Source organism: Mesocricetus auratus, unplaced genomic scaffold (genome assembly GCF_017639785.1).
Source record: "Mesocricetus auratus isolate SY011 unplaced genomic scaffold, BCM_Maur_2.0 Super-Scaffold_15014, whole genome shotgun sequence".
NCBI lineage: Eukaryota > Metazoa > Chordata > Mammalia > Rodentia > Cricetidae > Mesocricetus > Mesocricetus auratus.
Genome location: NW_024429186.1, coordinates 9,164,812 through 9,236,900, shown reverse-complemented (window position 1 = coordinate 9,236,900; position 72,089 = coordinate 9,164,812). Strand labels below are relative to the sequence as shown.

The following is a 72,089-nucleotide window of genomic DNA, read 5'->3' as shown; positions in this document are numbered from 1 at the left end:
TTAGAGATCAAGAGACCATTTTGGGGGTCAGTTTTCACCTCTATCTTCTTTAGGTGGACGGGTCTCTCTCCCGTTGCTTCTGTAGCTGTGTTATCTACTCCGGGCTAGCTGGCCCTAGAGCTACCAGGCAATTCTCCTGCCTTCACCTCACACCTCCCTGTAGGAGAGCAGGGATTACAGAAGCATGGCACCATATCCCAGCTTTTTGCTTTTTTGTGTGGCCTCCAGGGATTGAACTCAAGCCGTCAGGCTTGTGCAGCTGGGTATCTTTGCCGCTGAGCCATCGCCCCAGCCTGGTGGGATTTAGCTTGCAGAACCTGTCCCTTCTCTGCTCTGCTGTTGCGTCCTCATCCAGCTCTCTGTCCAGAGTATCTTCAGAATCTCCATGAGATGCTGAGAGTAAATAAGGCCAGGCATTTGAGGCACTTGGTATTTTGTAGTGATGACAGTGACAGTCATGGTTTCTGAAGTGTGTGCCAGTACCTTCTGGTTGGTTCGTGTGTTATTAACTGCCTTGGTTCTTAGTGTGTTTGCTACCACAGCTACTTCACATTTAGGAACTTGGGCTCAGCCGAATTGCCTGATGATCCCACAGCATCAAAGAGCCACTGGTGGCTGAAGCAGAGCTTCCGCAGTGAATGTCCACCAAGTCCTACAAGTGTACACCCTGGTTCCTTTCACCTTGAGGTTTGCATCTGTGTTCAGAAGCACAGTACTTCACAAGTCATGTACACATTGATTTTTTCCAACCCTTTGACTTGACCGACGACATTTCAGGGTGTCACTAAAGCCATATCCAAGTCTATCAAAAGGAAGGAGTCCTGTCTTGAGTACCATTTTACCTGGGATGGAAACTGACATCTTCCAGCTATAGCTAACCCCAGAAGTGGGCCAGACAAAAGACGTGGGCCTCAAGATCAGTCACAGGGCTGTCTGCCAGGATGAACTAAAGAAAGCCAGCATGGTCCCCACCCTGTTGTTCTTACTCCCATCCAAGTAGACAAAGGAGCAAATTGGGCAACCCTAGCCTAAAACTCCCAACAGGCAAAGGCCCAGAGGTGGGACAGGAGACATAAACACCAAGTCTCCCAGACCCCAACTCTTAATTCAGCCTCTCCAGCCTTCCCTATGTTTAGCCCCCATTTGTTTTCAGGATCTGAAGGTCTAGCACAGTCACTGTGCTTGTCTGCTACAAGTGAACTGTAGCTCAGGGGGTGTCACTCAACATGGTCAGCGACAAAGGGCCAGATGTCCATGAACACTGCATCTTCCGCTCAGTATTTCTGCTCTCAAAGCAAGTACTGTTGTCCTGAGGCTGTCCAGAACCATGGCAGAGGAAGGTGGCCTTGCAGCTGTGACCAAGGATCACTTGGGATACATCGGTACTTAAGAGGCTGCCTCAGGACACATCCTAGGACTTCAAGAAGACCATTTTTGCAGGTTGCAGGATTTTGGTATTCATCAGTTCCACAGATCAGAGCGTGGCCTCACTGGTTAGAGGGAGCCGGATTCAAGCAAACTTCAGGTCTACATGTACTTCCCAATCATTTTGCATTGGATGGGCTCAACATTGTGCTGCAGTCCCTTGTCAGACAGAAGATGTCTCAGTCCTCCAACTCACCAGCCTTGGTCTTAATAGCCCCACTAAGTGAACAGTCATGCAGACACCTCTTTTGTGGGGTTTATTTTATTATGTATTGCACTGGTTAATCGCTTCTCCATGGAGTGAACAGGTGTTTGTTTCAAGACTTAGGGGGCCACAGAAAAAAGACCTCAGCAGCACCGTGGCATGCTTAAGTGGGTAAGCAATTTAAAACTCCACAATAAATTGTAGCTTATTAGGGATTTGTGACACTCTTAATAATGCACATTAACAGGAAAGCAGGCTTGTGAGCCATGGCAACGCATCTCCCGCCTCCCCTGCTGTCACTGCCAAAGTCCTCATCGGGACCCAGTTCATAAACACACAAGCCAGCCCTCATCTTTCCGCAGCCTTGCATGCCTAGAAGACTCTGCAATAACATCATCTGATGAACCTTAGGAAATTTGATTCTGGGGCACTTATGGAGAAATAGGTTGTCAACTCGCCTTTCATCCTTGCCTAAGGTCCCGTGTAGCATGCTTACAGCAGCCATAACCTTTTTAAGGAAGCCAAAAGTGAGACAGAAAGGCCAGGGTTCCCTCTAAGTGGAAACAGATTGGTTGTTTAAGAGACGTCTAAATGTTGCTATTGAGGCTCTGAGGACTCACAGGGCTCTGTAAAAAGAAGAGTCCCTGCTTCCACACCAATTACTGTACTGACCCGGAGACTCTCTAAACCATGAGTTGAGTGTGTCTACATCACAGTTATAAACTCTGTCCATACAGGTTTTAACACCCTGTGGGTGATGTCAGAGTGCAGCCAGACATCAGGCATCCCCAATCTGTAAGGCAAAACTACAGCCAGGGCCATGTTCAGAATCAGTCCAGCCTTTGCTTGATCTCTGTCTTTGCTGCCTCCCAGTGATGCCCTTAGGCAGGTCATTTAGCTTATCTGATGCTTACTTTCTCAAATCTAGATTGAGACGGTATAAATGGAAATCCTTTACGTTTGGTTTTAACTATGCAAAACATCTAAAAGTGCCTGCCTCAAGTAAATACATCAAATAAGTGCCTCTCTCTTTTCTCTCGACATGCAGAGAAGAGGTTAGCAGGGATTACAGGAATCCAGGCTGGGGACTGAGACCATGATGCGCAAATCCTCATTCCACTACAGCTGTGAACTGCAGGCACAGCTCCACACTCAGCGTTCTTATCTGCTGAACAGCCGCAGAGAGCCATTATGACATTTGCTTGAGATAATTATGAAGTTTACTTGGGATAATAAGGTAATGGGATCCCCATAGGCACCTCCAACGGTACCTGGCGCTTGTAAGCAAGTGTTAGCTCATCCGATAGACGTGATCTTATAACCTGAGGACGGTCCCTTGATATGACTGAACTCGCCTAGCGTCGCGTCCCTCTACAATCAGGCACAGTGTGGTACAGATCAAAGAACCAACAGGATTAGATGGAGCTGAGGCTCCAGCTCTGATCTCAGCCGAGAAGCCATTAAGCCCTGGTAGCCGAGATCCGTCCTCATCCCCAGCCGGGGACTCAAGGTGTAAGAAGAAAGCCTTAATAAATGACTCCCATGGCACCTCCCGGCTTCAAGCAAATATATAATTACCTGAAAATTACAAAGTGATAGAAGGGCCTGCACTGCAGTTAGCAAACAGCCCCAATGCTGTCGTGGTTAGGATTTTCTTTTGAAGTCCCCAAAGATCTATCGTGGGCAGAAAAGGGAGTCGGACTCTGCTTCATTGGAGCAAAGTAAAAGAAGTTGCAGGCTGATGGCCCTGGACCCCACTGTGTGACTGCCAACTGAAGCTGGAGAAAACACAGCGGCTTGGAGGCTCACGCTAAAAGTTAGGAAATGGCACAGTGTGATACGAACGCTCCAGTGGGAAATGAGGTGATATGGATTGATAGCTTTAAAACCTCACAGTGATTATGTTTCTCAGCATCTCTCCTGCAGAAACACAATTAAAATGCAAAATTAGGTAATGGGGATTAATGGTCTCAAAAATACTCGCTAATTGCATTTTCTAGGACTCTACACAGAGGGGGAAACAGAATTTCCTTTTTTTCATGTTACTGGGATCAGCACTTGGGACAACCTGGTCACTTCAAGGAAAGGTCAGTTAAACTGGAAAGCCTCAAACCTGTCACAAATGACCCAAAAGCAGTTGTCTAAAAGGTACAATAAACATATAAATTATCTCTCACCCATCTTACAGGGAAGGATTGAGTCTCCTTAGATCCTCCTATTAGAACTTATGGACATCCTTAGACCACCACCCCAACAACCCATGCTTCATTTTGAGTTGGTTTCAGTCAAACAGAGCCCAACTTAAAGATGCCAATCTCAAAATCGACTTCATGGACCAGTGACATGGTGTGCATGTGTAATGGGCACTTGGAGCGAAATCTGACAATCTGGGCCCAATCCTCAGAACCCACACAGTGGAAAACGAGAACTGACTCCCCAAAATTGCCCTTTGACCTCCACATCCATGCTGTGACATGTGTTCATGCCTGAATTTGCACACCCACACATGAGCACACACAAATAAATCAATAACAGACTTCTACAGTTTCCGTTTTATTTTCATAGCTGTCTGGCCAGTCAACTACTCTCGTAGCCATTTTGTCTTTACTTGGATTTATTGAGTCCCTCCTACACATTCAGCCTAACTTGTCCTCTCTCTCCTAACTCCTCCTCAGTCAGTTAGCGCTCTCATCACATCACAGGAACAGCAGCATAAACGGGTTTGGGATCTACATTGTTGCTTTGAGGTAGCTAGCAAAATGATTTCAGAGGCCAAACAGAGCAGCACAAGCCATGGTCCAAAACAAATGGAACAGGATCAGGGAGGGGCTCTGGCCAAGATACAGAGCCCCAAGGAGGCCCCAAGACCACACCCCCAATGAGCTACTTCCGCCCACTCAACTCCATCTCCTCCTCCTCTCCACTTCCCAATAGTGCCATAATTTTATGACTCCATCAAGGGATTAATCCATTCATTAAGCCGGGGCCCTGATGATGTATTTGTCTCTGAAACTCCTCAGCAGAGATACCCAGAGGTATGCCTGGCTAATATCCTAGGCATTTCTCAACCTAATCAACTTGACAATCAAGATTAACTACCACAGAGACATGCACAATTAGCTCTTGGTTAGCATACATCACAACGGCATGAGCAGAGAGAGTTTTCCAAAAGCCAACATGTTCAAGACACAGAAAGCAACGATCAGTCCAGCAAACTGGTTCAGACCGGAGCTGTTAGAGGGATTTCTAACACAGCCAAGATTTATGTGCCAAGATGTCTTATGGGAAAGTACCTGATATTGGCCAAAAAAAAAAAAAACACATGAATTTACAATAACTAAGTAAATTAGTTTGTACCCATATAACAAAATGTTATGTAGACATTTAAAACTGTCTTTCTCAAATGCATTTTATGATACAGGCCATGCCCATAGCAGTAGAACACAAAGCAACAGAACACGTTGTAAATGAAGAAAAGATTGTATCCTTTTATGCAATTAAAAGTGAGCCAGAACTTAATGAAATAGGGCTGATACCATCTTGAGTCTTCATTTACTTTGACGTTGATTCAAGAGAAGTACAGATGTTATTTCTAAGAGACTTCATGTCCCATGAAGGTTGCCTAAAATCAAAAGGCATTTGACCTTAAGGAGACAGGGAGGCATTGCCTGCCATGAGCAAGTAAGTTTCTGGACCCACCTCTGCTATAGAAAACAGCTATGAAACTGGGCATGGTGGCACATGCCTTTAATCCCACACTCAGGAGACAGAGGCAGTGGATCTGTGAGTTCAAGGCCAGCCTGGTCTACAGAGAGTGACAAGTTTCAGAACAATCATGGCTACATAGAAACCCTGTCTGCCGCATCCCTCAAAAAAGCCCAACCACTATGAGCCCAGAGAGAAATGGAACCAGGACTTTCCATGTAAATAGGCAGACTCTAGAGGGAAGACAAAATGGCATGATGCAAAACTGTGGCACTCTTAGCCTAAAAGACATGTTAGCTGTGGCCAACCAAATATCTAAACACCTAAAGGAAATGTAGATGTGAATTTTCTGGCCTGAAGAGCCTAGGAACAGAGCTCAAAACAACTAGGGATACTGGAGAGTGAAGATATCATTTTGGAAAGAAAACTGATGAGGAGCCCCAAACTCTACCTGAAACTCAAGCTTCTCGTGGGAAATGAAGTCAAAGAGCGCAAAGCTAGAAAAAATGAACTGCCCTAAGAGTTTTCGCTACTTCAAGACTCAATTTAAGCAGAAACAAATAATATTCTGTTGTTTGGTTGGGTTTTTATTTTTTAAATCAACATTCTTCAGAGAAATATAACAAAATCCAGATGGCATTCCCAATAATCAAAATACAATTTAAGATTACATAACCTAAAAGAAACTGAAAATATGATTTGTCCACAATAGAAAATACACTAGATGAAGAATTCCAAAACAATGCAAATTTTTAGATTACAAAATTTCAAAAGCACTGACTTGAAAATGTTCTCTGTGTACTTGTAAAGACAGGAGGCGTCTACAGATAGGTAGAAATCACCCGACAAATGCAACGGCTAATAGCAGACAGACCGTGTCTTAAACCAGGTCGAAGGCAAGGACGGATGCCCTCTGACCCCCACATGAGCACTGTAGCATGTGCACATCCACATTCAAGCACACATATATCCATCATGTGCAAAATCAAAACAATTAATCAATTCATCTAAAAACCATGTAGGAACTAAATTAGGCATAGCGCCATAATGGGTAGGATGTAGGAAAGACTTTGTTGAACTTGAAAATACTTCCAAGAGAAATCATTCAACCTGAAAAGCATAAAGAAAAAGACTTTATAGTTAATAGGGCCCCATAGGATGATCCCAATGAATCAACCAGTGGTTGAAAGTCAGAGAAAACCATGGAAGCTATGAAGGGAAACTGAAACATAGCAAGCAAACAGCCAGACATGTGACCTCCAGCCTGGCTTTGTGAAAGACCAGAATAGCTTCAAAATTCTGAATTTAAAACATAGGAAAGCCTGAAGTTTAGACCTGCTAATCCAGCGTGCTAGCTGCTTTTTATTGTCAACTTGACACAACCTAGAGTCACCCGGGGAATTGGGAGGCACAAATGAGGAATTGTCAGATCAGACTGTGGCCTGTGGCCGCGTCTGTGAGAAAACGTCTCAGCTGGTGATTGGGGGTCAGGGAGCAGCCTACTGTGAGCAGCGCAATCCCTAGGCAGGTGGATCTGAGCTACACCAGGAAGCTAACTGACCGTGAGCCAGCCGCTGAGCCAATGAGCAGCTTTCTTCCATGTGGTCTGCTCCAGGTTCCCACCTTAAGTTCCTGTCTTGACTTCCCTCCCTGAAGGACTACGACCCGGAAATATAAGCCAAAGAAACTTTCCTCTTCTGTGTTGCTTTAGGGCCACGCTATTTATCACAACAACAGAAAGTCAACTGGAACACTCAGACACCTCCACTCATGAGTACATCTGTGAAGGATTAAGACAAGCACAGCTTCAGACAAAAGATAGCTGAGAATTCATTGACAGAGGACCTGCACTAAAAATGGCTACAGGACGTTTTCCACACTAAAGAGACATAAGCTCACCTAGGATAAAATAGGACTGTGGAAAATAGTGGAGACAAGGATGGTGGGGTGGCTCAGTGGTTAAGGGCACTTGATGTTCTTCCAGAGAACCCTAGTTCAGTTCCCAACATTCACATGGTTGTTCACAGCCATCCATAACTCTAGTTCGAGGGGATCCAACACTCTCTGATGGCCTCTGCAGGCAACAGGCATGCATGCGGTACTCAGACATACATGCAGGCAAAAAGACTCATGCACGTGAAACAAATCTTTTTAAAAAGAAAGCAGTGGGTATGAAAAATATCTGAATAACTGGAAAAACTGCTTTTCCTCGATTCATATATACTAGCAAATATATACAACAACTGAAGAGAAAGCTGTATCCTCATGTGGGTAGATCTAGAACGTAGGTGTCATTTATACAACTGTAGAGGCAGTAGCTGTTCATGTATTTCTCACACTGAGCACAATGTTAGTGCTAAACACACCCTGGAAAGCTGAGGGTGTCACACAATGCTTAGAGAAACCACTACAGATGCAAACACCAACACCTAACATCGGTACATCAGTTGAAATTATATCTAAAAAGACATCATACCCCCAAAAGAAGGGAAGACAAGAGGGACAATTAGCATATAGTATGAGAGTAAGCAAAAAAAAAAAAAAAACAGCTAAGTCCAATCATACAAAAATGCTTTAGACATTAATTGGAGAGGAAGACCCTAAAAAGTAAAGAAAGTGGATTGAAAGGGAACGAGGAAGGCTGGAGGGCTCAGTGGTTAAGGACTTGTCACGAAAGCATAAGGCCCAGAAGTCAGATGCTCAGAGCTCATGTAAATGCTGGGTGGGTATGGTTCAAGAAGAAATCTCAAGAGAAATTAGAAAGTATTTTAGCTGAATGGTCACATGATTTCACATGCAAATCTGTAGAGCTGAGACAGACCCCTTAGAGGGAAAGTAGCTCTCAAAGCTCACAGAATAAAAGCAGAAAGATTTGGGGTCGGAAGGATAGCCTGGCAATTTAAAGCCCTGATTGCTCTTCCAGAGGACATGGGTTTAGTTCCCAACACCCACATGGCGGCTCACAACCACCTGTAACACCAGTTCCAGAGATCCAACACCTGTCTAGCCTCTGAGAACCCAATATACATACATGGTGTACAAACATCAAAGCAAAAACCCACATAAAATAAAATAACTTAAAACTTTTTAGAAGAAGAAAAATTTCAATGGCACAAGGGTCCAACTTAAAAGCACTAAGGAAAAAAGAGCAAAGAAAATCCAAACCTGAAGAGGCAGACAGGGGAAAAGCTAAACATGAGAACAGCAACCAATGCTGTGTTAAAACAGAAGTAGACATGTCAGAAACCAACGCTAAATATGATGAATATACCTGTTCTGATCCAGAAAATGGAGAAGACACTAATGAACAACATCAAGGCTGAGACAGGAGATGTCAGCGTCAAGCCTACAGGGATTAAAGATATAATTATAGACTGTGTCAACTTTACACTAATGAATCTGACAACTTAGATGACATTGACTCATTCCTCATGACATGAAATCTCAATAATCATTATCTATAAAATACTAATTTCCAAGCCAGGAGTGGTGGGGAGCTCATGCTATGTTCCTGGCATTTGGAAGACTGAGGCTGAGTGACTTTGGCAAGTTCTAAGCCAACCCAGGGTACACAGAGCAAGAGTTCCAGGCCAGACAGGGCTGTAGTCAAGACCTTGTTTCACAAAACAAACAGAATAGTCTCTTTGTCAAGAACTTGTCCATCCTCCAAAGCAATATAGAGAAACCCTGTCTTGAAAAACCAAAAAAAGAAAAAGAAAAAAAAGAATTTGTCTATAAAGAAAATGTTAGATTCATCAATAGCTTCACTGGATAATTTGTAAGGAAGTGGTTATACCAACAACATAAAATTTTTCCTAAAAGCTAAGGAGGAAACCCTTTGCAACTTGTTTTATGAGTCACTAAAACCTTAAAATCTAAGTCCCGCAAAAGTGTCCACAAAAAAAATTATAGACTAAAACCACTCATAAACATAATTACAATTTTAATACAATGTTAGTAACATATAAAAGGGCCAGACATCATGAGCAAGTGGGACACATCCCAGAACTTAAAGTGGAGTTAACATCCAAGCATCAATCAATGTCATTCACTGTATTGGCAGCGTAAAAGCAAGTCCTAGCAGTGTTCTGATAAATGCAGAATAAGCATTTAACAAAACTCAATACCCACCCTCAAAAGAAAAAACTTCAAAATAACATCGTGCATACCTACTGTCACATTTAATGTTGATAGACTGTCATTTCCTCACAGACTGGAGGGGAGGTAAGGAAGTCCACACCTGATGCTCTGTCTTTTAAAATCCTTTATTCGTTCTTTGAGGATTTCATAAATTATATTTTAGTCACACTCATTCCTCTCTTCCCTGTCCTCCCAGACTGACAGACTGACCCCCATTTCATAGCCACAAAACTTTTTGTCTCATTTTTTACAAAACCGTCAGGTTCCAGTTATTGCTGCCTAGACGCTCTTGGGAGTGGGGACATGCACTAGGGTATGATTGAACAACCATGGGCCACACCCTTAAAGAAATCTCTCTTACTTTGTCTGTGTGTGTGTGTGTGCATCTCTGTCTCTCTTTCTGTATCTGTCTCTCTCTCCCCCCTAGTACCTATCAATCACCAGTATGTGCTGGGAGGAGACAGCATGTTTTCCTACAGTGATGTTCGGATTTCTCGGAGTCATACAGTCTTTCCTCCCCATCTTCCACAGAGACCCCTCAGCCTTGGTGCATGGATGGGGGGCTGGGGGGGTGGGAGTGGGGGGTGTGCTAAAGGTGTCCCCTCTCACCATTCAGCTTTGCCCTAGAGGGTCAGTAAGCAAGACAGCAAAGATCAATTATAATGCCATCCAGATTAGAAAGGAAGAAGTAAAACTGTACCTTTTGTCTAACAGATGGTCGCAAACCTAGAAGCTTCGGAAGAAATCAACAAGACTGTCACCAAAAGTAAGGAAGGAATTTAGTAAAAACCAAAGCATTGAAGACAGATACACAAAGCATATTGTGGAAAATAACTGAAAGATAAAACTTGAAAATCAACTCACTGACAACACCATCAAAAAAAGACAAGACACTTAAGGATAGATTTAACCAAATCAGTTCAAGACTGTTACACTGAAAACTACAAAATAACCTGAGGGAGATTGCAGAGATTAAGTAAATAACTGAGCAATGTGCCTTCATCCAGGCAGAAAGACAGGTTACGGCTGAGGCAATCCTGTGACCTAGACATCCAGAGTCAGTTCCCACCTGTCATCCCCTGCCTAAGACAAGACAGGCAGCTCCTTCTCAAGTGTCCTTGGAAATGCGGACACCTACAACTAAACTGTGCATGATCTGGCCCCTAACCATACATAGCTAGTACACAACTGTTAATTCAATTCCTTGGGCCAAAGTGATGGCTCACTGGAAATGGGCACTTGCTGGCCAAGTACAAGGTCCGGGTTTGAATTCTTAACACCTACATAAAAGCCAGGCAGGACCACGTGTGCCTGTAACCCCAATGCCAGGACAACAGGGAGGTCCTCAAGCATCATTGGAAAGAGAGTCAAAATGATGAGCTTCAGGTTCAGTGAGAATACGGTAAAAGCCTGGCATAGTGGCCCATGCAGCACTCAGGAGGCAGACACAGATGAATCTAGGTGTTCAAGGCCAGCCTGGTCTACATAGCAAGTTCCAAGTCAGTAAGGGTTAAAATGAGACCCTGCCATCATCATCATCATCATCATCATCATCACCATCATGTGGGCAGCAAGAGAGGAAAGACATCTGAAGCCACCTCTGGTTTCCACATACATGAGCACACGAGGCCACATCTGCACATACATATGCTTCCATATACGACACATGCATGTATACATACGGATCCAGTTCCTAATATCAACCACGTTTTAGGATGAGATACTCACACAAAAATCCCAGAACACTTAGAGAGAGAATTCTTTCGCCATTTCAGGAAGTTGTAAGGACAATGCTGATCGTGTCTATCAAAGCAACCTTTAAAAAAGAAAAGCAGTAGAGAACTTCCATTACCTAATTTCCAAACCAACTGTCAGGCCGTTACAGTCAGACGCTGTGGTCCTTGCCTGGGGGAGAATGTGCTTAGGCTCGGGGACTGGTAAATGTTTCTTTGACAAGTCCTATGAAACAAAAACCATAATAGAAAACACTGAAACATTAGACTCCACCAAAATTAAAATCTCCTGTCTATCAAACTACGTCAGGAGGAAAATTCATAGGCAAGCCACAGTCTGAGAAGAAATATTTGCGTGACAAATTTGTGACCTGAGGCGGGTGTCCAGGAAACATGAGGAACTCTCCAATTCAATAAGAAAATATAAACAATCCCTTTCCTCAAAAAAAAAAATTAGAGGCAAAATTTCTTTAAAAGAAGCTTTCCCATAACAATCTATACAAGGGTTTGATAAGAAAAAAGGCAGTTGTCAGCATTTTTAGAAGCCAGGAAATGAACTAAACTGCAGCGACCCACTAGAATCACTCACGTCAAGAAGTTTGGAACTGTACGGCAAAGATAGTCTCGGTGGTGTTAGTGAGAAATTCAGGAAGTCTATTCAAGAGCTGTCCTATGACCTGGCAAATCCACAACTAGGTATTCACTTAGGAGAAGTAAAAGCAGACATCTATTCACAAAGAGACATGAAAAAGACATGGCAAATTACTCATAGCATCCTGAAACTAGAAACTGTCCCCTATTCATCAATGGGTGAAAGAACAGTGATAAGGTCATACAGTGCAGAAAGAGTCGGCGCTAAAAAGAACCAGCTGCAACACACAAAAAAGTTGAACAAGTCTCTAAAATATGCTGGGTGAAAGCAGACAGGACCCTTCCCTGAAAGTATATATGATGTGATTCATTTATATGACATCCTAAAGCAGGCAAAAGTAATCTAGAGGACAAGAGCATCAGAAGAGCCTTCACCTCTGATGGTTTCAGGGTGGGGCTGACACGGAAGAAACCAAGAGGCTCTTCCAGAGTGAGAGTAATTCTCTCTCTCTTTCTCTCTCTCTCTCTCTCTCTCTCTCTCTCTCTCTCTCTCTCTCTCTCTCTCTCTCTCTCTCTCTCTCTCTCCCTCCCTCTCTCTCTCCCCCCTCTCTCCCTCTCTCCTTCCTTCTCTCTCTCTCTCTCCCTTTCTCTCATCCTTGGTTGTATGGTATGGCCTTTCTAAATCTCAGTGTCTTGGTTTTCTACTCTGTAACAAGCTAACAGAATCAGGGCTTAAAACTTCGTCCACATGTCACCTGACAGTTTCCTAGCCAGGTGTGCAAGAAATACCTCCTTGAGTCTGCCTTGGGATCCTTGAGGTTTCCTGTGACAGCACAGAAATTTCAGCCTCCCTTGGGGAAGACTCTACCCCCAAGATCTTTCTTTTGAACCCAAGAAGACCATCTGGAGACAATGCCCGGTCCTAGAACCTGCAGTTCCAACAAGGTGCCTTCTCTTCTTTGTCCTGAGTCATCTCCAACGTGACATCTGATGCCATGAATGAGAGTCTCGGCTCTTGTTGGTGAGCACAACAGCAACGCTGAGAAACATTACTTAGAAACCTTCTACCCTCCTGAGTGAGGAGCGGGCCTGTGAGACACACCCTCTCCACAGATGCCTCTAAGTGACAGGACAGCTCACTTCTCAACCTTTGGGGATCTATCTGAAAGCTGTGCCATCACTCCCTCAGATTGTTTTCTAGATCATGCTGTTTTAGCATGTGTTGCTAGGCAGGTGTGCATACCCATACATGTAGAGACCAGACGACAACCTTGGGTGTCACTCCTCAGACACCACACAGGGTCTCTCATTGGAACTTGCCAAGTAGGAGAGCTGGCTGCCCAGCCACTCCTAACCATCATCCAGGTTCTACCCCCATGCCCACGTTTTATGTGGGTTCTGCTTGCTCCCTAGCAAGCACTTTATGATGGAGTCATCTTTCCCACTCCCCTCCCTTTTTCTTCAATAGCTCTCTCCATGAGTTTCTCCTTTCACATCTTACCCGACACACCCAGGAGACAGCAGAGGAGGATGTGGGCATGGCTGCTTCCCAAATAGGTAAGGATGCTGGAAAAACTTTCAGCTGCAGCATCCCAAGGACCCCCCATCGCTTTTCCAGCTACACAGCCCTCACCCCTTCTGTGTCCTGGCTCTCAGTGCCCCCAGAACTACAGTTTCTATTCCCATCTTTTTAGAGAGGGCAAAGCTCTCTCTCTCTCTCTCTCTCTCTCTCTCTCTCTCTCTCTCTCTCTCTCTCTCTCTCTCAAGCTTGATGAGTTCCAAGACTGCCCCAAATTCTCAAGTGTTTGTTACAGTGACACCCCCACTTCTCCAAGTCTTAATATTTGCATTTTTCTATTGTTGTGTAACAAATTCCCACACACTCTGCATCTTTAAAAAAAAACACAGGCACCCACTATCGCAGGGTCGTTGCAGTGGAAAGTTCAGGTGTGACTTCCCAGGATCCTTTGCACAGTGCTCGGCAAGTCTACAGCCTCATTGGAATGCTAAACCAGGGAGAGTTGCCTTCCAAGCTTCCTCGCAGGTAACTGGGATTTTTCCCCATCCAACTGTATAACCCAAGGGACCATCTCCTTGCTGGGCATTGGGCAGGAGGCCAGGCTCAGGTGCTAGGGGGTCACTCCCAGCTCCCTAACATGTGAACTTTTCTGATAGGGCCCCTTACTTCATGAATCCCACACAGGTCTCTGGTTCTAATCTATTAACAAAACAGAACCTCAGGTACACTGCAGCATCATTGTGTGGATGACTGACCTCTGCTGTTTGAGCCACTGGTTATGGGTAAGTACAAGGGACTGTGCAGGGAACAAACACCAGGGGGCGAGTATTGTTGGGGCTGCTGCAGTAGGTATCAGCCATACTCAGGGAACAGATTATTAGCTTTGGACATCTTACATTAAATTGAAATGGATTAAGCTCTAGATGTATGCACTGGGTTGCCTGGAGAGGAGTATACAGAAATGCATCCAGAGAACAACATATATTCGTGGAAGGATGGAGGGGCGATCGGGTAGATATCTGATTAGGCAAGCATGCTAAATTAAGGGCAGAAGTCAGCTACAAGGACACACCTTCCTGAAATTTTATCCCAATGTTCCTAAAACCTTGAAATACACGCCTGGCAGACAGTTGACTGGCTTGCTCTTATGCAAATCTTATGCAGGCAACCACAGCTACTAGAATCCATGAGGGCAGCCATCCTGTCATGTCCAGAAGACAATGTTTCGATCAGGTCTTCACTGACCTCTGGCTCTCTCGATCTTTCTTTCCCTCTTCTGTCCCTGAGCCTGTGGGAAGGGGATGCTACAGATGTCCCATCTGCGACTGAGCCCTCCACAGACACTTACTCTCTGCACTTGGAGCAGTTGCGAGTTTCTACTGTAACTGCTGTATGAGGCGCAAAAAAACTTCTGATGAGATCTGAGTGTGGCACAGATCTATTTACAGACGTCTTTGTTCTCGGCAGCCAACGCCGCCTCACTTTATGGCAAAGCATGGGTCTTGTGGATAATCACGAGTTGGGAAGTATGCTTAACTGACAAGGTAGCCGCTGTATGAAGCCAAAGCTCCCTCCACCCCAGTGGGACATCATTGTCTTCCCGGGAACCATGCTCCAAGAGAGCGGAAACTGACACCCCCAAAAAACATTCTTGAGTTTTCCTAATAGCCGGTTGTGGCCGGACCACGCATGATCTCATGAATGTTCAGGGAATGCATCATGTCTCGGGTACAACGGCTGCCTGACAGCACCCGAGGTATGCCCAGTGGCCCTTTCCATGTGTCCTAGAGCTACCTCCTCCTTCTAGATTCTAACATTTCAGAGTTTAATAAAAAAAATCTAAACCCATGTTGACCTTTGTGGTATAGGTTCTTCCATTCGAAAGTGACCTGTGTACAGCTACACAAAAGGTGTGCCTAGCACACCTACCAGTGCCATGCCTGTGTAGGTGAATTAATTAGTCGTTATTATGTAGATCATGTCAGAGCACAGCCAATAAAAACAACAGATGTTCTGGGAATGAAGTAACTGGTGTAAGCAGGCCTAGACATTCGCTTTTCTGTTTTCACTTTTTACAGGAGAGATGGCTCTGCCTGGTCCAGCACATTGTGAAAACATTCAGATTTAACAAGCGGGTCCTGACAGAGGGGAGAAACAGCCAACACTACTTGTTAGCTGTTAATAGGTTGCTTATGCTCCCCTCAAAATCAGCTTGTGAGTAACATCTCCTCAGTGGGAGATCCCCGCTAGAGGCAAGGACACAGACATGGAGTAACACATAAAGCCATCAGCTAATGATGCAGGGAAGCATCTGAGTGTGCGTTAAAGGAACCCAGCCTTTTCTAGGCTGGGCACTAACCATTAGCAGAAGTGGTCAATGCTTCCCCCATCTCCAGGGTCTGGGGGAGCTGAGCCTACAGCGGAGATGTGGCCGGTCAACAACCTCCTGCTAAACAAATACAGCCCTAGAACACAGAGACAGTAGAAATTAGTAGGCACGAAAGCCAAGATCTCTAAATGATGGGTTGAAGCCCAGGACTAGCCTTAGAGATCCTCTTTAACTGTGAGCAGAAGCAATGGCAACAGCACCTCACTGTCGTGCTAATGGTGACCTGGTTGTCCCTGAGGAGCAGAGCAAAACCAAGCCACAGCTTGGGGTCTCATAGACTGTCTCTTGAGACACAAAGAATACGATGAAGACACAGAGGCGATGAGAATGGTCCCGACTCCAGCAAGAACTTCAGAGGAGTCTTTGTGGGCACCTTGGAAAGACTAGGGGGAGTAATTCAGCTGGCCATGTTGTTTGGGTGGAACGATTCTTCAACAAGAAAGGCTCTGTGCTGTCCTGCATATTTTTAAGTGTGTTACACACACACACACACACACACACACACCACCACCATCATCATCATCGTCATCATCATCTGAGAGCCTCACTGCACTTGACACAATAAAAAGTATCGCTCTTCTTCTCAACAAAAGCAGCCTCTTGCCCCTGCTTTGCCCTTACCACAGACCTGCCCTCCGTGCCTGCAGACGTAATAACTTGCCCGGGTTCTGCTGCTTTCACTCAACACAGTCATCTGGAAATTTGTAGCACTTGGCATCACACAGGAGAACCAATTCCCTTTTATTGCTGAGTCATGATTACAGCGTGTGTCCCACAGGTGCCCCACTCTTTCTGGTGATATTCTCACTTCTTCCAGAGACTGGTGGTTACAACTGGAACTGTTGTGAGTATCTGTGTCCAAGTCTAGCCAGACGGATGTCATGTTTATACCATGTCTGTTGGGTGGAGTGGAATGGTTGCCAAACTCTCTTCCTACATGGCTTCTTCCTCCCATAATCCATGTGAGGCATAAGTGAGGACCTGTGGCCCCAAGTGTACTGATACCATGTTTTTAATTCATAGTTCCCTGATACCGATAGGCTCAAACTTTTGTCACATCCTGTCTTAGTCAGGGTTACTACTGCTGTGATGAAACACCATAACAAAAATAACTTTGGGAGAAGAAGGTTGATTCAGTTTATGCCTCCACACCACTGTTCATCATTGGTGTTATTCAGGACAGGAATTCAAACAGAAGAGGAACCTGGAGGCAGGAGCTGATGTAGAGGCCATGGAGGGGAGCTTCTTTACTGGCTTGCTCAACCTCTTTCTTACAGAACCCAGGACTGCTAGCCTAAGGGATGGCACCACCCATAATGGGGTAGACCCTCCCCCATGAATCACTAATTAAGAGATTGTATAAAGCCCAATCTTATGAAGGCATTTTTCTAATTGAGTTCCCTCCTCTCAGATGACTTTAGCTTATATCAAGTTGACATAAAACTATCTAGTACATGCCTTTATCTACAACTTATGTGTTGTCTCCAGTGAAAAGTCCATTCAAAGTTGTCTTTGATTAAATTAAAATATTGTTTTATTACATCTGGGTTACCACAGCTCTTCCTATATTTCAGACACGTGTCTTTATTCAATACATGCTAAGGATTTCCTCCCAGTCTTCTCATCCGTACACAGACTACTATACCCAGCAAAATTGACAATCACCATAACTAGAGAAAATAAAATATTTTATGACAAAGTCAAATTTAAACAATATCTATCTACAAACTTGGCCCTACAGAAAGTACTAGAAAGAAAACTCCAACCCCAGGAAGTTAACTACACAGGCAATAGATAATCTCACACCAGCAAAACACAAAGAAAGGAAACCACACACACACACACACACACACACACACACACACAGAGGGGGGGAGGGAGGGAGAGAGAGAGAGAGAGACTACCACCATCACCACCAACAACAAAATAACAGAAATTAGCAATCACTGGCCATTAATTTTCCTCAATATCAATAGACGCAATTTGCCAATAAAAAGACACAAGCTAACAGAATGGATATGAAAACAGGATTCATAATTCTTTTTCAACATCAAAGACAGGCATTGCCTCAGAGTAAAGTGTTGAAAAAAGATTTTCCAATCAAATGGACCCAAGAAGCAAACTGGTATAGATATCCTAATATCTAACAAAATAGACTTCAAACCAAAATTAATCAAAAGAAGTGGAGAAGGGCATTTCATACCCATCAAGGGAAAAATCCACCAAGGTGATGTCTCGATTCTGAACATCTATGCCCCAAATGTAAGGGCAACCACATTTGTAAAGGAAGCATTAGTAAAGCTTAAATCACACATTGAGCACAAAATAACAATAATGGGAGACTTCAACACCCCACTCTCACCAACAGGCAGGTCATCTAGACAGAAACTAAACAGAGAACTAATGGAAATAACAGATGTTTTTAACTCAAATGGATCTAACATACCTACATAATATTTCACCAAAACAAAAAAGAATATACCTTCTTCTCAACACCTCATAGAACCTTCTCCAAAATTGACCATATACTCAGCCACAAATCAAGTCTCAATTGATACAAAAAACTGAAATAACCCCCTGTATCTTGTTTGCTTTTGTTTTTGTTTTTATGAGACAGCCTGCCTCTGCCTCCCAAGTGCTGGGATTAAAGGTGTGCGCCACCAACGCCCGGCAACCCCCTGTATCTTATCAGGACACCAGAGATTAAAGCTGTATTTCAACAACAGAAATAGCAGAAAGCCTACAAGCCCATGGAAACTGAACAACTCTCTACTGAATCACTACTGGGTCAAGGAAGAAATAAAGAAAGACATGAAAGACTTCATCCGATTCAATGAAAATGAATGCAAGCATACCCAAATCTATGGGACACAATAAAAGCAGTGCTAAGAGGAAAGCTCATAGCATTAAGTGTCTTCATAAAGAAATTGGAGAGATCTCATACGAGCAACTTAACAGCATGCCTGATAGCTCTAGAACAAAAAGAAGCAAGTGCACCCAAGAGGAGTAGACACCAGGAAATAATCAAACCGAGAGCTGAAATCAATAAAATAGAAACAAAGAGAACAATACAAAGAATCTATGAAGCAAGGAGTTGGTTCTTCAAGAAAATCAACAAAATAGATAAACCTTTAGTCAAACTAACTAAAAGACAGAGAAAGAATATCCAAACTAAGAAAATCAGAAACAAAAAGGGGGATATAACAATAGACACTGAAGAAATCCAAATAATCATTAGGTCATGCTTCAAAACCTGTACTCTATAAGAATTGGAAAATCCAAGAGAAATAGACAAATTCTTGATAGCTATCACTTGCCAAAGTTAAATCAAGATCAGATAAAAATTTAAATAGGCCGGGCGGTGGTGGCGCACACCTTTAATCCCAGCACTTGGGAGGAGAGGCAGGCGGATCTCTGTGAGTTCGAGACCGGGCTGGACCGACAGCCTCCAAAACAATACAGAGAAACCCTGTCTCGTTAAAAAAAAAAAATTAAATAGACCTGTAATCTCAAAAAACAAAAGGGCTAGACAGTTTTGACACAGAATTCTACCAGACTTTCAAAGGAGCTAATACCAATAATCCTCAAATTATTCTACAAAATGGAAACACACCATTGACAAATTCATCTTATGAGGCCACACAAAGACTCAACAAAGAAAGAGAATTACAGACCAATTTCACTCATAACATTGATGCAAAAATATTCAATAAAATACTGGCAAACCCAACCCAAGAATGCATTAAAAAGATCATCCACCATGATCAAGTAGGCTTCATCCCAGAGATGTAGGGATGGCTCAACATATGAAAATCCATCAATGTAATCCACCATATAAACAAGCTGAAAGAAAAACAACACATGATTATCTCATTAAATGCTGAAAAAGCCTTTGACAAATTCAACACCCCTTCATGATAAAAGTCTTGGAGAGATCAGGGATAGAAGGGACATACCTAGATATAATAAAAGAAATATACAATAAGCTGATTGCCAGCATCAAATTAAATGAAGAGACACTCAAGTAATTCCACTAAAATAAGAAACAAGACAAGGCTGTCCACTATCTTCATACCTATTCAATATAGTACTTGAAGTTCTAGCTAGAGCAATAAGACAACTAAAATAAATCAAGGGAACACAAATTGGAAAGGAAGAAGTCAAAGTATCATTATTTGCAAATGATATGATACATTATTTGCAGATGACAGTATACATAAGCAACCCCAAAAATTCTACCAAGGAACTACAGCTGATAAACACTTTTAGTCTAGTGACTGGATACAAGATCAAGTTAAGAATAATGAGTAGCCTTCCTATATACAGATGATAAATGGACTAACTACAGCTGATAAACACCTTTAGTCTAGTGACTGGATACAAGATCAAGTTAAGAATAATGAGTAGCCTTCCTATATACAGATGATAAATGGACTGAGGAAGAAAGCAAGGAATCAACATACACAATAACCACAAATGATATGAAATATCTTGGTGTAACTCTAACCAAGCAACTTGTAAGACAAGAACTTCAAGGCTTTGAAGAAGGAAATTGAAGAAACTATCAAGAGATAGAAAGATCACTCATGCTCATGGGTCTGTAGGATTAACACAGTAAAAATGACCATCTTATCAGATTCTATGCAATGCCCACTAAAATGCCAGCATAATTCTTTACAGGCCTTGAAGGAATAATACTCAACTTCATATGGAAAAGCAAAAAAGCCAGGATAGCCAAAACAATCTTGTGCAATAGAGGAACTTTCATCACCATCCCTGATTTCAAGCTCTACTACAGAGCTATACAAATAAACACCACATGGTTTGGGCATAAAAACAGACAGGCGGATCAATGGAATGGAACTGAGGACAAGATGCAAATCCACACACCTATGGACACCTGATTTTTACAAAGTTATACAATGGAAAAAAGAAAGCATCTTCAACAAAGGGTGCTGGTATAACCAGATGTCAGCATGTAGAAGAATCAAATAGGCCCATATCTATAACCCTATACAAAACTCAAGTCCAAGCAGATAAAAGACCTTAATATAAATCCAGTTACACTGAACCTGATTGAAGAGAAAGTGAGAAATATCCTTGGACACATTGGCACAGGAGACAACTTCCTGAATATAACACCAGTAACACAGACACTGAGATGAACATTTAATAAATGGGACTTCATGAAACTGAAAAGTTCCTGTAAGGCAAAGGACACCACATCAATAGGACAAAATGGCAGCCTACAGAATGGGAAAAGATGTTCATCATCCCCACATCTGATAGAGGGCTGTTTCCAAAATACACAAAGAACTCAAGAAACTAAACATCAGCAAACCAAATAATCCTATTTAAAAAATAGGTTACTGATCTAAACAGAATTCTCAACAGAGGAATCTCAAATTGCTGAAAAACACTTAAAGAAATATTCAACATCCTTAGCCATCAAGGAAATGCAAATCAAAACGACTCTGAGATTCCATTTTACACCTGTCAGAATGGCTAACATCAAAAACACAAGTGATAGCTCATGCTGGAGAGGATGTGGAACAAGGGGAACACTCCTCCACTGCTGGTGGGAATACAAACTTGTACAGTCACTTTGTGGTAGATTGGTAATCAATCCACCACAGAATCCAGCTATACCACTCTTGGGTATATACCCAAAGGATGCTCAGTCACACCCCAAGGACACTTGCTCAACTATGTTCATAGCAGCCTTATTTTTAATAGCCAGAACTTAGAAACAACTTAGATGTTTGAAGATTAGATAAAGAAAATGTGGTACATTATACAATGGAGTATTACCCAACCGTTAAAAACAATGATACCATGAAATTTGAAGGCAAATAGACGGAACCAGAAAAAAATCATCCTGAGTGAGGTAACCCAGACCCAGAAAGACAAGCATAGTATGTACTCGCTTATAAGTAGATATAGCTGTAAAATAAAGGATTAACTATGCTACAATTCACAGAACTAGACACAATAAGTAACAAGGAGGGTTCAAGAGGGGAGAACACCCAGCTCTCCCTGGAAATGGGAAAAGGAAGAGATTACTAAAGTGGACTTTGGATGAGTGGGGAGGGGAGCATGAGAGATTGGGCTGGGGGTCACAGAGAGGAGAGTACTGAAAGAGACTACTAGAAATGGAAAGGGGAAGTTCAGGGTCAGATAATAACATGGTGCAAGGGAATCTCCCAGGAAATCTACAAGGATGACCCCAGCTAAGACTCCTAGCAATAGCGGGTACAGATAGTCTGCCTGGCCATCTCCTATAATCAGGCATGACTTCAAGTGGAGGGAGTGGGAAACCAACCCAGCCACATAACTTTCAACCTAGTCTGTCCTGCCTATGGGATGTGCTGAGGAAAAGATGGCCTAAATTGAGGGAGTGACCAACCAGTGACCACAGGGCTGGATGACCCAGAGACTTGGATAGCACCAAACATGACCAGAGGGGAGAAAATGTCAATATAAAAATACCAAGAGAAACTCTGCTATGCTCACAGATTGGTGCCTAGCCCAATTTGTCATCAGAAAGGCTTCATCCAGCAATGCTGGAAACAGATGCCGACCCACAGCCAAACATCAAGCAGAGATCAGGAAATCCTGTAGAAGATGGGAGGAAGGATTATAGGAGCCAGAGGGGTCAAGGACACGCAAGAAAACCCACAGAATCAACTAGCATGTGCTCACAGGGGCTCACAGGCACTGAACTGACAACCAGTGCACCTGCATGGGACTGACGTAGGCACTCTGCATATATATATATTATATATTACAGTTGTTCCTCCTGTGGGACTCCTAACAGTGGGAACAGGGGCTGTCCCTATTCTTTACTGGCTTTTGGGACCCCACTCCTTATACCGGGACACCTTGCCCATCCTTAACACACAGGGAGGTGCTTAGTCTCACTGCACCTTGATATGCCAAGCTTTGTTTATATCCATGGGAGACCTGCCCTTTCCTGAACAGAAAATGGAGGAGAAGTTGATAGGGGGTGGAAACAGAGGAGAGGGGGACTCGAAGGAGAGGAGGGAGGGAAACTTGGGGCTGGGTTATAAAATAAATAAAACCAAAACAATCTACTAGATTTCCTGATACCAGCCCAGCATCCCCACACACTGGGAGCTGAGGCAGACGGATCCTTATAAGTTCAAAGCCAGTCTGAGCTGCATGGTGAGTGCCAGGCTAGCCAGAACTACAGAGCAAGGCTCCAAAAAAAAAAATCAAACAAAAAGCCAGAGATAGGCAAAAGAGAGAGAAGATGATTGATTGGGACTGCATTCAGTCCCAGCAGCAACTGTGGATACTGGTGTAAACAAATGTCTGTCCTGCCCCATGGGGTTGTCCAGTTTTGCACTTCAAGATGTCTTCAATTCCTTTCAGCAATATTTTCATGTTTCATTGTGTAGTTTACACAACTTTGTCAAATTTACCCTCATACTCTCACATATTTCATATTATATGCTACTATAAAAGATACCTTGGCCTGGAGAGGCAGTTCAGTTCGGTGGGTAATGGCTTTTGTGGCTAAGTCTGATGACCCGAGTTCAATCCCCAGGATTCACGCAGTAGAAGGAAAGAACAGACTCCTCAAAGACATCCTCCAACCTCTGCTTGTAGGCTGTGGCATGTGGCCACCCACACACATATACAACACACACAAAACAGCAATAAAAACTCTAAATTTTGATGTGTATTTTTTGAATGTATAGACATACACTTCTGTCTATTGATTCTAAATCCCACAACTTTCCCAGCTCACTCATTTGGGGAGCTTTTTGTAAAATCCACCAGTTTCTCTTTGATACTGTGGTCAAACCCAGGGCTTCACCCTGAGCTCTACCCCACTCCCACACTTTCAACATAAACAACCCCAACATCTGCTAATGAGGACAGTGTAACTTTATTTTTTAAAAGACAGTATCTAACTGCTTAGCCCTGGCTGACCTGGGATTTGTTATGTCAGCCAGGCTGGTATTGAATTCATAGCAATCTATCTGCCTTTGCCCCTGCCCCTGCTGCCCCTGCCTCAAGTGTTGGAATTTAAGGAGTGCACCACTATTCCCAGCCTACCTTTTTCTCCGGATTATCGCTCATCCACTTCTTTCTTGACTAACCACGTCAGCCAGAGCCTTTGGTACCATAACAAATGCACGGGGAGTTAATGCTTGCCTGCCTACCCCAATGTAATGCACTCAGTCTCGACTGAAGATTTTCAGTGGAGTCTATATCATACCAAATACATCTTTTCATTTACACATTTGATAGAAGTCTCTAGTAAAGCTACTTTAGTTTGGTATTTTTCACTGTGTGCAAAGTACTTAAGTATAGATTCATTCACATAATAGACATAGGTCATTTAATAAATAAGGCTAAATTTTGAGTGTGTTTAGACATGTATGTCTGCATGCTTGCATGTGTTCATGTGTGTGTGTAAGCCAAAGGTTAGAACTGACTGTCTTTCTCACTTTATCTCCACTGTCTCCATTTTATGTTTATCTCCATTGAGTTATGATCTCTAGTTGAACCTGGGGCTTGTCTTTTGGGCTAGTCTAGTTAGCCAGCTTACTCTGGGGATCCCCTATCTGTGCCTGGGGCTCCCCTATCATCTCCACCTGGTATTACAGGTAGGCTACCACACCCACCCAGTTCCAACCTGTGGGTGCTAAGGATCTGAGCCTCAGTCCTCATGCTTGCAGGCAGGCACTCTCTCCACGAACCCATCCCCCTACACCTGAGGCCGTTTAATTTTTAATCAGTGAGCATTGTTCACTCATGTCTTTCAAGGCACTTGTCAATCCAGTCTAAGCGGCAAAGACATTCACATACATTTTTTCATGTTACTCTCTTTCGTTTTAAATAACATACAATTTCTAGTGAGCTTGATTGCCTTTCTCCTCTCTAACCCTGGGCATTTGCTTCTTCTCTTTTTCCAGATCAGTGCGCATAAGGGTTTGTCAAGTTGTCTTTAACCCGTGTGAAGAGCCATTCTCTGCTTCTGGAGGTTCTCTACTGCCTGCTCTGGCTTTGGTTGCCATCGATGGCGGTGGTTGCTAAGTAGGACTGCTTTCTTACTGGGTCCACTCTATCTCTAACATTTTCTTTCTCCTTCTTACTTGGGGTAACTCTACTTCACCCTCTTTGTTACTGGTTTTTTCTTTGTTCTTTTGGGACAGAATCTTCTCACACTGCACAAGTTAGTCTCGAATTCATAGCCCCCCTTCCTCCACTTCCGGAGGGCTGGACTTAGGTAGAAGTGTGCAGATTCGCACATGGCTCATTTCTCTATCTGGATGTGGAGACTAAGACCATTAATCTGAGGCCTTTCTTCCTTTGGAGTACAGGGTGTTGGGTATTTTTTTAATCAATTTCCCTTTGGGAATTCTACCAGCAACATCTCACAGTGTCTCATATGTACTGTTCTCAGTTTCGTTCCACTCAAAACGTTCTCCTAGTTCCTTTCGCTCTCTTTTGGCCGTGGGGTATATACAGGGTGACTTGCTTAGTTCTGGACACTGAAGGGCTTGCCCAGGGTTCCCTCAAGTGCTGACTCCCAGGTTAGCTCCAGTGTGATTGGAAAACTCTAGTTGAGTGTCTTGAGATGCTTACTAAGGCTTACATTATGACCCAGAATATGATCTGCCTCGGTAAATGTGCCATAACCAGTCAGGTTTTGAGCATCCTTCCGTCTTTGGGGAAAGTGCTCCATAAACGCCACTCAGGCCATTTTGATAGGTGGCAATATCAACTCTGTCTTGAGTGGATCTTCTGAGTAACACATCGAGAGAAGTATTCTCAAATGTCTGGCCACAGTTGAGTAGTTTTCTTTCTTTTTTAACAGGTCTATCAGATTGTGTTTCTCTCTTCTGAAGTTCTGCCATTAGGAGTATAAATGGTGAGGCAGTCTCTAGCTAGTGGCAGCAACATCACCCTGAAATGTCTTCATTGTTGATAATGTCTTCTGCTCTGAAATCTATTTGATCCAGTACAAGTCCTCCAATTTGCAATTTATAAATAATTAGCCTGTTGTGTTTATAAAGTTACAATAAGAGCACATCAAGAGATCTGTTATATAAGCAAACATTTAAGTCTACTTTATATGTTTATTATTATGGTAGTATATCTTTATCCACCTCTGCATATCTTCATAGTTAAAGCAAACCTTGCTTGATTTTATTTGTAAAGAGCATAAAGTTGGGCTCTTGACCTTTCTGTAACCCAGTCTTAAAATCCCTGTCTTTTAATTGGGATATCTTACTGTTTACATTTAATGTGTGTTTTGGTAGGGTTGACTTTTCCTTAAGATGTCTAAATGTTTTCTATTCATTCTGTCCTTGGTTCTCTTTTTTCCTTTTTTGAATTAACTGTGTTGTTTTTTTCTCTAACTTTATCAGTTTTGTTAGACCGTGTAATAAGAAAACTGTTGGAGTATTTTGATAGAGGCACTGAGATTGTTGGTATACATTTTATTTTTTAAAGATTTTATCTTTTTAATGCGTTTTTAATCTGTATGAGTCTATGCCAGGTAGACTCAAAGGTCAGCCAGAGTTCCAGGCAGCTGTGAGCTAACTAAAGTGGGTGCTGGGAAACAAACTCAGGCTCTCTGGAAGAGTAGCAAGTTCTTTTAACTGTGGAACCATCTCCTCAGTCCCAGGACACACTTTTATCACTATCTTCAATGGACAGTATTACTTGATGTAGATCATGAGTTACATATTGTATACATTATATCCTGCAGCATAGAAACCACACAGTAGGGTGCTTCTGTTTTATCAATCCTGATCTTTGTGTGATTGTTTTCACATTTTTTGTTTGTTTAGAGAGTCAACTATCATTCAAAGAGGTTTAAAGAATAAGGAAAGTACCTCAGCTATTTGTTTACACAGTTAGCATTTCTGGTATTATCCATTATCCTGTGAAGGCCCACATTTCTGAATGTTTTTAGCTTCTTTCTAACTCAGAGTCTTCTATCTGTTGTTGGTGAGTTACTTTGTCTGTTGAATGTATTCATAATTTATGAGTCTAAAATATAACTCATATATATATAGGCTCTGGAGCTACAGTTTTCATATAAATTAATTTTCTAAGGATATGACTGCTGTATCAGTAGAGATAAAATATGATTTGTTGTAGCTCTGAGCTTGGCTACTGAATATTTGGGGAGTAAATATCACATCATTGATGACATCACCCAGGTGCCATGCAGTTGGGGTGGAGAAGTTCCCAGTGGTTTCAGATACACGTAGCTGCTTCACTGTCCCTCAAGATCTCACGTGGTATTGTATTATAAATTATTTTCCTGTTACATCTGCATTAAAATGAGGGCATTGTGTTTTTCCTTTTCATCTCTATATACAGCAGCTTATGATTTTTCACATACACTGGGCATTTCATATAAACTTAACAAAGATCTTATAGTTTTCATAGAGTCATTCATTAGAAATTGCCCCCAAATTTAGTAACTAAAGAAATAATCACACCTTTTCCCACGTGAATTCTGACTACATAGTGCCTTGGTAATGAGTCGTCAGATCTATGAGACCAGGCCAGTTCCTGGATGGCTGTGCACATGGCAGTTACCCATGGCACTGAACTCTCCTTCCCATGACCTCTCCATATGGCTATCTCAGGCTTCCTCTCGAAGGGACAAGTTGCAAAACCTTTGGGGCCTCAACTCTGGAATCACACAACACTTCTACTGCAGTCTGTCTGTCGTGGTCAATCCAGGAATCAGCCTGGATTCAAGGTGTCTAGGAATACACCCCTCATCTTAATAAGAAGAGTAGAGACATCACATTGCTCTACATGTGCAAAACATTGCTAACCCTGTCCCACCATTTTCCACAAAGCATCATGGGACACAGGCTATAAAGGGTACATTGGGTCTGAAAGGATTAAGAACCATTAACAAAGACAATATTCTCTCCAACTCAATCCTCGTCTAGTCCAAAAGACAAGCGTGCTGTCTCATCCTCATATGAGTGCATAAGAAAGCATCCTCTATGATCCATGTCCCCTGCACAGGTTACAGCAGTGTTGTGTGTTCCAGACTGCTGGTAATGTGACAGCACTTACTGCAATGATTGAGCGCTCTGCAGAGCACTTCCTACTGTTGCTGGAGTTTTCTTATCCCTCCTAGTTGGTCCCTCAGCCGCTTTGCCCCAAATAAGCACACAGACGCTATATTAATTATTATACTGTTGACAGATGGCTAGGGCTTCTTACTAGCTAGCTCTATCTTAAGTATTAGTCCATTTCTATAAATCTATGTATTCCCACATGGTCTTGGCTTACCAGAGAATACTGGACCTGTTTCTCCTTTGCAGGCTACATGACGTCCCTTTGTGGTACCTCTCTGCCTACCTTTCCCAGAATTCTCCTCATCTAGTCCTGCCTATCTTCCTGCTTCTATTGGCCAAATAGTGTTTTATTCATCAACCAAAAGGAGAAACATATATACAGAAGGACATCTCCCATCATCCTACACTGTTAAAATAAGGTAAAATGGGGGTTTGGTGCTAACCTTTTTCTTGTTATTGCTTTGTTTTATGTTTCTAGCAGTAGACAAACCAGAAAACTCACGTCCTATAGTGAATTTTCAGGTAAGGGATCATGGCTCTGGTCTTCATGTCTGGGTTTTCCATCAAAGTTCAGTGTGATAATATTAAGAGATGGGACTTTGGGGAGGCAATGAGTCACAAGTGGTGTAGCCCTCACGGATGGGATTAGCATCCTGACAGAGCTGGTCCCACAGAGATTGCTTGGGGCATCTGCTATTTGAGTTGACAGCAAGATAATACCGCCTATGAAGCAGAGAGCCCTCACCAGCCGCTGAGTTCCCTGGCGCCTAGACTTCCTGACCTCTAGAACTGAGTAGTAAGTTTCTGTTATTTCTGTATTACCAAGTCCATAGGGCTGTTTACTTGTTTGTTGATGGCACTCCAGAAGGCCTGGGACCGGGGTCTTCACTATCGGAAGGGTGAAATATTAACTGGAAAGATGACATGTTTCTTACACAATAACACTTGCCCAAGACTCAGGGTGCTATTCAAGTGTAACCTTGATAGTAAACTGTTGGTACCCCCCCACCCCCCCAACCCCCGCATCCTTCTTCCTACGTGAGGTTTTCTAAAAAGCCTGGCAGCCAAGAATCCAAAGCATCCAGTCCATGAGCACACACAGGCCCTATGACCAGGTTCCCTCATGTTTCAAACAGTGTGTACTCTACACGGCTGAAGAACTTTGAGCTTCTCCAGTAGCACATGGTGTCCAGACCCAGGGCTTCCTAGCTGGCCTGTCATTTCCTGGTCATTTCTCCTCATGACCACAGGTTACTGTCTACATAGCAAGGCTAAATACAGGTCACAACGCCAGCAGGCGTTTATTCTCAGCCTATTTGTTTTTAATCGTGCCAGTGTATGAGAGACCAGGACATACATTTATTTTACATGCATCCGAGGTCTTCACCCATGTCTAGAAACTTCTGGGATAAAATTAGCCCCAGAGCCAAAAAGAAAAAAATGACTTCAAACACAGCAAGCATGAAAAATATTTAACAAAGGCCAGTTCATGCTCTCCAGTAACCTTGGTGCTCCTAACAGTACCTGCCAGCCAAGGATGTGTGCCAAGCAAACATAGCCTGAAGAAGGCAAGCAGGCCTCTGCACCTGGAGGCACCAAGAACCAGTGCCCCCCCTCTACCGAGCTTGACACAACCTCTACCAAGGAGGAAGTCAAGTTCATCAGACACATAAAGGCAGAGATGATATATAATGTTACATACAGAAGCTGAACCAAGGCTTCTGCACACAGATCTAGGAAGAAGTTAGCCATCCTCCAGGTCCCTGGCTTTTCTGCTGGAGTTACCCTAGTGGTCTGTATACCATCCTCCCAGAACTTCCAGTCCTGCACATGGCTGGTGACCCTCCAGACCCCTTCAGCAGACCAGGACAGCTGCTGGATGCCCCCAACCCTTCCTCCTAGGTTAGGCTGAGGCAGATAGCAGCAGACATCCCATCCTGCTTGGCTGTCTGAGGGCCCTACTCCATGGAGCCAGCTGATTGCCACCTACGGCTGCTTGCAAGTCTTGAGGAGACGGAGAGTTCCATGGCACTGCCTCGTGTCCTTCCAGTCCCCTTGTTTCCAAGTCCCTGCCTCTTAGGGCAGTACAGAGTGTCTTGGGAAGGTGTGGTTGCCTAACACAACTGGGAGAGGCAGCGAAAGGAACTATGTGATCTGAGAGGGGGGATAGTTCAGAGGCATGGGGGGAGGGGCCAGAGTGAGTCCTGTAAAAGGGTGGATTGGAAGGAAGATGTGGACAGGAGCATGAGGTAAGCTTCATGCAGACATAGATGGTCACATGTGGAGCGATTCTTGATGGTGTGTGCAGAATCCTACCCCAAGCTTCCCACACAACAGCAGAGAGACCCAAACAGCAATGGCTCCTGAGTAGCAATTGGACCCAAATCTTGGTTTCTGACAGACTTCCATTTAAAAAAAATTGAGGCAAAGGGCTGGGATAATGAGCAAAGTACTTGTCTTACAAATATGCGGACTTGAGTTCAGATCCCCAGTGACCACATAAAAACCTCAGCTTGACAGTGCACACCCGTAAGCCCAGGGCAGAGACAGGGGATCCCTGGAGCTTGGGAGACAGCCAGCCTTACTGAGTCTGTCTATCTCAAGTCAAGAAAGAGACTATATCCCAAAAAATAACGTGAACAGTGATTGAAGAAGATACCAAGTGTTAACTTCTGGCCTACAGAGACAGACAGACACACACACACACACACACACACACACACACACACACACAGAGAGGGAGAGGGAGAGAGAGAGAGAGAGAGAGAGAGAGAGAGAGAGAGAGAGAGAGAGAGAGAGAGAGAGAGAGACTCCTGGAAGAGGCAGCCAATGCTAGGACAGCAGCAGGACACACAAGGAGCCTGGAGCCCCTTAAATAAAATGTCAGGAAAGAATACAGTGACCAACAGGGGCCACAAACCCCACAAGTACCTGAATGTCAGCAGGGCAGCGGCCACAGAAACCCACAGGATAAACCCCCAGTGACCGGAGTTGGATCTGCTTGAGCAACAGAATAAATAGCATAGTATTGGATCAGAGCCCAAAGCATGCAAATAAACATACCCGAGCCTAGTCTCACATAACAGATGGGATAAATAACCAAGTGGGTTCTGAGAAGATGAACAATGTTAATCATTTACAAATCATTTACACTGATGCTCTATCCACATACAGGTGCCTCATACCTGCCACCCTCTCGTGTGGCCTGTGTGTGGTCACTTCCTCCCAAAGAGGACTCCAGGGAAGGAGGAGAGAGATTGGCAGCTTCTCAGCGGGGAAGCCCAACAAATACTGCGTCAGTTAGCAAGGCAATGTGGGTCAACACAGCAGAGTCAACAAGAGATGACAGGAACGGGTCATGCTGACAGCATGTACCCTGGAGAGTGCCGAAGAAAACGGTCCTTCACCTGGGACTTCCTCCCAAAACCTGGCTGATCCCCAGGAAAACACCAGATGAATCCCGACAGGACACAGCCCTCAAAACTATCAAGATCGTTAAACGTAAGGAAAACTGTACACACTGTCTTGTTAAATGAGGAACATGAGAGTATAGTTAGAGGAAAGTAAAGAAGTCGGGACAGGGTGTGGGTTCGGTATAGTAATGCGTTGGTTATTGGAGTATTCTTTGCGGTCAACGTTCCCTGTTACTGTAATGTTTCGTCATCATCATCACAGAAGAAACTATAGGATATGGGAACACTACCACTGTGTTGAAAGTCTTCAATTAATCTAAAGTTATCCTAAAAGGCAAAGTTCTGTTGTGTTACTTTGTTTGAGACAGGTCTCAGGTCATAGCCCAGGCTGGCCTGGGACTCACTTTGTAACCCAGCATGAATTTAATCATGGTGATCCTCCGGCCTCAGTCTCTTGCTGAGATTATAAGCATGAGCCATCCTACCTGGCAAAAGTTTTATTTTTAAAACATATATGATAAATGGTATGCAGGATTATCAGTGTTGAGCCAGGCATGGTGGTGCCTGTCTTTAATCCTAGTACTAGAGACACAGAGGCAGGAGGACCTCTGTGAGTTTGAAGCCAGCCCAGTGTCCATAGTGAATTCCAGGCCAGTGGAGTTACATGTTGAGACCTTGTCTTATACGTATATGTATGACATAATTTTGCACAATTTTAAAAACTGAAATAACACATATTTCTAAAAGTATTGGCATTGGTTATCAACTCATTAAGGCATCAAGTTGCATTCTATAATGTAATGCGTACTTTTGAAGGCAGATGTTATAGTATGTCAAAAGTTACACTCTGATTCGCATGGTAAATTTTTCAAATAGCTTGAAAATATTGTAAGAGAAACAGAGTATTTTCTTTCCAAAAATATTTTAGGCTGTGACAGAATTCAGGGAGAGGTGGGGGCAAGACACCCCAGCTCTGCTCCCCAATGTCATGAAGGGATAGACAAGCAGGTCAGTGAGCTGGGCTCTGTAGGAGCGAGCATACAGATGCAGAAGGGACCAGGACTCTGGCATGGCTGTCAGGACACCCACTTGAACAGAGGTGGCTACATGCTCACTTAGTATGGCCAATGATACATTCCTGAAGGTTCTTCAGACATGAAATAGAAATGAATAGGGCTTAACCATTCCCCATAGAGGATTATTCTCTCAGCCTAGCCGAGGAGCGCCTAGGCCCAGCCCCAAATGATGTGACAGACTTCGATGATCTCCCATGGAAGGCCTCACCCTCCCTGGAGAGCGGAAGGGGGATGGGATGGGGGATAACAGTGAGGGGCATGGGAGGATGGGAGGGAGAGGGAACTGGGATTGATATGTAAAATAAGATTGTTTCTAATTTAAATTTTAAAAATTGAAAATAAAAGAAATGAATAGAGCTTAAAATTCACCCAAGAGAACTAGTCAGCTCAGCTAACTGCCCCCTAATCCCCTGTAGAGTTCCCTATGGTAAGAGACAATAGAACCAAAGAGAGGATAAAAAAACACAGGGCAGACATGGGCAGATGTGTGGTCCTGTGCTGGAAGGGAGCAGGGAGCAGAGTCTCGTCAATGGGATGGTCCTGCGTGGCTGGACCCTGAGGTCACTGGGGAAGGGAATCACAGCGGTTCTCAGAGCAGCGTGGTTGCATTTCATGTTTCCTGAACACATGAGCCGCCGTGATCTTAATCGATGCAACATGTCCATCTGGAGAGACCTAAATGGCCGCCCATAAACACACAGTAAAAGGAAATGTGTTTAACGTTACTACAGCCTGCCAGCCGGGCCATTCACGGTTTTAGTTACTAAACTAAGTTTAATAGGGAGTTTATTATTTTCACACCACATGTGTGCTGTATAGAAAGGAAAAGGTGATTCCGTGATGGCAAACACAGATGGTCATTTCCTGAGTCACTCTGTCCCTAATGCTCGCATGGCTACAGGTTCTTCTGTGCTCTGGCCCTAATTCTCAGCCAGGGCACGGTTAACATGGTGGGGGCGAGGCTGTTACCGTGGAGGTCATCCTGTGTATCACAGGACATTAGTCAGCATTCCTAGCCTCCCTTCCCTAAGTCATGACAATCAGAAACATCTGCAGAGACCTTGCGGGTGGGGAGTGGCCAACATCATCCTGTTAAAATCAAGGATCTGAAAGCCACAAGTATGGGAATGCTGCCCACTGCCTGCTTTTGCAAATAAAGCTTTATTAGAACATAGCCACACCATGCTCTATCGTTTATGAGTATGTGGTCAGTTTCACAGTACTTGGGCAGAGCTGAGGATCCCCCATGCAACAAGGAATGCAGAGCACACAGGGATAAAATATCCACCATCCCCGCCGAAAGGTCTCAGATCAGCCATATTGAATTCCCCAGCCTCTGTTCCCGTCTCCATCTTTGCCATGGCCACCTGGTCAGTCCTGATCTCCCACACTCAGACTTCTGCAAAGCTCCTCAGGGCTGACCTCCCTCAGCTCCCCCCACCCAATCACCTGGGACTTTCTCATTGTGAGAACTACCTCTTAATCACTTTGGATTCTTGATTAAAGTGGGAGCTCTGTGCACGAGGTTGCTGCACCATGTTCTTGAGAAATGACAACAGCAGGAGACATCCAAACGTATTCGGAACAGTTCTACTTTATCTCAGATATGTCCAACCTGCATTTGGTTGGATCTGGATATGGGACCTACAGCAACAGTAGATCAACTGCCCACTCAGTTAATGTGACTTCTCCACTTGCCATTACTTTCCCAGTAGGAAAGCTCTCACCATGTGCTGAAAATTTCTCACAATGAGAAAGTCCCAGTGTTTGACTGTAGCCCAAAAGAAAAGTAATTATACAATGTACCATGATCTAGCTCACATATGTGTGCAGGCCCGAGACACGCATTTGAGACAGAACATTTGCTTCTGTTGTTAACTTTTTCTTTTGTTTTCTATTAGTTTTCGGATGTTGGCTATAACTCACTGTGTGAATTTTACTCAGCCACTAAGGGGATATATGTAACAAACCCTGTCCCACGACTCCTAGCAAGCAGCCTCATGCAAAAGAATTCTCGGTAAATATTTGATAAATGATTGCATGATTGGCTTGTTATGAGAACGCTCACGAAATGTTGGAAGGGTCTTGATTGTTGGCTCTGGGTCTTTACGTCTTTCCAACTTGTTAGATTTAGTGGTAAATTACATGGTTTCCCTTCATAAGTGGTGAGGTCCCTCAAAGGGGTCCTGGAAGAAGGCAAGGCAAATCCAAGGATAGTGTTGTTCGTGCATTTGCCCAAGTCCTTGTGCTCCCAAGCAAATCCTGTAATTTTAGAAATATTTAAATGATTGACAGCCTCTAGAAAGCCAGAGCTGACCGGAGATCAGTTCCGAGTAATGGTTCCAGGAAGCGATGCCAAGACAGGCTACAAGTGAGCAAAGTGGGAATACATGAAGGAAAGCAGAAAAAAAAACTATAAAAATTGAAAACAGCCCAGAAGGGCAGTGTGAGGAGCTATGCTGGAGGGGGTTACAGATGATCTCCTTACCCAGTCCCCAGACTGTGTCGGCAACCCTGCCCCCAACAAACCTGCTTCCTAAGCATCTCCCAGCCTGTCCTTCCTTGGCCCCAAACCCCACAAAGTTTTGATTTCATGTTAGCAACCAACATTCCCCAAATGCAGCAAGCCTAACTTAGTCTTATTTGCCTTTTCTGCAGTGGGGTCCATGAACTTGAATGGGAAAAGTGAATTCTATGTTTTCAATGCCTCTCTAAGATGTTTAAAATGCCACCCTCCATCATGAACTTAGATGAGAGTCAGGAGTATCCTTAATAATCTACCTCTGTCATCAGGAAAAATCACAAGAACTTTCTGGTCATACTAAAGTTGTAGAAGTGCCTTGGAATGGTGGTGATGGTTTGGTTCCCATTAGGTCTCCCCGCCCCACAACACCAACAGGCATGTTAGCTAATATACCCTAAAATTGCCTTTTAGCTCTCTTATGACTTAACAGGACAGGCTTTGCATTTAAAATCCTTAATCTCAGAGTCTTCAAGGCTTCATCCAACCATCAAACAGACCACCAAATGAAGGCATCAAGGAGGTCCACCAAATGAGAGACACAACTCCATGGGGGCCACCAAACACACTGGTGCCCCCAAGGGTCTCTCTGATGAATGTCTCCACATGCAAAAGGTTTTTAAGTTACTTCTTCACATTTTCAAGCACTCTATTGTTTAATGTCTTCAAGTTTGCTTACTTTCAGCCTCAAATTACGAAACTGTAATCACCTCCTCCTGTCCCAACCCCATCACTTCCATCAAAATGGAGAAGCAGAGGGGACCAGTTTTTTCTGTGTCCTATACAGAGTTACAATTGACACTATCCTGCAAGTCAGCAAGATCAAGATCAAACTGCATTATCTTTTCTCTCTCTCTCTCTCTCTCTCTCTCTCTCTCTCTCTCTCTCTCTCTCTCTGTCTCTGTGTGTGTGTGTGTGTGTGTGTGTGTGTGTGTGTGTGTGTGGTATATGTGGTGTATGGACTTCCTTTTCTGTCTGCTTGTTCTCCTCTTTAATCTGTATTGATAGTTACTCATCTTTATGTCCCAACATAATTCAAAACTTTGTAGCTTTGAAAAACAACACAGGCATTTTCTCAGTGCTCCTGAAAGTTGGGCATCTCAGGGCCTCTTAGCTGGATGCTCCTGGGTGAAGATTCTGTCCTAAAGTGTCAGTCAAAAGACCAGGAGAGGTCATTGTCACCTACAGGCTGGCTAGACCTGGAAGCCTGGTTTCACATGGCTTCACTCACGGTGGCAGCCCACCTTTTCTGGGCATCCTCTACCTCATCACATGGACCTTCCCATGGGACTGCTAGAGCATCCTCACCCTACAGGGCTAGCTACCCCAGAGCAAAAGATAAGAGAGAAAGTGGAAAAGGCCCTTTCCTGAAGACCTTCAATAGTCTCATCCTATAAGGACCCTAGGCAACCCATGTTAATAATCTGGGTTGCATCCTTACAATACTTTGCCTCATGTTTTTAATCAGTGTGTCAAGGCATGTGAACACATGCATCAGAGAGCCTCAAAGATTGCAATGACCTCGGGAAATAGATGTTATTAAATTTCAAATGTTTACAAACATCTGAGAGTATAATATTTCTAATTTTAAAGATGAAGAAAACACAGTCTGATCCAAGGTCGTAGGACTCCAAAGTGGGCTGCTGGTATAAGACAGCAAAGCTGTCAGATTCCAAAGCCCACCTTCCCATGATGCTCAGCCACACACTGTCTTGCCATCCTCCCTCTTGGTGACAGATCAGAGTCCCCTTGCAAAGCACAGCCAGGTTCTCCAGATGAAGGTGAAGGCTTGTCCTTGAGCTCTTCCCAGCTTGTACTTGCTGCCTGTGATGGTTAATGTCACTTGTCAACTTGACAGAATCTAGCAGACAAGCCTCGGGGCCTGTCTGTGAAGGATGAGCTGGGTGATCATAGTGGAGGTGGGCAGACCCGCATTAACTGTGGGCAGCAGCATCCCAGAGGATGGGATCCTGGGGTGAATGAAAGGGAGACATAAGGAGGCTGAGTACCAGCATTTGTCTCCCTCCATGTCCCAAATTCAGATGCAATGTGACCAGCCTTTTCAAGTTCCTGTTGCCATCACCCCCCCCCATGGTGGGCTGTCACACGGAAAATAACAGACCCAGAGACTGATATTGGGGTTCAAACTTGAATCTGAAGATCAGAAAAGCAAAGCAGCTGGGCACTAGCTCTCACTCTACCTCGGACTGAAAGACAATCCTGGCTCCACCAACCTCGAACCTGCCTCTTCTCAGTGTGGCTGGAGAATCCTGAGACTTCAGTGTCTTCTTATCCTCAGTGTGGCTGGAGAATGAACGCCTGATCCTGACTACTGAAGACCCCGCTCCTATCTTTTATACCCCTCTAGTGCTGGGGTTAAAGGCGTGTGATCCCAGGTACTGATGTCATCTTTGTGTGAGCTGTGTCTCTTTAGGACTGGATCAATCTTGTGTAGATCTGGGTGGCCTTGGATTCACAAAGATCTGCCTACCTCTTAATCCTGAGTCCTAGGATTAAAGGTGTGCACCACCACTGCCTGATCCCTATAGCTTGTGGCTGACTTTGCTTTCTGAATTCCCAGGCAAGCTCTAATAAATCATAAATAATAGATCACCACAGTTGGCTGCACCCTGCAACTTAAGGTAGAAAAAGCCAGTCTTGCCTTTAGTCAGGGTAGTTCATCAGAGCAACATACTGCCCTAAGCCCTTAAACCCCCCATCCAACCTACCCAACAGCGCCCTTAGTTTCACATGTGTCTTCTTGGAACCCTAGTCCATCAGATTATTTCTTTTGCTAATTTTCAAAAGAAACATTTTTCATGTGCTGTAATTCCTGCAAATGCAGACAGGGATCAGGAGGCCCCTGAAGGCACCCGCTTCTCATTGAGGAAATGGAATGCAGGAAGAGAGAGCAATTGAACCAACCAGCTCCGCCAGTGTTTATTTCCATTGTCTACTCTGCCTCTCAAACTTCTGTTTCCAACCTTCACCACCAGTATCAGTTCCAAAACTGTGCCTCAGGCCCCCTCCAACGAGCTGCAAGAAAATGAGGTTTCAACAAACAGTAATTGCACGCTCCCCCTGTCACACCAGGCTCTTCGGATAGACGAGGACCAGAAAGGGAGCATTTCCTCAGCAAGTGTGGACAGGCCTGAAAGCTGGGTACACCAGGCGCCACAGCCCCTCCCCATAGCACAGGCGCCGATAGAACTCCACAAAGCAGACACGGACGCGGGCAGAACTATGCTAGCTGCTAGTGACTGCACTCGAGTGTGGATAGAGTGGCTGTTCCCATAAGATGTGAGCAGCTTCCCAGTGGTGGAGTCTGTGGCCGCAGGATGATTAGTAAGTGCTGGGCTAACCGAGATGGCCTTCTTCTAATCACTCAAGTCCGCAGCAAGTGTCCCGAGGAGGGGAAGTGACTCACGTGGTGGCTGAAACTGACTGGCCCGTGAGGGCTCCCTCTTGCCCCCAAGAAGTGTCTTAGATTCCCCTAAAGTATGGTCTGGGAATTGCTGAAGCAAAGTAATCTAAGTTTTGTTTTTGGGGTTGTCTTATTTTCCTGACCTCAGTGATTTGAAACACAGAGCCAGCATTAGCTCTACCCTTGTTCTTGTCTGTCACTGTCCCTCCTTAGGTTAGTGACAAGATAGGAGATGTTTGCTTCTCTTGCCAAAATTCTTACCGGGCATTAAGAAAGACAAACTAAAGGAATGAGTGAAGTACAGTCGCCACCAACAGCTTCCCTCCTGCTTGCACTAGGCGCTGGGCTCCGCGCTTACCTTGCTGGAAGGGGACTTAATTGCTTGCAGGTTTCTCCAGACAGTCCTCAGTTCAACTCTGCCACAGTTTACACTGTGGCCCACATTACAGAATTCCACTGGCATTTGGCTCCTCCGCATCCCTCTTTAGAGTGGTAACGCTGTGCTCTCAACCATACACACAGGAAGGTTTAGGAAATACCAGCCTGTTGGGGCTGCTCGGTTCAGTGATCGGCCCCGCTGCCCCCAAAACTGCAGATGCATTTCACTCACCACCACAGTGGGCCTGGGCAAGAGGAGAAGCTTTCCCATCGGCCACTCATACAAATTATACAGACGTGCCTACCGAAATCAGTAGACTAATGCGCAGAAGTGACCAGAGGAGCCTGGAGAAAGTGAGGGAAACGGGGAAGCCCACAGGCTCTCACCCATACGAACAAGCTTCTGGAGACCCAGTATTTCTTTCCAAAATTGATTTTAAAATGATGAGCCACAGGGGGGGGCTGAGGCTCAGTGGGGGGCTGGCATAGCATAAGGAGGCCCTGACCTCTGTCTCCAGCACAAGAGGAGGAACAAGAGATGAGAGAGAGGAGGAGGGAGAGGAAGAAAAGGATGACGACAATGGAGAAGAAGGAAAGGAGGAGGAAATGAGGACAGCGATGATGAAGGAAAGGAGGACGGAGAGGAGGAAGGAGAGGAGGACAACGATGATGAAGGAGAGGAGGGCGAGGAGGAGGATGAAGGAGAGGAGGAAGAGAGGAGGAGGAGGAAGAGGAGGAAGAAAAGGAGGAGGAGGACAGAGCTCTGTCAAAAGAGTGCTTGCCTTGCAAACATGAAGCCGGCGTTTGATCCCTGGTACACTCTTGTGATCTCAGCCCCAGGGAGGCAGAAACAGGTGAACCACTGGAGCCCACTGGCCAGCTAGTCTAGGCTAATTGGTGAATTTCAGGCCAGTGAGAGATGTTCTTAAAGAGGGGGAGGAGAAGGAGGAAGGAAAAACAGGAAGGTGGGTGGATGGCACTTGGGGAATGATGTCATATCAGAGCTTATCCTCAGGTCTACACACACACACACACACACACACACACACACACGCACGCACGCACGCACACACACACACACACCTACAAAAAGAGTAGTAAAATAAGAGGTCGAACCTGCACCCTTGGACTCCAGCTTGTCCCTAGGCTAGCACTGACCTCCAAGAGGGAAGGGAATGAGTACGTAAGTGCTGTCCTACGCCTTTCAGCGTGCACAAACACTCCAGACCAGAGCATGCTCCCCTTTTGAGAAGGTTCTCTGCATCAGTTCAGGAACTTTCAGAACCACAGCAGGACAGCGTGACACGAACATCGTCACATGGCCCAGAGGCAACAGCCTCGGCTCTCTCCCCATGTGTTCACTTCTTCTCGCCATAGTGAGACTCCGCTGGCCAGCCTCCATCCACCGACACGGACCACCACCTCAAACACAGACGCTGGTCATCCCTCCCAGGATCCCCCAAAGCCAGCATCTGTATGGAACCCTGGGACTTCCTGTCCAGTGACTAACGTCTGTGACAGCACCCAGACCACCTGGCTGTAGTCTTCGGCCTTTGGTGCTCTAAGTCGCCCTAAACCACATCCCCCCCCAAGTTGGACATAATAATATTCTAATCCCAAGTAGCACAAGAGCAATTCCCCCATCGTTGGATACCAAGCTCAAGATGTTATGGGAAAAAGAAATAGCGTTTACTGCTGATACGAGAATTTTCAAAGAGAGACAAGTGTGAGCAAACAAAAGCTGTCACATCACAATCCATGAAAAAAAAATGCCAAAAATGCTCCCGTCTAAATAAAGTCGGTGCCTTGCCGCTTTAACCCCTTCCCTGCCGGAGTTACGGTGGCACGGGCGAATTATCCCTCTACAGGCAGGCCGTACTGAGGATGGGCGCTTATTGCTGTGTGAGCCGCCATTGTGTGGTCAAGTTTCTCAGTTCTCCAGTGTCAATGCCCTGGATACTCATCCTCAGTCCCCTTAAAGTATCTTTTTTTTTTAAAAATAGGATTTCAGCCCAAGGTCATTTCTGCCACATCAAGCAATAAAAGCATAACACAGGCCACAGCTATCTATCATTCATTTTTGTCACACAGTAGGTGGTCAACAAGGTATGTTAAAAATTGGTCCTTGAGTATGGCCTACAGGAAATGCAATACCAAAAATTGGTCCTTGAAAGCAAGCATCCAACATCAACTTCTAATCCCCACATGCATGCAGGAACTCACACAGTTTACACATCCACGTAAATGCATCTATAATACACACACACACACACACACTCCTTGAAACACGTCTCAAACAGGTCATGTACAAGTCAGGCAGAGGACTCCTTCTGTGGGTGACTCCTTAAAGTAACCAGGAAAGTGGGGAGAACACAAATCAGATAGACCTGGATTGATCTCTGCACTTGTCTGACTAAATTCATAATAATCCCATTGGCAATGTCAAGGTCAAATGCTTCTAAGCAAACCAGTTACTACTGGTAGAAAGTATTTCTAATAAAGGTCTATAAAAGCAGGGGGAACAGTACTGATTAACTAATATCTACAAACGGGGCAGGGTTGGGGGGAATGGGTTAAGCCTGAAGACCTGAGTTCTATCCCACAGAAGAAGCAGGTGTGGGGTCTACCTGTAATCTGTTTGCTGAGGAGGAGGAGACAGGGGGGTCCCTGGAGCTCCCTGGCCGGCTGATGGAGCTGAAGTGAGGAGATCTGGGTTCAGTGAAGGCACCTAACTTTAAAAGTTAGTTAAGGAAGCCAACAGAGGCAGCTGTCTCTATTAACTGCCTTGGCAATGGCTACGTGGGTTACCAGGGTAATCTTTCGCCCCTCAGAAACTTACCCAGCTAGCCTCAGATGGCCTCATCTCCCACTTACACACATGTGACCTCTTCCGCCAGCCCCAGGTGTAAAGGTGCTGCCACGGGCGGACCTCACTCACTACCTCCTTCACATTTCTCCAGGATGCTTCAACCACCCAGCATGGTGCTGAGAGACAGCTGTGGCTCCAACCTCAGGAGCCTGGTGACATCCTTGCCCTCAAACCTTCCTTGTGGCCTGGGACTATCCTCAGCTCTCCTCTACATGCCTGCCCCTTGCTGAACTCTCTGAGAGCCTCCCAGGGGCTTGGGTCCCACCACCACATCTCTGCCAGCTCACTTCTGACCACAGTTCCCGGTCGGGACCAACACTCCAGGGTGGTACTCTAAGGCCCTCACAGCCTCAGCCTCCCCCATTCTCCACAGTCCACATCCTTAGATGTACCTGAATCCTTTGTCTTCATCCTCTCTGGCCTCATGCCCATCACACTCCAGGGACCAGGCCCCTCAGCCAGTGACGTCTCAGGCTTTTCTCCTACGGCGCCGATGTCCCCAGGTCCTTATTCGGGGCTGAGGCAGGTGATGGTTAATATTGACTGTCACCTTGACAAGACCTAGACTCAAAGAGACAAGGCCCTGGGCAAGTGCAGGAGGGAACTTCTGGGCTAATTGAAATGGGATGCCCCACCCTAACTGTGGACAGCACCTATGTCATGGGCTGGAGACCCAGGCTGAACAAAAAGGGCACCGTGAGCTGAGCGCCAGTTTTTTTCTCTCTGCAGATGCGATGTGACCCCGGCTGCCTCACTCTCCTGCTCCGGGATGGCCTGCACCCAGGAGATATGAGCCAAATCAAACACCTCTCTCCTTCCTTAAAGTGACTTTTGCCAGGTGCATTGTCACAGTCCTGAGACATGTCATTAACACAAGCAGGGTGAGTCCTCTCTGGGTGACCCAGTGAATGACACCTGCATTCCAGCCAGCAACTATGGGCTGTTCTCGGGTAGTGTTGGCATTTTTGTCGCCCTCTCCCACAGTGCTTGGGATGGAACTGGAGGCTCTGAGTGTCCCACTGAGCCACACCCTCATATCCAGTTTTAAAAGCTGAAGTGACTAAGGGTCTAGGGTCGTCAAAGCCACACCCAATCAGGATGGCCATGCAGGGTTCCAGAACCCTCCCCCACGCTCATCCGGACCACCTGTATCCAGCGCTGCTCTGGTGTGCCCTTCATGCACAGATGCTGGGGGTGGGCAGGAAGGGATAGCGGAGCAGGGGGAGGGCTCAGCTGGTGAAATGCTCACTTGTGCAAGCATGAGGACCCGAGATCGACTCCCCAGAACCAGTCTAAAACAGCCAGGCATGGTGGGATGACTGTAACCCAAATGCTAGAGAGAAAGGCGTAAGCAGGTCCCTGGGACCAGCCTAGTAGATGAGACCCAGATCAATGATAGAGCCTGTCTCCAGAAAACAAGGTAGCTAGCACCTCATGAATGACACTGAAGGTTGACTCCTGATCTACACACACGCACACACACACACACGCACACACACACACACGGGGGAGGGGGGGCATCTCTTCACAGACACCACCACCTGCTTTTCCAGTGAGCTATACCCTCAGTACCCTACCCGGCACCACGCTTCCCTCAGGCAGGCGCCGTGGAAGAGCAGCATGGATGCTAAGCACAGTGTGAGAGGCAGAAGACCACGTGTTCCGGACGGTGACAGCAAGATGCGACATCACATCTCTCTCTGTAGAGAGAAGCCAGACTGCTCGCCACAAGTCCAGAACCAAAGCTCTGTGTTATCACAGTTTCATATTTGGAAGAGGTACTTTTTTTTCATTTTAAGAGTTGTGAATAATTATGTAATTCTGCCACCTTCTCAAAACTGAGATTTTTTTTTTCCAAACTGACTCCTGCAGTCTGGGTCTGGGGCTGATATCCTTCCGGGAAATTTGGCTTTATTTTTTTTTCTTTTGGATTTGTATCAATCATGTGCCAATCAAATTCTTTTATCTGGTCAAACTGCTTCATTATGAGAGCCATGGGGGGAGGAAGGGCACAGGAAAAATCCTTCTGAAAGACCAGTCTTTCGTTTGCTTTGAGTGTGCATATACATACGATGATGGGTGTGGGGGCGGGTACCTGAGTGTTTGCAGTTACTGAGCCCAGAGGAGCGTAGCCCGGTGTCAAGCTCTGTCACTGTGCATTTCATTCCTTCGACACAGGGTTTCTCACATAACCTGGAGGGAGGCTGGCAGCCAACAAACCCCAGAAATCCTCCTGTCTCCACCTCCTCCCACTGCACTGGGTTACAGATGCTGGCCACACCCTGCTTTTTACATGGGGGCTAGCGATTTCAACCCTGGTCCTCATACTTGAGCAGCAAGAACTCTTACCCACTGAACCACCTCCCAGCCCCTTAGTCTACTTACTTTTATGCTCCTAAAGTGCCTGCATAGGTAATTAAGCTCTTCCCTATGAACTAGTGAACTAGTGAAGTTCCTCCTGGGGTTCTCTCTCTTCCTCCTCAGTGTTTAAGAACCTAGGGAAAGGATGAAGAGAACTGTGTCCTCCAAAACTGCTGTGAACTCTTCGCCAACCCCCTCCCCATCCCCCTCCCCATCCCTCCTCCCCATCCCTCCTCCCCATCCCTCCTCCCCTGACACATCCAAAATGGTTGCCAAGGCACTTCTCTGTCAACCATCTTCCATTCTAGCTTCATCTGCTTTATCTGTGACCTGTGTCAGACGTGAGGTTCTTAAATCTCTACATGCCACTGAGCACCCCAAATCTTCCTTGTAGCATGCAAGGGATGAGTGACATCATAGATGCAATTGATAAGAGTGTTTGTCTAACAAGCACAAAGCCCTGGGTTCGAGACCCAGTACTGCATGAACCAGGGGTGGTGGTGTATACCTGTATTTGCAGCACTCAGGAGGCGAGATCACAGATCCAGGGGTGGCATGTGCTGTTCACATTCTAATGACATCCCCAGCTGGCTTCATGATGCGTGCGATGGGAATGGAGAGAAGAGTGGCCCTGTCCTTGTGTTCAAGGGGGAGACTGTCAGTGTTCAGATGCACATATCTCCCCACCCCCAGGGCATAAGCTTTTCTTTCCTTTCCTCTCAAATGCATTTCATATCCCTAGCTGGAGAAATACCAAGAAAATCTGAATATCGCCATCTGTAAGTTGTGCCGTGGACTCCAGTGGGCAGGATTAAAGCTGGGTTTTTCTCTCTCTCTCTCTCCCTTTTTTTCTCTAGAAATGTTGTTTCTTCTGCTTCAAAATGAGCACAGATTCGGCTGGCTCCTCGTGGGACTGACTCAGAGTCTGAAAGCCGATCACTCCTCCCTCTCCCCCTCCCCTGAGGGTTCTTGGGATTCTCTCTATGCAGATGAATGGGAGAAGCTACCAAGGAGTCACATGCCTGTGGCTTCACTGAACCCCCAAACCACACGTGTTGAGATACACATGTGTCAGAAACAGAACACACTGCTGCACACAGTTGGTCTGTCTTCCTCACTTGGCGACGGGGCCACTTTCAGTAGCTCCAACGTCACACCCTTCCCTGCCATTCCTCTTTAAAGCTCTGGAGTGCTCACGAAGCAGAAGGATGTACCTCGATGTGTCCAGTTTTTTGCTGCCATAGAATCCCTTTCACATGCACGAGGCTCTCCTTATCGCCTCAAAGTATCTTACATCTCAGGGTGTAGCTCTCACCCCCAAACCAGGAGCCTGCAGAACCAGACAGCCCCTTTGGCTTGGTACCCGAGATGCCCAACAGATGCCAAGCCTTGCTGAAAACTAAAATTAAAAACTACTTTTCAATTCTCCCTTATTAGCTGGCACCCAAATTAAATACCTGAAGAAGAACAATGAGCAAATCAGTTCAAATGTGTGGACTCAGTCTCAAACATTTTTGCCAAGTTAGCTTAAAGTATGACATTGCAAAAGATTTTTAGAGACGGTGTTGAACCAACTTTATGGACTTAAAAAGTTAATAGCGCGTTTTTTCACTTCCTAAGATGGTAGCTAGGGGTGTGTGTGTGTGTGTGTGTGTGTGTAACTTTGGCCCATTCAGGTATTGAAAGCTAATATTTACAATGTGGTCTAATTCAATTGTCATAATTGGGAGGGAATATTCCTAATTCTTGTATGTGTGCATTTTTCTTTTTTCCATATTTTTTATTTAACTTTTTATGCATGTCACTGTCAGTTCCCTCTCCCTCCCCTCCTCCCCCACCCCCTAATCCCCCCAACCCCTCACCCCGACTCCATCCCCCCTCTACTTCCCAGGGAGGGCAAGGGCCTCCACGAGGGATTTCCAGAGTCTGTCACATCATCCCCGGAATGGTCCAGGTTCTTTCCCGTGTGTCCAGGGTGAAAGAGCATCACTCCATGTGGCACGAGCTCCCAGAGTCCCTCTGTATGCCAGGAATAAATACTGCTCCACTCTCCAAGGTCCCACAGATTGCCAAGGCCTCCTCTCTGTCACCCAGGTTTGGTGGGAGGATGTCTGGATCAGTCCCATGCTGGCCCCCAATCATCAGTCTGGGGTCCATGTGATGCCCCTTGTTTAGATCAGCTGCCCCTGTGGGCCTCGCCAGCCTGATCCCAATTCCCTTGGTCACCACTCCTCTTTGCAAGTGGGTTCCAGGAGTTCAATTCGGTTGTATGTGTGCATTTTTATGTATTGATGTGTTCGTGCATACTTGTTTGCAAAAACAGATACACGTGTGTGTTAGCTCACTTGAAAACCTGAGGTAAACATCCATCTTCCCGGGTTGCTCTCCACCTTGTGTTTTGAGACCAGGTCTGTCACTGAACAGACTGCCTAGAGCAGCTGGCCAGGGAATCCCAGGGATGCCCCTGACTCTAAGTCTCCTCCAGTATTGTGATGACACAGCAGGCAAGGTCATGCCTGGCTTTTTCCACGTTACTGAGGTGACACTCAGGTTCTCGGCTTGCATGGCCAGCACTTCACTGTCCTAGTCATCTCTCCAACCCCAGTCTCTGGATTCCTTTTTTTTTTTTTTTTTTGGTTTTTATGAGACAGGATTTCTCTGTATTGTTTTGGAGGCTATCGGTCCAGCCCGGCCTCGAACTCACAGAGATCCACCTGCCTCTGCCTCCCGAGTGCTGGGATTAAAGGCATGCGCCACCACCGCCCGGCCCTAGTCTCTAGATTCCTAAGAATGTCCCCTTCCCTGGTTCCACCTGAGTGGTCCAAGGCCCCTTAGCCAGTAGAGAACTCACGGCATCGTTTGCCTTTTTGTTTCGTGACTCCTCATAAAGAATGGCTCACTCAGCCACACAGACCCATACTGCTGCTCCAGACAAAATAGGTCAGCTCACAAACCACTGGCTTCCATCAGACTTTCTGTCAGTTCCCCTGCCTCAATTGCATATAAAAGTAACCACTTCACAAAGCAACTGTTTCCTGTTGCTGGGGATACTGTGTTATTAAGTCAACAGGCACATAAGCCTTGTAAATGGGAGGAAGACAATCTTCCCACAACAGAGGAGATGAGATTCTAGAAGGTTCTCAGGCTTGCCCATGGCCACAGGCTGAACCAGTTCTGCCTAGGACCCTCGATGGTTCCATGTCCCTCCCCTTCCATCTTGCTCATGTCTCCTTCCACAGCTCTGCCTTCTGCCAAGTTTGCCTGGGCCTATGGTGGTCCATTCCTTCCAGAGGAAGAGGAAGAAAGCCTTTCTCCCACATTCCTGACAGTCTTCGGGCCATCAGACCTTCAATGGCAGAGGGGAGCTGTGCCCCTGAGGCCACTATGTCAAGAGACCACAGTTCATAGCACCAATATTGGGGCACCCACTGGACCACAAGGGCTTTTTATGTCAGCAGTGATGTTTGTGCTCACTCGTTACAGCAAGGAGCTCAAGGAAGGTGTGAGATCCTCCTCAACCCAGCGCAGGCATGGGGCTGGATCAAGCCTGCAACTAGTGTTACCAGTCAACTTGTAAATGTATCAATGGCCAGACACAGATGTGAATGTACACACACACACACACACACACACACACACACACACACATGAACGTGTGTACAAATACTTCACACTAATTGACAATTTCCACACAGAACAAACACTTAAACCTCCTTAGGACCAGATATTACAAATGAACATAAGGGCTGGAGAGATGGCTCAGCAGTTAGGAGCATGTACTGCTCTTTTAGAGGACCTACATTGGGTTCCCGGCTCCCACATGAGGCAGGTCTCACCCACTGTAACTGTAACTCCAGCTCTAGGAGTTACAGTTTGGATGCCCTCTTCTGGCCTCTATGCCACACACACACACACACACACACACACACACACACACACACAATCCTAGTGGAATTCCTGTTGCTGTGATAACACACTAACAAAAAACAACTTGAGAAAAGAAACAGTTTGTTTGACTTACAGGTAATACGCAGTAAATCCATCACCCAGGGAAGCCACGGGAGAAACTCAAGAAGGAACTGCCAGACAACAGAAGCAGAGCAACAGGACAAATGCCCTCGGAGAGCAAGCATCGCTCCTCCATGGCCTGGTCAGCCCGCCTTCTTATAGCCCCAGGACAGCCTGCCCAGGGATGGCCCCACCCCCTGCAGGCTGGGTCCTCACACATCAACCACTAATCAAGAAAACTGCCCCCAAACTTGCCCACAGGCCCATCTGATAGAGGCAATTCCTTAGCTTGAGGGTCCCTCTTCTCAGATGATTCAGTTTATATCTGAGTTGACAAAGACCAACCAGCATCCACATAATTAAAAATAAATCTTGAAAATTAGCATAATCCAATTACTTGATAATAGGCTTAAATGGTTTTTAAAAACATGCCTCGCTGATAAGACAAATATTCAGGCACCTTATTTATTTTCAATTTGTTTTTGTAAATGTGGTCTTGCCCTTAATGACTGATTTCATTACCAGGGACCTAATCAAGTACTGGGCAGTGTGCTATGCTTCCTCTGGGTTTCTACTTCCCCTATCGGGTACCAAGATGATGAAGACGGTGTACCCACCCACCCTAATGCACATGCGCAAACCAAACCAAGGTGCAGAGAGGCAGAGTGACTTTCACAACAGGGCACAAAGCTAGAGACCTAAGGCCATGTCATTCTTGAAGCCACACTCAAGAGATACAAAGCCAGACTCAGATTTTCACTGAGTGCCCAACTAATTACCAGGTTCTGGTGATGTAACTCACCTGCTCTACGGCAGCACAAATGAGAACAGGTAGGTGTTTTCCTATAAGGATATGTTCCCTATCCATTCTGACTCAAAATGATGTGTGTGTGTGTGTGTGTGTGTGTGTGTGTGTGTACATATAGAAATAGGTAGCCATACTATAGATGAATGAACAGTAACTTCAAACATAGAATTGCTGCTTCCCTTCCTCCATAAACTCTCCCATTCCTTCGATGAGGCTTATCTTGCACCAGAGCTGGGTTCCAAACAAAAGGCACCCATCTCCTCCCCCAGAGACCCATTTGGTTCAACAGATAAGATACCGGAACTGCGACACTCAGCTTTCTTCCCAGATAATCAATTCATGCAAGCTCGCTTATCAAAAATGGATGAACAAAGGGTGAAAGCGTTCCCTAGGGTGAATAAATAAAAGATCTTGTTCCCAACCCCTGGAGGCAGTCCCTTTCTCTCTCTGCTGGCAAAAGAAAAGGCGAGGGCCACATGTGGCATGTAATGATCTTCTGTGATGCCCAGAAACTAATGAAGATGTATGCCGGGTGCAGTTTTACATTTAACTAACACTATCACCTGTGCCTTACTTTCTAAAACGCCTTACAATTATTTGGGGTCCCCCCACACACAATTTATTTATATGGATTTAAATCAAATCACTTTAAGTTAAAAACAAAACTAAAACAGCTGGGCAGGCATGTCTCCTCTGTTTCTGGGGGTAAATTTTAGAATCTTTTAAAAATCAAAGTCGAACTCCTCCAACATCCTGCCTGCTAGCTTGGATGTTTGTCTCTCCGTGCCAAGCTTCATGCTGAATACTGATTTAAGTGTGGCTCACTGTGTAGACTTAAATTGTCCTTCCCACAACTTTATCTCAGAAGCCTGACAATGGTGACAATCACAGGACTAGTTTTCCTGGGTAAGACTATTCTATCTGCAATTTACTCTGACAGGCTCCACAATTTTTAAATGCAATTAAATGCTAAGAATTTGCCCAGGAAAAGAAAAATCTACCACATTAAAAAAAATTTTAAAGGCAAAAAAAATACAGTTGAACTGAACAACTAATTATTAAATGGTTGTTCTTTTTTTTCCATTTCAGATTGAAAAATCAATTTCTTTGTACGACAGGCAACTTTCTGGGTCAGAGAAAGAGCCTGGTAGGAAGTCAGAGTCAGTGCTGGTCTCTACATGGCTAAAGTTAAAGCTTAGCTACTATTGGAGATGCATAGAGAACCTTGTAAAAGCATGCTTCAGAAATCCCTGGACCTGACTCCCCTAGCCAGGGCAGACCAGGGGACCACAACTCACACAGAACAGCTTGTTTCCTCGAAGCGGTTGCATACCATACTTATGCCTCCCTCCCTACCCAAGAATTCCTCCTGAACCAGTCACACAGGGCCACCAGAGTGACCAACCATACCTGAGATCAGTGAGAGGCCGAGTCCTCCTCTGGGATGGTCCCAGCAACACTCTTGATAAACACGAATTAGCTGTTGGGAGTGGTTGCCTTCGTGAAATCCAGGTTGCTCCTCACACCTGTCCATCAGCCTCCTTGGAGATGTCATTCAGCAGAAAGGTAGCCTGACACTGAACTAGCTATCCAGCTATGTTCCTAAGTGTTGCCTGCTCTATTCATGTGCCGATACAACGACTGGAAGCCATGGTTGCAGATGAGTGAAGTCTCCAGGCTGCACGCCGGCCACCCAGCCTTAACAAACACAGAGGGCAGAGAGGTTCTCTGGAGGTGACAGAAAAATGAGACACAAGACACAGGGGATAGGACAGAGGCCTGGAGAAGTGCTGCCTGGGTTTCAGCACCAAACTGTAAGGACATGTGAGAATTAAGTTTGTAGGAAGAAATAAAAGATGAGAATTTAAATGACCTCAAATAGCTAGAGCAGACTTTGTTTAATGCCAGAGAGTGGTGGCTCCATTTCTGGCTATGCCGTGATCACGGCACAGGACCCAGTCACTCAAAAACCAGAGTTTAAAAGGATACAGATCGCCTCCTCCAAGCTGAGGTGTTTGTGGCTAAGGATACAGAAGGGGAAGCAGAGTTGTTGGGGGCAGAGTGGGAAGTTAACTGTTTTCCTTCAGTGAACTGGGTTTTTTTGGTTTGTTTTGGTTTGTTTTGGTTTGGTTTGGGTTTTACAAGACAGGGTTTCTCTGTATTGTTTTGGAGGCTGTCGGTCCAGCCCGGCCTCGAACCCACAGAGATCCGCCTGCCTCTGCCTCCCGAGTGCTGGGATTAAAGGTGTGTGCCACCACCACCCGGCCCAATGAACTGGTTTTTAAACTGCAGGGTCCTCTGTAGCTTTTTGTCACCACCAGGTATCTGGGGTCAGGGTCAGCTGCTTTTCTTCTACAGTTCCCAAAACAGCTGCTTTCCCAGAGCTTTGAACTAAGTTTTAGGGTCTGAGTTTGGTGGGGAGGGTCGGGAAGACTCCTTTAATTGCTCAATTATAAATAATGTTGTGGCACATCTTATTTAAGTTGTGCGGTGTGGCAACATCTTTGATGGTGCGCCTTCAGCCAGAATCATCTCTGTCACTTGGGAAGAAGCACACAAGCCTGGGAAAATGGGGACCCGGGATGTGTGTTTGCCATTCCTTAGCCTTTCACCTTCTCCCCTTCCCAACACCACGAGCTTCCTCTGGAGCCCCAGATTCTCTGCTGCTCTGTGGTTCTCCCAGCCACAGAGTGTCACGCTGTCATGTGGCAATTTCCCCTGAATTGAAACAACTCTTCCAAGAGGGAGACAGGGAAGACGTAAGGCTCAGACTAAACAGAACCTACAGGCTCAGCAGCAGCCAACACCAAACTTAATGGAGAGAGAAACTCAATGTGATTCCTCTAAAACCAGGAATAAAACAAGGCTGTCCACTCTCTCCATATGTCTTCAATAATGTACTTGAAGTACTAGCTAGAGCAATAAGACTACAAAAGGAGATCAAGGGGATACAAATTGGAAGAGAAGAAGTCAAACAAACTTTCACTATTTGCAGATGATATGATAGTTTACATAAGTGATCTGAAAAATTCAGCAAAATCTACAGGCTCAGAATTTTACAAGATCCACAACCCTCAGAATTATAGAAACACTGAAACAGTTCATTGGAGAACTGCCCCTCCTCTAGCCTAGCCCTACCTGGAGGACACTCTTAGACTTGTCCTATTTGTCCAGCTCAACATACAGGAAGCTCCAGGTATGCAACTTTGGGGAGTCCTCAGTTACACTATGGTGGACTTCTGTGGTGAACTGTCTTTGCGTGGTCCATGTTCCTGTAAGTAGCCCCTCACCCATGCTCCTGTAAGTAACCCCAATAAACCCATCAGCATTGTAAAACATTACTTTAGCTATGTAAAGGTGTGTTACATTTGTTTATGTTGCATTTGTTTAACTAGGCAAAGGTGTGTTACATTTGTTTATGTTGCATTTGTTTAACTAGGCAAAGGTGTGTTACATTTGTTTATGTTGCATTTGTTTAACTAGGCAAAGGTGTGTTACATTTGTTTATGTTGCATTTGTTTAACTAGGCAAAGGTGTGTTACATTTGTTTATGCTGCATTTGTTTAACTAGGCAAAAACAAGTGTTACATTTGTTTATGCTGTGTTTGTTTAATTATGTAAAGATGTGTTGCTGTTTTACCTTGCATGCCTAAGGCACCTTATTGGTCTAATAAAAAACTAAGTGGCCAATAGTTAGGCTGTAGAGGAGTAGGTGGGGCTGGGGGGGCAGAGAGAGTAAATAGGAGGAGGAATCCTCTCCTATTTACTCGAGGTTTGAGAAAGAAGAAAAGGAGTGAACAAGGGAGAAAGAAAGGCAAATGCCTGGGGCCACCTAGCCAGGCAGCTGACAGCCAGACAGAAACAGAGTGAGACATACAGAGTGAAAGAAATGTAAGAAGACAGAGGCGAAATGTAGATGAAGAAAAACAGGTTAGAATAAGTTATAAGAGCTAGCGGAACAAGCACAAGATGAGACCAAGCATTCATAACTAATAAGTCTCCCTGTCATAATTTGGGGGCTGGTGGTCCAAGAAAGCCTGCCACACATAAGCTTGCCAAATTGAACTTGGGTGGAGTCATTACTTCAGCATGTCATTGGTTCCCTATCTGGAGTGAGTACACATTTGTCTGTCCCCGCAAGAAAGGTCACACAATATACATACATGGAACCCTGATGCCCTCTCTTCCCATGTGCCCAAGATGTCTGTCATCACTCAGTGGTCTAAAACAACCTTAGCTCTCTTGATCACTTTGTTTCAAAACTGACTGAAAGTGTGGCCTTAGTTTCCTACTTCCCAGTGCCTTCCAGGCCTGGTGGCTGGCACGTGGCAGAGCTCCCACAGATGCTGGCTGAAGGGTTTTTTCCTTTTGAGCTGCTAAAGTATGGCCATTAAAAAGTCACCTGGGTCATACTGTCACTGTGTATGTCTGTGTCCAAGTGTCTTCCTCTGCAGATTTACACTCCAATGGTGGAAACCATAGCCCTCTCATTGTCCTCCCAGAAATGCTTGTGTGTATGTGTGTGTGTGTGTGTGTGTGTGTGTGTGTGTGTGTGTGTAAAATACGTGGATTAAAGCTAATGATGAAAAGAGACCTGAGCAGGAGCCAGTGAGTGCATATTCAAGTCTTCAACCTGTGCATGCAGAATATTAGGAAAGCTGTCCAGCAAACATTTTTCTTTCCTGTAGGAGTTACTGCAGTACAAAGCAGTATTAAGCATGAACAAAGAGGTAATCTTATCGACTGCCCCAGTCTGAGGATCTGAGGCTTCATAATGGACAGAGGAATCCCTGTTGCATAGCAATTCTTTTTGGAGAGAAGTTCATTAAGACTTAAGAAGCTCCAAAGAGAGACTGCTACGTCTCAGGAAGTCAACAACTCGGAAGTCTCAGGAAGTCCCTGATATTAACTCAGATACCCAAGGTCCCGCCCTCCTCAAGGTTATATAAGAAATAAGGATCTCTGAGAGGACTCAGAGAAGTGGAGGTGTGTAGAAGAGATTCTCCCACCTGCCTGCTAATCACACAGGAGATCAGGGTTTTAGTATTTGTGAGTCATCACCCACGCTGGGTGAGCTTTCCCATGATAGAGTTAACTCTGAGTCATGCTCCTGTAAGTAATCCCTCATCTGTATGTATGTAACCCAGATAAAAACATTGGTTCACCAAGTTCAACCTTGGTGGCATCATTACTTTAATCTGCCATTGGTTGTCTATCTAGGGAGAGAAGACATTTTTTTTTCAGGTATCCCAAGGAAGTGTCACAGAACAACCTCACAGCCTTCTCTTTTCAAGCTTTCCCTTTTCCTGGGTGGCTGATGTGTGAAGCTCACCTCAGGTGCCACCTCCCAACGTTTGTTTCTAAGTTCTTTCTGACTGGCCTAGCATAGAAGCCTCTGGTGGTTTGTCACACCATCACAGACAGCTTTTGCTTTGTCCTTTAACCACTACAAGTGAAACCAGTGCCCAGATTTGCTGTCACTCAAGCCTCCACCATCTTGTAAATCTCACTCTCTCCTGTGTCCTAATTCTTCCACCCGACCCCTCCGACTTAAACCAGGCACCATAAAATCACTGCCTCGTGTATAAAAGACCCCACACAGTGCCATGAACCATCCAGGAGGGAAGATGCAAGCCTGGGAAACATTAAGAGGATCTGTGGATGGAAATCTTTCCTCCCTTAAAGCAGGCTCATCTCTGTCTCCCACAGAGGCTGTGTCCCCCTGCCAGGGTATCAGCCCTTCAGTATGTGTGTGAGTGAACATGTCAAGTCAGGAACGCAGCCCCTGCAGGAGACAAAGTGGAACACCATGGCTTCTCACCCTCGACAAGGTCTTCCCACTGACTTGGGAAGACTAGAATAGCTACCCCCAAAGCGCACTCTTTGCAGTTTTCTGTCTCCTCCAGGGTTTGCCTGGGCACTTCCAGTTTTTCCTCTTGAGCAAGAGACACTGCCCTGAGCCTTCTGCCTCTTTGGTGATGTGAAATGGCAAGGCCCAGAAATGCTCATGGACCCCCTGTTCCTTTCAGGACTGTTTTGCTTCATGGTTCAGATGCATCTCTGAACAATAAAGTGTGAAGCTGAACATTGCATACATACTGAACCATCATCTTTCTGGACAAGTTGTCTTTTCATTTATCTTATCTATCGATAGAACTTGATATGATGTCACAATGCTTTTCATAATATGGTATGATCAAATAAAGGCAGTTAGGATTCCATCTCCCTGACAGCTACCATTTCTTTGTATTACAGAACTGAACTCTTCTGGGTTTTGGGGGTGTGTGTACAGGTGGATGTATGTTTGTGTATATATGTTTGCAGGTCTGGGGATGCACGTATGGAGTGATGCATTCATGCATACATGCATATGTATTTAGGCCTGAAATTGAAGTCACTCTGCTCTTTTATTTAATGAGGCAGTGGTCCTCAATTGAACCCAGAGTTCAAAATCAGCCAGTCTAGCTAGCTGGCTCCAGGGAACCCACCTCCACCCCTCAAAGATGGGGACTACAAATGACCGTCACACCCCCCTGCTCTGCCAGGCTTCTTTATATGGGTCCTTATTGTTGATTTTGTTTGGTTTTGGTTTTTGAGACAGTCTTTCTATTATATGACTGTGGCTGTCCTGGAACTCACTATGTAGACCAGGCTGGCCTGGAACTCACAGTGATCCTCCTGCCTCTGCTTCCTGAGTGCTGGGATTAAAGCTGTGCACCATCACGCCCAGCCTTCTGTGAGTTCCAGGCATCCGAACAGGTACTGGGGCATGCACAAACATGCTGGATCCATGAATCTGTCTCTCTAGCCTCATCTTCTAGATGCTCACAACATATATAACAAACTGTTGGACACTGTAGCCATTCTGTGGTGCTGTAGAACCTAGAGGATCTCTCTCAAGTTCACCGGATACTATTAGGCTGCAGGCCCCTCCCCCTTCTTGTGACCACACTCTCTACTCTCTATCTCTACAGGGCCCGCTCTTCTTCAGCTTCTCCATGTACATATGACCTTCTGCGACCAGTCTGTTCCACTTAGTATAATCCCGTGCTGCATCCATGCTGATGACAATGTCCTGTCCCCCTTTGTGAACAAATAATATTCCACTGTATAAATAGGTACTCATAGCTCCCATTTTAATTTCAGAGATGCATATCCAGAGGTCAAGCACTGGCATACAACACAATATAGGATCTAACAAAGAACTCTGACATCTACAGAAAGCACAAAGTCCACTTCATCTGCTCCTTGGGGCCCAGAAAATAACTCAATCAAAATTGAACAATGCATGAGCCTACATGAGAAAATTAAACAGCCCTGTAAATAATTAAAATGCATATCATAGCCCCACTTCAGCTAGATTGCTCACTAGTTCTTCCCAAAATGGCCTGATCTCTTGAAAGAGCTGATGGTTATTGGGATTTAATATAGGTTAGGCAGACTCGCTGAGTCAAAACCGGATGGGATCCTGAGAGTTACATAAGCTAGTTTCTGTTGGCATGCTGTTGGTCAGCCATCCTGGGAATACTCCTAGCAGGAGGAAGGCCAGGTACTGTCATCCAGGTGATCCATGGTCCTTGCTGCCACACCCTTATGACAGTATGTGTTCTGTAGATTCAGACAACCCCCAAAACATGGCATCTATTAACACACCCAAGTGTTGAGATTGCGGCTGGAGAAATGGCTAAGTCTATATAGCGTTTACCTTTCAAGTATGAGGGCCTGAGTTTGATGTCTAGCACCGACAGAAAATAGGGGTGTGTGGTGACAATCATCTGTAATTCCAGCACGGGAAGAGGGGGATGCTGAGACAGACAGATCCTGGGGCTCCTTGATAGCCAGGGTAGTCTAAATGGCAACCAACAACTGATCAGTGTCTCCAAAACTACGGTGGACAAAACAGCTCTAGAGGAACATCAGAGGCATTCCTCTGACCTTCACATGGATGGACACACACACACACACACACACACACACACACACACACACACACACACGAAATCCTCCCAAGTGTAGCCTCAGCCCACATGGCTTATACGAAGCATCTGTGAACAGGCAGACTTTCTTTAACGGAGAACACTTTGGCACCAGAGTTACAACTCAGACTAACCCATCCAAGGATCCAGAAAACTGCTAGAGCTAATGCCGTGCAAAAAAGTTTTTTCAAAGCATGAGAAAAGGCGCTGCTACCCAGACTCGCCATGCCTTCCTCTCATGTCCAAGGCTCTCTGAAGACCTGGCCAGGCATTTGCCACACTCCCTGCAAGAGAGTATTTACAACTGCATGTGACTGGGCTGGGAGGGCCTGGTGCTGTCACCATCCAAATGTCTGTGCTCCTGAAAGGCAGTGACCCTGTTACACAAGCATCTGCCTGCCTTCCCTTCCTAGCCTCTGAAATCAAAAGAGATCTCCATGCTGACATTCATTCTGCCCCATGGGCTTGTGGACAGGTATTGTTAAAGTCAGATCTAAGCAGGGGCCTGGCATCTAATTAAGATAAAGAAGCCCAGAATAAAAGAAAGGATGCTTCCATTGAAACCAAAAACCTGGCCTGGCTCCAGAGCCGCCTTTAACACAGTGAAACGACGCACCAGTTCCTTGACGGTTGGCACAGACCCCAATATCAGTTCTGCTTCCAACCATAAATCAAAAGTGGGCATTTCTGTCTTGTTTGTTTCTCTCTTCCCATCCCCCTAGAAGAACACCCAGGGAGCCAATTTAAAAGGAACCTGGCCCTACATATTTTCTTTAACTATTGAGTTGGAATAAAATTAGCACATCCAAAAAAAAAATCTCCAAAACCTCAGTCTAAGTCCCTGGTTGAAAAGACACAATAAGGTCAAAGGATTTCATGACTCAGAAAGGCTTAAATCACTCATCCATTAAAAATAAAAAAATAAAATACTTTGAGGGGGGCAACAGCGCAAGCTCCTAACAGTCTGAAAATCACCGCTCCCCACCCTGTGCCTTTCCCCAGCTCTCCTCAAACCCAGCTCTCTGTTTTCTGTGTTTTTCTTTTGATTATCTTGCTGTCACTTCTGAGTATGAAATGGGAATGCCAAACTGAGGGAGGGGGTTCGGTTTCCTGGCTAGGGATGAGGCCTCTCTGAGATGGTCCCCTTTGGAGCGTGTAAAGTTCATGGCAAAGCCACAATCCATTTTTAGATGCTAATACTTCTAATTGAGTTCATCTGAATAAGTGGTCTGAAATGATACCTGGCTCATATATGAATTGTTAACACATTTTCCGGAAAACCTAAATGCCAAATTTTCCTCCTTCAGACTCCAGAGAGAGTTGCTCTCCCCGCTTTTTCTTTCTTCCTGAACCACAGCAATTGCTGCTTCTTTGTTCCCTGAAGAGTTTTAAAAGTAGCTGTGTTCGAGCCATTTTTACCTCGCTGCTCTAATCACACACTTATTGACTGCACTGGGGTTTATCAAGCTCTTCAGAGCAAGCCCCATTGCTAGGGTTCCATCAAGATTCAGTGTGAGCTATGCTCTCCTGAGGAAGGTGCCTGAACTTGACTCACCAAGGGACTGCCACTGTGGTAGCACGGTTTCAAAAACAGCCCTGCTTTCTCACAGGACAACTGCCTAGAGGGTCCTGGGTGAGGCTGTGAGCAGACCACCTGTCGGATACACCCTCCCCCGGAGCCTTAGCCAGCCCAACAGTGTGGGACTTCTCCTGGCTCTCAGGAGTCTGCTTCTCTCAGGCAAATGCAGGCTTTCCAAAACAGACATGCTGTTTGGACCCTGTTTATCTTTTAAACAGTTTAAGATCCTACTAATTTAAATATTTCACCTAACCTAAAGCTCAGCAACAGTGACTGCAGGCTTATGAGAAAGTGTATCCTCTTCACTCCCAGGTGCCACGCTGGTACAAGCCTAAAAACGTCTCCCTTTCCCTCTCACTGAGACAAGACAGATAGACCAACTTCCTGTTGACTAAGAAATGGTCTGTGGGGTCCTGGGCACTGTCAGAGAGCATGAAACATACTAATGACCCCTGTTAATCAAAAAAAAATGCTTTTTTTTTTCCAACCCTGGAAACACAACCAGCCCTTTACCGGAACTGCAAAAGCAGGAAGCTAAACCGTGCTACTAGGTTTCTGTGACCGTTCGGTGGTAGAGACGATCCCATGAGGGATTGCCAGTGCAGGCCAGGCCACTGCCAGTCTGAGAGGGCCAAGCTGTGGGGAGAAGGTGGAAGGAACATCCAGGGACAGGGTCACAGGGGGTTGTTACATAGTGTGGCTGAGTCTGGGTATCTGAAGATGGGGTACTCGCCCTGGGATATGGGGATGGAAGGTTCTTTACCACTCTGGCTAATTGCAGAGGCCTTGTGTCCCAGTAAAGCAATGGCAGCAGATAGAGCAGGGCCAGTATACTCAGAACACAAAAGGGCCCACCCAAGAGCTGCCCCTGCAGACAGCAGGCCAGAGGAGATGATGAGACAGAGACAGGCTTGAGAATGTTTCAGAATTGTGTCTAACCAAACATTATAACACGAATTAAGTATTCCACCTCGTAATGTTATTTATAAATCCCCCAACTCAACAGGTCTAGAACACAGTGCTCCTCCCCTCCAACCAGTGCAGGCAGAAGGTATCTAAAATATAAATTCCTCAATCATGAATCTCCTCTCCCCTCCTCTCCTCTCCCTTCTCCTCCCCTCCCCTCCCCTCCAGTCGAATCCAGAAACTGTCAAATACACTTCTATTTAACAAAATGAACATCTGTGCTCACCCACCAGGAGCAAAAACCCTAACTGTGCTCAGCCTGGCACTTTGCTTTGACAAGCAACTTCTCTCCCCTAGGACTGTATTTCCTTAACACACCTGCTCTCCTTACATGCTGCCTTCTTAAGGAAGAGATTAGCTTGCATTGCCAAGAGCAGTTCCTTTTCCAGAGTACATAGGCAAAGGCTGTACTGTATAGAATGTGCCTGTCACTAAATAATCCCCGGGAATGTGGACCGAAACCTGCACATCCAGCAGGACACCCCCAGCTTCTCACAGAAGGAAGTGGTAACTCCGGAACTGAGGCTGAGAGACCAACCCTGCTGTGCCAGTGGCCTGGCCCTCACCACCCCAACAGAGCAGGCCTGGATTAGCATTAGAATTCCCGTTCCCAGCCCCACTCCCGCCACCCGCCTTTTAGGTGAGTTGTAATTTGGCACTACAATTTAGCTAAGCTGAAATCTTGGTCATAAATTGTCTCCCCCTCCCCCCACCCCCAGCAAAGCACAATGTCTTTGAGCCATTTACAAATTTACAAACATTAACTGGTCTCTCTCTCTCTCTCTCTCTCTCTCTCTCTCTCTCTCTCTCTCTCTCTCTCTCTCTCTCTCTCTCTCTTTCTTTCTTTAAGCTGAGAAAGGTAAAAGTTTATTTTTAAAGATCGGCCTCACATTTTTAAACGTGGCTGGATTTTTTTTTCTTTTGTTCAAATAAACAGTCAGGGTGCCGGTAGCTGTATTAAAGGACTTGAAGTTTTCATAAGTGCTTGTCGGAGATCTCAGGACCGCTCTCTGCAGACATTAATTAATGTTCAGTCCAATGGAGATTCCAACGAGAAAAGAAGGAATGAGAGGTTCAAGGCCGCGCTGTTGTGAGTCGGCTACGGAATTGGAGATTGAAACCCCTCTTTCCCAATGAGCCGGCGAAAGTCTGCCGAATTATTGAGGAGCCCTATTGAAGGCTGTGGGAGTTTTGGCGGCGTAATGGGATTGTGTTCAGTCCTCAAGCTCCCCTTTAAAAGCCTCCAATAAAAGGGCCTCTCTAATTGCTGTCTGACTTTCTATGAAACTTTCTAAGCTACACTGACATCCTCAAAGACAACTACGGAATTAAATAGCAGAGAAAGGCGAGACAAAGTGGGTGCGGAGAGAAAAAGAGGTTCTCAGCGTAGCGAGTGTGAGGTGGGGGGGGTATCTCGACGGGGAGGGGCGGGATGGGTGTGAAGTCTGTGCTGTGAAAAGAAAAATATGAGTGTTCTCTTTTGTGTTCGGACAAACAGTCTAGCTCAGGGAGGTCGCGGCTGGGGTCACGCGGCTCCGGGCTGCAGCTGCCGCGGTGGAGCGGGGGTCCTGGGCGGCCACCGCGAGTGCCCAGCCGCCAGCAACATCAGCATTCCGGCGGCGCGGGAGGCCGCTGTCCTTGCCCGACCCCGGCCCGATCCAGTCCAGAGCGCTCCCGGCACCAAGTCTGGCCAAGCAAGGTAAGCCGCACCCGGCAGCCCCCCGCGCGCCTGAACTTGTGCGCGAGGCTTACCCCTCGACAGGGCGCACGGCCTGCTAGGTATCCCTGTCCCTGAGTCACCGATGCGCCCGGGAGAACGCGGCAACCTGAAGCAAGGGCAGCTGGCCATAGTGGCACAGGGCCTGGGCCTGATCATGCCTTGAGCAGGGACGGGTCTTCACTTGTCTAACAAGGGTTCTGTCGCCTCCTCTAGAGAGTTCAGGAGGGCACAGGTAACCGTGCCGTGGAGGTCCGTGGAGGTGGGCCACCCTCCCTAGGAACCATTCCTTAAGCAAACCCTTAGCGGGGCCTGGCCAGTCTGGACCTCCAAAGGGCAGGTGCATTGTCCACAGTTCTGTGAGCCTGGCTGCCCCCTGGAGCACCTGCCTGTGCTCTGCAAGGCTTCCCTCCGACCTGAGTGCGAGGCTGCGGGAAGGCCGGGCGCACTCACTTCGGACCGGGATAGTGATGGCACGTTGTGGGGCGCAGAGGGCAAAGAGGGCGGCAGCGGCCAGGCGCCGGCCATCAAAGGCCGGGGATGGTGGCCCGCCGCATTACCCGAGGCCAGGCCAAGGACATGAAAGGATCTTTATCCTCGGGTGACACGGCGGGCAGTTTCCTCCTGCCTCCCCCTCCCTTGTCCCTAATTGGGGCCGGCTGCTAATGTGATTAAAGGCCAGTTAAACGTTTCTGGGAGCAAAGGATGGGAAGAGGCCGAGACCCCTGCCCCCTCCCTGGGTCACTCCAGGCCCTTGGTCAGGGGGTCGGTGGCAGTGCCAACCCCAGGACAGCCTGCCCAGGCGCTCCATGATTGTTCCCCTGAGGCCTGGAGGCCGCGGGCGGGCAGGCGGGTTCCTGCGGCTTTATGTAAGCCGGTGGGCTTGCGGCCCGGCCGGATTTGGGGATTCTTTTCTCAGTTTCCATTTTCTGGTCTTTGGAACTGCGCCCTGGGCCCTCAGAGCCCAACACCCCTCTGGTGCCTGGCGCCGCGGGGTCCATCCACGAGGGCAGGGTTGGGGGTGCGGGCGTTGGGAATCTCTCCACCCAGGACAGTGACTACCGCAGCAGTGCCCTGGCAATGTGCTGTGGACAATCAAAGCTCGCGACCCCGCGGAGGCCTGTGTGACCGCCGAGTTCCCACGTCGGCTGCAGCGTGGGTGGTCCCGCGCACCCCGGGAGGGCTCATCGCTGTGGCCGCTGGGAGCTTCAGGTCTGCGAGTCAGTTGTGCCCGCTCTGCCCTCGGCATCCTTTCCCGAATGCTGCCTGAGGACCCATGCCCGGAGCCCACAGGCTCTGGGGACCCCCTTCCCAGGCTTGGTCAATGCGGCCAAAACCGGTGCGCTCCACACGTGCAAGGCTAGGTTAATGTCTGGGGCGCTAGGGTACAGAAGCAAGGAGTCCTAACCCCACCGACCAGCTCCTGCCTGTGGCCTTGAGCCCCGGGAACAATGAGAGCCCAAAAGGAACCCTGCGGGCCATCCGTCTGCAGACCCCAAAACCTTTCGCTGAGTGGGCTACCTTAGCCACAGTTGCCTGGGAGTCTGTGGGGGTGGAGGGGTGGTCTGAGAGCATGGCCCAGCGGCCTGCCCTTGCTCAGAAACTCCAAGACTGGACCGGTTAGAACTGGGTCAAGTTAAAAAAAAAAAAAAAGTACTCAAACCGAAGAGTGAACTTCCGAAATCAGGTTGTGAGGCTGCGCGCTCACTCCCCGGCTGCGGCTCTGGGATCTGCGGGTCCGAACACACTAATAAGTGCATTCCACACAAGTCCCCGCTGCAGGCCACGCATAGTCCACTGCCTCTGGGGGTCTGTCCACAGCCTCGGTGGGCTTCACAGAACGAAATCAGTAGTTAGCCCTGGGACAGCGGAGGACGTGCTGGGGAGCCAGGCCGAGCAGGTCTCCAGGGGATGGAGTGGTCATCTGGTTCCTTCCTTCGCTGCAACCCTGGGGACCTTCAAGCCCTGGTACCCACCAACCAAGCTCACCGTTTCAAGATTCCCCAATGCCTTAAAAATTAATGTGAACCGAGCAGGAACGCTGCCGTGGAAATTTTACATATAGGCTGTTTACACTTTCCAATATTGTCCGAAATCCTCTGTAGGGATGTTTTCCTATCTACACGCCAGTCTGAACACATCAGAAGTTATTAAATGAAAGTGACATTTTATTTAAGTAGAACAAAAGCAGATGGCATTTTTTAATATTTCTGGGAAAATGTGTTGTGGATGTAAGGGTTTTTTTCTGTCATGCTCAAAATCTATAATTTCTTTGATATTTTAAAATATATATATTGTACATTTTTAACCAAAAACCAAAGGAAGATAATTTTTAAAGCAAAAAAAAAAAAAGTAAAAGCCAAGAAAAACCTGAAAGAAAGAGGAGGGTTAGGAGCCACGGTTTGCCTTTCCCTCACATTCTTTTTATTTATTTATTTTTCCTTTTATTCCTAATAGACTGGAAAAATAAAGCAAAGATGCAACAATTTCTTATTAAATTAACACATAAAAGTAACTGATTTCTGTGCAGATGGGTAGATGGGTGGAAGGGACCTGGCTGTTTCATATGCACAGAAATTTCTGCTTTACATGAATGATTCTGCTTCCTTCTGCTGCTCCGAGATCTACGGGGTGAAAAAGTAAACAGTTTCATGTGTGTGTGTGTGTGTGTGTGTGTGTGTGTGTGTGTGTGTGTGTGTGTGTGGTGTTGTTTTTAAAAACCTGTTTATTGAACACAGATAAAATTAGAATTCTCATCTATTTGAGACAAACGCTGGCTTTTTTTTTTTAAGCCAAAGGGGTGATTGTTTTTGTTTGGTGTAAAAACCATCCCATTTAACTAATGTATAACAATCAGAATGACCTCAGGTGTGTTTGCACTAAGGCTCCGGAATACCCCAGTGGAGGGAGAGATAGTCTTAACATACATCTTACCCTGTGGTTTTTTTTTCTTCCCCCGAGATAGCTTTTTCTAGCAATCTTACATCAATAAAGAGCAAAATAGAAAAAGTAATAATTTGTGTGTTCTTAGCAAGTAATTTTCTCGCTTTCAGAACAGGAAAAAAAGGGCTCAATGCTGCTTTTTAGGAGTAATCTCTCAATTGAATCCAAGAGAGGAAGATAGGTTTTTGTTGCCTCTTCAACAGCAGCAGGGAGGAGGAGGGTTGAGATGCAGGCAGCTTCGCCACGGGGAAGCAACACAGCCCTAGCTTCAGAGGGTTAATTGTACCAGCTCTCTGGGTATCTGTTGGTAGCTCTGTGGGTAATTGTGCTGACCCTTACAGGGACAATGGTAGACTTGTGCAATAAAGAGAAGTCAGGTGGGTGAATACACAATGGGAGTGTGGGGAGGCCCACAGCAAGAAAACCATCATGTTTTGGTCCCCTGGGTGGGATACCCCTGCACTTTATAGCAGATGGCTCTCAGGCAGTGGCCTGCTTGCACTAAGATATTGCTCAGGAATGGAAGACCCAGCTACCATTTTCATGACCCAGCTGTAGAGGGAACCTTAGGATTCAAGGTGTCCCTGAACTGACTTGTCACACCCAGAGGTTTGGAGAGAAAACCACTAAGATGCCTTTCTCTGTCTCTGTCTCCTTCTCTCTGTCTCTGCCTCTGCCTCTGCCTCTGCCTCTGCCTCTGCCTCTGCCTCTGCCTCTGCCTCTGTCTGTCTGTCTGTCTGTCTGTCTGTCTGTCTGTCTCTCTCTCTCTCTCTCTCTCTCTCTCTCTCTCTCTCTCTCTCACTACACACACACACACACACACATTCACGCACAAAGGCAAGACCTAGGCAAGCATCCTTACGATGGGTATAAGATGGGGTTGGTGTGCGTACAAATATTTGAGAATTTTTACTTTTGCTTTTTGTTCAGCACTTCTGGGAAAACAAAGTTGTCTTTGGGGCACTAGGATGGACAGCACTGCAGACAAGAAAGCAAGTCAGGAGGACGTGGCTTCCATGGGCAGCATGGTCTGCTGTGTGCTTTTTATGTGACTGGAGACCTGGTCTTGCTCAAGGTTGTCCCAGTAGAACCCTTTCCCAGGAGAGAGGCATAGGCGAAAGGAAATCCAGATAGAAAAGCCTGACAGTGCCCAGGGGAGAGGGCAAATGCAGATGGACTCTCTCACACATCCTGGGCTCTGGCAGGAAGTTTTAGGTGGGGAAAAAAAAAAGGCTAACAAATGGGAACCTAGGACCGATACCTCCCAAACGTTCATTTTGGCCAAAATTACTTGATGGAAAAACAAATCCCCTGCATATCTATAATCCCAGCACTCAGGAGGTTGAGGTGAGGGGTGGAGTGTCACAAGTTTGAAACCAACCTGGGCTACATAGCAATATTCTGTCTCATAAACACAAAACAGATCTCCCTAAATCAGGTGCGACGGAGCCTTCCTCCACCAGCTGTTGCCTCCAGAAAGCCTTCAGATCACTCCAAGCCTCCAGAGTTTGGGAGCCTCTGACCTATGGGGGGGCCGGGAGAGGCTGTGCTGTCTTCCTTCCCTCCCCAAAATCCTGAGGCAGGAAAGGCTTTCTCCATTTGCCCCACACATGGGGCTCAGCGTTTTCCCAAGCAGCCAGTTGGACCTGTCTTTGGGTCTTTCTTTGCAAGCACCCTTTACCACAGATGAGGAGCACAGAGACTCAAAAAGAGAAAAGTGGGGGCACAGACCCTTTGGGGACAGTTGACACCCTGCACACCCATGTCACCCAAATCCTCAGACCCCACGTCATGGTACCACCACCACCTTGCTGAGCCAGCAGCGTGGGCGTGTGGGAAGATACACGCTGCAGAAACCCTCCAGCCTGCGCTGGCCTGTGCCCAGCACCAGTATCCTTGTTCAGGAAACAAAGGCCCAGAGGCCTCTGCAGACGTGGAAAAGGCTGAAAGCTTGGCATTCAGAGTTCACTCACTCACTGCCCTCCTTGTGAGTGGACTTCTAAAATCCTGGGGGTCTGCTTGGCCCACCAGGATGCATGGGTGGTCGTTCAGTCATCTCCAGAGCCTGGCAGCAGTCACCCAACAGCTTGTGGATACTGGATAAGGACACCATTCTTCCCCCTTCACAGGGTCACAGTGGGGTGCCAGAGAGATACAGTGATGCAGTTTGGGGTACAGCTAGTGACAGAGTCAGGTGAGGCTACCTCTCCTAGTCCTTGAAGACTCCTATGTTCTGTCTGTTGGCATGCACAGGCTCAGACCAGGCCTCCTTCTGCCATACTGGGCACATGCCATCATGGAAAAACTCAGTTCCCTTATCACTGCACCTCGTCTGTCTTATGAGAGTTGACATTCTTGTCCCCCATGGTGGGGCAGACCAAACTCTTCCTGTCCTGTCAAAGAGCTACCACTCCAGCCAGGAGGTACCAGCTTTAGTTACATTACCATGTGGACTGGGCATGGTTGCTTCCCATTTCCTGTGAGCAATATGCACACAGATACACAGATACATCTCACACTCATGCCCGAGCACACAGACACAGAAAGGCCCGAGCCTCCAGCCAGCCACATGTGTTGAAATTCAGTGGCTCCCTCTGCCCTGTTTGGTATAGGTGAGGAAACCGACTGCTCTCTCTTGGGTCTGGTCATGAAACTTACTCAGATGTGCAATCTGGCTCAAGCTGTTGTCTCTGAAGAGCTCCTGTCTCCACAACTTATCCTGGGCTTTGCAAGACTCCTGGGAACTTGAAACAGAAGAGGATGCACAGAGGCCATGGTGAGTCTCAAATGTGGACAGAGCCAGATGGGGGCTGGTCTTGCCAAATGGTACTATTATTTTCTGGAGATGGAGACAATTAGACCACCCCCGTGTTCAGACAGTGACTCGGGGCCTGGCAGTACAGGAATACAGCAAGGTGGGGTCTCGTTGGGGAGTGGCTGACCATGGACCACATGCACCAGTAAGATGACACTGCCTACAGTAACAGCAGAACTCTTTAAGAATGCGTTGGCGGGGATGGGAGGGGGGCTGGAGAAATGGCTCAGTGGTTAAGAAAAACTGACTGCTCTTGTAGAGGACCTGGATTTGATTCCCAGCACCCACATGGCAGCTCATAATGGTCTGTAACTCCAGTCCCAGGGGATCTGACATCTTCTGACCTCTGCAGTCACGAAATACAAAGGACATGCATACAGGCAAAACACTCGCATACATAAAATAAAAACAAAGATTAATTTTTTAAAAAAAGAATGTTTGGGTGCCCCTGGCATACAAGCTGCAGTCTGCAAACTGCCTGGTACCAGTGAGGGGCAGGAAGAAGGCTAGTGTGGCAAGAGCAGAGGCAAGAGAGGAAACATACATGACGTAGGGTAGTTTAACCCTGACACCCTACCTTTTCCAAGCCCAGGCACCAGGGGAACCGTGGGACCTCCCTGGGCATCCGCCACCCTGAGCAGAGCCCCAGCAGACCTGATGATGCCTGTAAGTCTGTCCCCCACACCCACCCAGCCTGCGTGGCCTTTGTGAACTGCCTCTCTATGTCCCGTTTCCCTTTTCAGTCCACCTCTTGGTTTTGTTTACGGGATGCTTTGGACCATGTCTGAGCTGCTCCTGCCTGCCATGTCCTGCTCTCTTGGACACCTGGAAATGGAGTGTCAGGATAGGGGAGACCCCCCTTACCCACACACACACCACATTCAGCCTCTAATGTCCCGCAGTGCCCACCTTCCTCCAAGGGGAGACCCAGGGCTCCGAAAAGGAAGGAGAAGGCACTGACAGGGGGCCAAGCATGTCCTGCAGGCTTTCTATGACCAGAGCTCTGAAACAAGGCTTTGGACCACCAAAGCCTCACACAGGCGCAGATCCACACGTCTGCTGTCCCAGAGGGAAAACTGTCCCAGAAGCAATGCCCTGTGGTGACATTCCAAAGCCTTTCCAGAGTTGTGCAGGATGCCCTTCAAGGCCCTCCATGGCCCCCAAGAAGCATGAGACTTATTCATTACCAGGCTACCCTCGGTATCAGAGAGGATGACACCTACTGTCTACCTCCTGGTGAGGGGACACTAACCTTGTAGGAGCAATAAACACGGCTACACCTAGGCTGGGAGGGACTCTGTAGGGAGGGGCAGTTTTCAGCTAAGTAATGGCCTCCCCTCACACTCTGTAAAGGGAGACTGTCAGGCACATTGAGGGAACACCATGACAGGGAGTCAAAGTTTGCTTCCAGACTAAGGTGTGTGTCACAAAACTGGCTGAAAGTTTCCCAAGGAACCAGGCCAGGGTGGACATGAGACCTGTGGTTGGTGAAGTTAGGAAAGTGTTAATGCGTGGCCAAGCCACCATCCCAGCCTGGAAGCCTGAGGAAGAAAGCAGTGTAGAGGTTGGGACAGGAGAGGTGGACTAGGAACAGCTACACCCACCTCGTTCCTGTAGGGTCCACAGCGTGGGCTCTTCTGCACTCTTCCTCTAAAACCTCCCTTCAGAAGGACTCCTTTTCACGGCATGCTAGATACCCATGAATATGTAGACTGTCTCAGTACCCCTTCCCCAGAATGCCCATGTGGTTTTGGAGAGATGAGTCCACATGTGTACTGACTGGACAGCACACACACACACACACACACACAAACACACACCTTCACAGACCACACACACACCACATATACACACCTTCACAGACCACACCACACACACACACACACACACACACACACACACACACACCTTCACAGACCGGAGTAATAGAGGCTAGGATTTTAGTATAAGCATTTGGGAGTGACTCAGTCATTTAGTAGATGCTCCTCTTAGTCCCCAACATGGGGACTCCCCTCCCTAGGGTCTCCAAGAACTCACAGCTCTCCATAACAATTCTGCTTCTGCAGGAGCCAACTGTTACCTGACACAGATGCATATGCAGTTTCTCTAGAGAAGCTGAGCTTGCACAGACCCCAACATGACAAGAGGACCCAGAGAAACTGGCACTCAGTACACTGGATGGTGTTGGTGATGATGCTGGAATTGACCTTGAACTCTTTGATCCCAAGAACCACCTGTAGGCCACCTGAGGTGAGTTTCTGTCACTGACTCCAAAAAGTGAGTGAGTGAGTGAGAAGGCATTGGAGTAACAACTGTGTGTGTCCAACCACTCTCCTACAGTCACCTGAAGAAGATGGAAGCTTCCACATGAAGTGTACCAGTTCTGAATTTGTGCCACAACCCTGTCCATGGCCTGGTGGGTCATCCTCAGGAGATTGTGACAAAACTGTAGGCTGAGGACAAAAACCAAGATGACCAGCCTATGTCTACACCTGGCTCATCACCTGTGGCCAGGTCAGTCATGGGAATACTCTTGAAGGTATTTTGACTAATTGGTCATTAAGAGTAGGGCCCTCTGTATCAATGCCGCTTTTGAAAGGTAGAATGTTGTAGACTAGGTTCAGAGACAGCAAGGCTAGAGTTTGGGGACCCTGAAGACCCTTTTACAAGTGAGAGGTTTCAAGAGTGGAGGAGATGCTGAGAAGTCACTGTGACGAAAGTGTGTATGGCCAAACAGACTAGGATCAAGGTCACCAGGCAGTAAGAGGCTTGAATCCACTATATCCTAGAATCATCATGAGGAAACTGGCCGAAGAGAGGGTGGATAAACTGGTTCCCTTGGAGACAGGGCAGAAGTCCCTGTTTCCCTACCCCATCCCCCAGACTGAAACTGGGACAAGAGAAGATGTTTATAGACGGGGTTACCATCCTGAGACTTCGACCATCCATTTGCAGCCATCCATCCGGCTCCTCCCTTTTATTCTACAAAGAGACTGAGACCCAGTCAAAGGGGGGCTTTAAATAAGTCACAGAGCTAATCAGCTCCAGCCCTCAAGCCACCCCATGCCAGCCCCTAGGTCTCTTGTGAAAGCCATGGCACTCACTGAAGCCTCAAGTGGCCTTTCTGCACTGGGCTGCCAGGATACCTGCAGTCGCCAATGGCAACGTCATTCTCAGCAGTCAGGCAAGTTAGAGAGTAACGGGCATGATCTGGACAGCAGACTTGGAGATGGAAAGAGAAGAATAAAGGGGTGGTTTGTGTGCCAGGCTTTCAGGGGGACACTTCTGTTGCCAGGTGGCCCTTGAGTTCTGTCCTGGACTAAATATAGCTCCTTGGACAGTTTTGACCTTGGTAGCCCTGTAGCCATAATGCAGGAGTCATAGGCCATTCTCAGCGTTCCCAGCTTAAAGCCAGGGCAGCCAAATGGGCTCTGGAGCAAGTGCAAGCCTGACCTTCTGCCCCGCCTCTGATATGAGGACCTGAGTTAGACCCTGATCAGGTCACAGTACACAGAGCTGGTGTCGGTGAGTAAGCAGCAAGGTGTCCCACCAAGACTTGGGGACACTTTTACAGCATCCTGACTACATCTTCCACCAGCTTCCCAGACTCCGTGTTTTCCCCTTTAGATAGGGAGGAGGTTTTTAAACAACATGACAGCATTTTTACTTTGAAATAAATTAAAACATCATAAAGGAATCCAAGGTTCGTTGTCCCTATCTAGGGAGCTTCCATTAGCAGTTTGTAAAATAAAGTCAAGAAAGTACCCAGGGAGAAAATGAAGAGACTGTGGAATGGCAGAAGAAGAAAATGAGGCCTGGGAGACAGTTCAGCTGGTAGAATGCTGGGGCTGTCACAAAGAGAGGGGAAGGAGGGAGGGAAGGTAGGTAGATGATGGCATTCAAGGTTCCTGTAGCCGCCATGTGCACACACACACACACACACACACACACACACACACACACACACACGCACCCACGCACCCACGCGCACAGGCTCAGACACAGACACAGGATCAGACACAGACACAGACACAGGCTCAGGCTCAGACACAGGCTCAGACATAGGCACAGACACAGACACAGACACAGACACAGACACAGGCACAGGCACAGGCTCAGACACAGGCACAGACTCAGACGCAGACACAGGCACAGACACAGACATAGGCACAGACACAGTCACAGACACAGACACAGACACAGACACAGACTCAGACGCAGACACAGGCACAGGCTCAGACACAGGCACAGACTCAGACGCAGACACAGGCACAGACACAGACATAGGCACAGACACAGACACAGGCACAGACACAGTCACAGACACAGACACAGACACAGACACAGACACAGACTCAGACGCAGACACAGGCACAGACACAGACACAGGCACAGACACAGACATAGGCACAGACACAGGCTCAGACACAGACATAGGCACAGACACAGACACAGGCACAGACACAGACACAGACACAGACACAGGCACAGGCACAGGCACAGGCTCAGACACAGGCACAGACTCAGACGCAGACACAGACACAGACACAGACACAGACACAGACACAGACACAGACACAGGCACAGACACAGACACAGACACAGACACAGACACAGACACAGGCACAGACACAGACACAGGCACAGACACAGTCACAGACACAGTCACAGACACAGGCACAGACACAGTCACAGACACAGGCACAGACACAGGCACAGACACAGGCACAGACACAGACATAGGCACAGACACAGACACAGGCACAGACACAGACACAGACACAGACACAGACTCAGACACAAACACAGGCAAAGACACAGACACAGACTCAGACACAGACACAGACTCAGACACAGACACAGGCTCAGACACAGACAGAGACATAGACACAGGCTCAGGCACAGACACAGAAAATGAAAGCCAGGAAGATGGGTCAGCAGGTTAAAACATCTGCCACACAAGCCTGATGGCCTATAAGAGCCTGACATCAGGGAGGTGCCATCTGTAACCCCAGTGTCCTTCGATAAGGTAGACTGACCCCCATGAAGGTCACAGGCCAGCTAGACATCACCTAGGATAAAGCAAGAAAGACCCCAACTAAAAAACAAATTGGAGAGCGGACCTCTTCATGCACACTGTGACTTACACATACCTCCTTGCCCTACTTACACAGATGAACACACACACATACCTCATATACACAAATAAAAACTTTGTGAAGATATGGAGTTCTTACTTACTCCTCTCATTGCAGAGCCTGTATCCTCATCACCATCAACCAGAAGATGAAACCCCCGGTCCACATCCTACCTATCACAAAGCACTCTATGCCTAGGCGGGTCCATCGCCTCCCTGGTCCTCAGTTTCTTTACCCACAAAGTGGATAGCATGATGACACACACCTCCTGGGCCTGCTGAAGTCTCACTGAACTAAC

General features: G+C 46.4%; 1 long non-coding RNA gene across 2 annotated transcripts; it reads right to left on the bottom strand.

Annotated features, from left to right (window-relative positions):
* Nucleotides 1–36,252: 36,252 nt before the first annotated feature.
* Nucleotides 36,253–48,198, bottom strand: LOC110340564. 2 transcript variants are annotated; one of them, XR_005876105.1, is made up of 4 exons: nucleotides 47,863–48,198; nucleotides 43,866–43,975; nucleotides 41,873–42,041; nucleotides 36,253–36,779 (listed from the first exon to the last, which is right to left on the bottom strand). It is a non-coding gene; the product is annotated as an uncharacterized LOC110340564 (long non-coding RNA). The 2 variants fall into 2 exon arrangements; XR_005876104.1 differs by lacking the exon at nucleotides 47,863–48,198 and adding an exon at nucleotides 44,350–44,485.
* Between the last annotated feature and the right edge of the window lie 23,891 nt (nucleotides 48,199–72,089).